At 50.7% G+C, this 69701-nt stretch overlaps 2 protein-coding genes and 2 pseudogenes across 2 annotated transcripts; all 4 read left to right on the forward strand.

The window, feature by feature from the left end:
• The first annotated feature begins 8054 nt into the window (after positions 1-8054).
• Positions 8055-43333, forward strand: DLG5 (discs large MAGUK scaffold protein 5). Its single transcript, XM_049788096.1, has 28 exons — positions 8055-8138; positions 8314-8342; positions 10190-10284; positions 21814-21970; positions 22672-22815; positions 23371-23554; positions 24547-24806; positions 26684-26996; positions 28518-28702; positions 29195-29320; positions 30572-30704; positions 31262-31389; positions 31679-31854; positions 32158-32261; positions 33110-33202; positions 34993-36006; positions 36621-36729; positions 37124-37268; positions 37432-37544; positions 37837-37926; positions 38000-38141; positions 38471-38633; positions 38820-38953; positions 39374-39520; positions 39945-40128; positions 40565-40713; positions 41441-41611; positions 43120-43333. The coding sequence occupies exons 1-28, from the start codon at positions 8055-8057 to the stop codon at positions 43331-43333; spliced, it is 4986 nt and encodes a 1661-aa protein (XP_049644053.1).
• Positions 43334-44831: 1498 nt separating this feature from the next.
• On the forward strand, positions 44832-49116 carry LOC126029839 (disks large homolog 5-like). The gene is made up of 5 exons (XM_049788097.1): positions 44832-45066; positions 45188-45315; positions 45994-46103; positions 46433-46542; positions 48367-49116. The coding sequence occupies exons 1-5, from the start codon at positions 44832-44834 to the stop codon at positions 48468-48470; spliced, it is 687 nt and encodes a 228-aa protein (XP_049644054.1). The 3' UTR covers positions 48471-49116.
• A 2150-nt stretch (positions 49117-51266) lies between these two features.
• LOC126031994 (uncharacterized) lies at positions 51267-51390 on the forward strand (annotated as a pseudogene).
• Positions 51391-57156: 5766 nt separating this feature from the next.
• LOC126029840 (histone-lysine N-methyltransferase PRDM7-like) lies at positions 57157-63498 on the forward strand (annotated as a pseudogene).
• The last annotated feature ends 6203 nt before the right edge of the window (positions 63499-69701 follow it).

Raw genomic sequence — 69701 nt, forward strand, 5'->3', positions numbered from 1 at the left:
CCCTTGCTTAAGATTTTGTGCATTTTTCCCCCCATGGAGATCTTCTTTCTACATTTCTTGTAAAGCAGGTCTGGTGGTGGTAAACTATTAGCTTTTGTTTGTCTGGAAAAGCCTTTATTTCTCCATCTCTCCTTCCCTCGGTCTACACAAGACAAATGTTCTATCACTGGGCTGTGCCTCTTCTTTGAACGATCATTTTGCAATGTGATTTATTCTCATCTGGCAGTTTTGGTATTTCAGCCATGAGAAGTCTGTGGGTCTCCTAAATGCATCTTTTTATGCTGCCTAAAATATATATATATTGTTTGGGGTCAGAGAGATAGAACAGTGGGTAGGGCCTTTACCTTACATGTGTGCTGATCCTGAGTTTGATCCCAGACTCCCCATAGGGTTCCTCTGAGCACTGTTTGGTGTGGCCCCCCAAAGCAACATAAATTTATATAGAAAGAGAGCAGTCGGGGCCGGGAAGGTGGCGCTAGAGGTAAGGTGTCTGCCTTACAAGCGCCAGCGTAGGATGGACTGCGGTTCGATCCCCCGGCGTCCCATATGGTCTCCCCAAGCCAGGGGCGATTTCTGAGCTCATAGCCAGGAGTAACCCCTGAGCATCAAACAGGTGTGGCCCAAAAACCAAAAAAAAAAAAAAAAAAGAGAGCAGTATATATAAGTATATATAAAAGTAATATATATAGAGCAATATATAAAAATATAATTAAAGGGGGCTGGCGAGGTGGCGCTAGAGCTAAGGTGTCTGCCTTGCAAGCACTAGCCAAGGAAGGACCTCGGTTCGATCCCCCAGAGTCCCATATGGTCCCCCCCCTCAAGCCAGGGGCAATTTCTGAGTACTTAGCCAGGAGTAACCCCTGAGCATCAAACAAGTGTGGCCTGAAACCCCCCCCCCCCCAAATATAATTAAAGGCTATATATAAGATAATCTATATGAGGATTTTACATATATAAAAGCAATATATAGAGGCCGGAGAGATAGTACAGCAATAGGGCATTTACCTTGCATACGGCCAACATGGGACGAACCTAGGTTTGATTCTAGGCATCCTATATGATCCCCCAGCCTGCCAGGAGCGATTTCTGAGCGCAGAGCCAGGAGTAATCCTTGAGTGAAGCTTGGTGTGGCCCCAAAACCACAAACAAACAAACAAAATCACTATATAGAGAGTAAAATATATAGAGAATATATAAAGCAAAATGTATATAAATATATAGAGCGTGGGCCCGGAGAGATAGCACAGCGGCGTTTGCCTTGCAAGCAGCCGATCCAGGACCAAAGGTGGTTGGTTCGAATCCCGGTGTCCCATATGGTCCCCCGTGCCTGCCAGGAGCTATTTCTGAGCAGACAGCCAGGAGTCACCCCTGAGCAATGCCGGGTGTGACCCAAAAACAAAAAAAAAAAAAAAAATATATATATATATATATATATATATATATATATAGCGTAATATAGATACATTTAAATATATATACAAAAGCAATATACATATATAGAGAGAGAGAAGGGGGGAAGAAAAATGTGTGTTTTTTTATGTTATGGAACCCACACTGAGTAATACTTTTTTTTTTTGGTTTTTGGGCCACACCCGTTTGACGCTCAGGGGTTACTCCTGGCTATGTGCTCAGAAATCACCCCTGGCTTGGGGGGACCATATGGGATGCTGGGGGATCGAACCGCGGTCCGTTCCTTGGCTAGCGCTTGTAAGGCAGACACCTTACCTCTAGCGCCACCTTCCCGGCCCCCTGAGTAATACTTTTAGAGGTAGATCATGCAGTGCCAGGGGTCAAACCCAGGGCTTCACACATGCCAGGCTATGCCCTATCACTTGAGCCCCATCGCTTGCCCCATGGGAATTGTTTTCTTTTCCCAAACAATAATCAATGTTATTGTTGCCTTCTAAGTCAATCTTGCTGTGTTCTGGTGTAAAGCTTCTTGGGGTCAGAACTTGGGGTGTTCTCCATTCCCTGAATATATGTGGCTCTTTCCTTAGGTCCAGAAGTTTTTCAGTGCTTATCTCTTGGAATCTCTCTCTTTCTCTCTCTCCCTCTCCCTTCCTCCTTTTCTCTCTCCCTCTCCTTCTCCCTCTCTCCACCATTTGGCTCTCTCCCACACCTCTGGCATTTGCCTTGCTAACAGGATCTGATGTTTTCCCGTGCCTTTGTTTTTGTCCCTCTTCCATATGAGTCATGGCTGTGACTTTTTTTCTTTTCCCGCTGATGTTTTTCCCTCTGTGAGCTTCAGTCTACATGTGTTTTCCATAGAGATTGAGTTGCAGTCAATGTGCTTCTCATAGCTGCCATCTCTGGAACCTTCACCTGATGGTGCTTAGTGGCTACCTCTGACATTGTCTGGGGGGGGGGGTGTCACTTGTGACAGTGCTCAGGATACTATGCCCTGGTGGGGCTGGCATGTCTCCTGACCTGCTGCATTCTCTCAGACCCTAGTATGTTCCCCTCTGTATCAATGTTCACCCTGCAGTGGATCTATTTGGTACATGTGCATGGATTTCACGCTGACCTGATTCCAGAATTAAAAACAATACCTTAAATCCCAAAGTGAAGAAAATCCTATGTTCCTGGAGCTCTATGGTGTGAAGATGCCCTGAGGAGCCTTATCCTGGCTCCTTTCTATAATTCTATTATCTGCTCCACTTCAGTGCCTTAAATTCACCTACTGGAAACTTTTGATTATTTTGAGGAATCCATTTTTGTTTGCTTGGTTTTGGTTTTGGTTTTGGGGTCAGACCTGGTAGTGTGCAGGGCTTCTGGCTCTCAGGGATTACTCCTGGATGTGCTCAGCGGATCCTATGAGATGTCAGGGATAGAACCCAGGTTGTCTGTGTGGGAGGCAAGCCTTGTATGTCTCTGCTGTTCCAAAGCTCCAGCCTAAGGAGGAATATTTCATTTTTACTGCACAAAGGTTGTATTTTGGAAGTGTGTTTGGGCCACTCCTTGCAGTGGGAGTTTCCTTCCTTCCTTCCTTCCTTCCTTCCTTCCTTCCTTCCTTCCTTCCTTCCTTCCTTCCTTCCTTCCTTCCTTCCTTCCTTCTTTCTCTTCCTCTTTCATTCCTTCCTTCTTTGCTCAGGGGACTGGGGAAATCCAGCTGGAGTCACCCATGCCTGTGACATACTCCTTAGGCCTTGTCTTATCTCTCATCCTATCTGCAGACTGTTTCTGAGCCTGCATCTGGCTTAGCTTCTTTAGTCTTCCTGCAGGTGATGTGGATGTTTGTATTGGTATTTAGAAGGTCATAACAGGGAGCAGGAACAGGTGGAGAGAGATCCATGTCCAGGTGCCCCAGGCTTGTGGGGAGAACCATGCTTAGGGCTCATTCCTCTCCTTCCTTTCACAGTCCTGCCTCTGGACTGGGCCTGGCAGATGGGAAGAAGGGAAGTCCTGCATGGGAGGGAGTTCCAGCTTCAGTCCCAGAGCTCGGATTGCCAGCAGTGCAAGCCCTGAGGAAAGGGGGCGTGAACATTTTGACATTTTGGGTATGAGGGCCCAGTGGTGGACTGAATGGGGTGGCCCTTTCCTTCCCCAGGATTCATCTCTTAGTCTCAGGCTAACCAGGCTGCATGCCAGTAGGCCTGTTCCGGGAACCATCATTGATTCCAGGCTTTTCTGGGATCTGGAGTTGGTTCCAGGCCTTTTCTGGGATCCTGACTTTATTTCATTTGTACTATAATCAAGAGCTTTGCTCACCAGCAGCTCATTGGGCCTTTGATGGGGAGCTCCCCCTTTCCAACCCTTATTTCTGTTTTGGGACCACTGTTGGTGCTGCTTGGATGGCCGAGGTGCAGGATCAGACCTCTGGCTGGCAGAGTATATGCTTCAGCCCTTTGAGTTCTTTCCTTGGCCTAAAACACTGATCTAAAGGAGGTGAAAAGAAGGGCCTGCGAGATGGTTTAAAAGGTTAAGCCTTGAATATGGCTGCAGCTGTGAACCTGGCTCACATTTGGTTCCTCAGACATCTCTAAGTGTGGTTCCCAGATTGCAGCCAGGTGTGGTCACCAGGTGTGGTCCCTGAGAGCCACTAGGGAAGTGGGAAATGAAAATTTAGGTGGTCTGAGAGATCTTAAGGGAATTAAGGTGCTTGTCCAGTTTACAGTTGCCCCTGGTTGACCTGGCACCTCAAGGCCTGATATTGAACTGCCCCTTGGCCCAGCTGAAAATTATAGGTTGGGTCCCAGCCTCCTGGGCATTGCCTGGGGGAATCCCCCTGCCATAGAAGAACAAAAGTGATGGCGGAGCCTGGAGAGACAGCTGGGGGCCAGGCTGTTACCCCACCTCATCCAGTCCCTGAGCAATTCTGGGAGTAGTAACCTGGGAACTCCACAGTGTGGTCTCCAGAAAAGTGAAGACAGGGCCCGGAGAGATAGCACAGCGGTGTTTGCCTTGCAAGCAGCCGATCCAGGACCAAAGGTGATTGGTTCGAATCCCGGTGTCCCATATGGTCCCCCGTGCCTGCCAGGAGCTATTTCGGAGCAGACATCCAGGAGTAACTCCTGAGCAACGCCGGGTGTGCCCCCCCCCCCCAAAAAAAAAAAGAAAAGTGAAGACAGTCCCAGAAGGGAGCTCAGAGGGCTGGAGCTCATGGTCTGCCGGAGGAGGCCTGGGCTGGATCCTCACCACCATCCAGTGCCCCAGGAGAGGCCCCCAAATCAGAAAGAGAGTGAGTGTGGAAACTGGGGAGTAGTGGGGCATTAGGGGCTTGCAGGGGCCTGAGTATGAATCCTGACAACCTGGGGGTGTCCCTATGGCCCCCAGAAACAGCAATACCTGCAGATCAGCTTTAGACAGTCTGCTGAGTACTGCCCCCGAGCTCTGCTCCTTAGACCCACTCAATGAAGAGAATAGCCAAGTGCCACGATGGGTCCAAGAGCCCCTGGTGGGCCAGCTCAGGCTTGACCTGGGCATGGCCTACTGACTTCTAGTCCCAGGCCACCTCCAGGTGTAGCCTGAGTCCCTGTTTTTTTTTTTTTTTTTTTTTGGGGGGGGGGTCACACCTGGCAGCACTCAGGGGTTACTCCTGGCTCTACACTCAGAAATTGCTCCTGGCAGGTTCGGGGGACCATATGGGACACCGGGATTCGAACCACTGACCTTCTGCATGTGAGGCAAATGCCTTACCTCCATGCTATCTCTCCGACCCCAGAGTCCCTGGAGCAACACCAGCCTGGCCCAGGCTCCTTCTAGTACCTGGTGTGATACCTCTGGAATGATAGAAGGTGAAGATAGGTGGAATGGTGCCTTTTCATGGGGTGCAGGGCTGTTCAATGCAGAGAGCAGGCTGGGACTCTCATTCTTGGGTATAAATCAGACACCAGTGAAGATCCCAGGGCCTGGGACCTCGGGACACATTTCCCCTTAGGACACATTCCTGCTGCTGTTGAGTCAAAGGGCGGAGGCTGCTGCTGCTGCTGCTGCAAATCACTAGGCAGCTGCTTTGGGTCCTGACTCATGCCAGGGACTCCAGGGCCAGTTTGGGTCTCACCTGGGAAGTTGCAGCTCCCCTCCCCTAGGTGGGCCAGCCAGGCCCTATGTCCTTGTTGCCCAGGACATAGTTGGAACATGTTCCAACATGAGTTGAAAGCATCTGAACACCTGAAAGGTTGTGCAGGACCTGAGAAGAACAGGAGATGGAACCAGGCCCTGTCACTTTCTGGGTATGGACAGGAACAGAACTAGCTCCTAGCCATGCTCAGAGTGAACCTGTGGGTATCATTTACCCCACAGGTGAAAGGAACCCCCTGGTTGCCCCTTGGGGCAGATCAGAACCAGGGCTCAGGGACCAGAGCAAGAGCACAGTGGGGAGGACATTTTCTTTGCAGACAGCCAAACTGGGTTCGATCCCTGGAATCTTTTAGGGTCCCCAAGCCTGCCAGGAGTGATTTTTGAGCCCAGGGCCAGAAGTAATCCCTGAGCACCACTAGGCATAGCCCAAAACAAACAAACCAAAAAAAAAAAAAAAATAGAACCAGGGCTAATCTTTCTGCCACTCCCTAGGGAAACCCAGTCCTGTTCAGCTGGAAGCAGTGTGCATTGGGCTGGGCCATCCAGCCCTGGGTTCCTTCTGTCCAGGCCAAGAGAGGGATGGCTTTTGCCCACCATCCCCTGATGCTTAGAGTGTGAGCAGATCATTCCTGGAGGGCTCAGGAGAACCTTATGAGGCACCAGGAATCAAGCCTGGGTCAGCTGTGTACACGGTAAGATCCCTGTTGGTGTGTTTCAAGTCAGCTTTGGTGGTTCTGGAAGATGTTTTCAGGGTAGAGGGTGAGGTGTCCAAGGAAGGAAAGTGAACATAGACCTCCAGAGGGTTTGGTTTTGTGCAGAGTGGCTGAAGTGAAAGCACAGCAGGAAGGGCATTTGCTTAACATGTAGCTGACCTAAGTTCAATCCCTGGCATCCTATATGATCCCCTGAGCAGTCAAGAGTGTTCTCTGAGCACAGAGCCAGGCTTCTGTTATCCTAGGGCACTTAGCAGGCACAGCCACCACCTCTACTTGCTCTGCTGCCAGCTTTGGCCTCCCAGCGAGTTCTGGCCTCTGGGGCCCTCTGTCCCCGAGGCACCAGGCAAGCCATGGCATGAAGGAACAGAGCCCTGGCTTAGCTTACTGGTGTGTGTGTGTGTGTGTGTGTGTGTGTGTGTGTGTGTGTGTGTGTAAGCCCTGGCTTAGCTTACTGGTGTGTGTGTGTGTGTGTGTGTGTGTGTAAGCCCTGGCTTAGCTTACTGGTGTGTGTGTGTGTGTGTGTGTGTGTGTGTAAGCCCTGGCTTAGCTTACTGGTGTGTGTGTGTGTGTGTGTGTGTGTGTGTGTGTGTGTGTGTGTGTGTGTGTGTGTGTGTGTGTGTGAGTGAGTGAGTGAGATAGGGCCTTCTCTTTCTCTTCCACCATTAGCTCCTTCCCTCCCTGCCTGTGTGTGAGATAGGGCCTTAACTTTCCCTTCCACCACTAGCCCCTTCCCTCCCTGCATAGCTAGTTTCTTTCCTTCCTCCCTCCCTCCCTTCCTCCCTCCCTCCCTCCCTTCCTTCCTCCCTCCCTCCCTCCCTCCCTCCCTCCCTCCCTCCCTTCCTCCCTCCCTTCCTTCCTTCCCTCCTTCCTTCTTTCCTTCCTTCCTTCCTTCCTTCCGTCCTTCCTTCCTTCCTTCCTTCCTTCCTTCCTTCCTTCCTTCCTTCCTTCCTTCCTTCCTCCCTTCCTTCCTTCCTTCCTTCCTTCCTTCCTTCTTCCCTTCCTCCCTCCCTTCCTCCCTCCCTCCCTCCCTCCCTTCCTTCCTTCCTTCCTTCCTTCCTTCCTTCCTTCCTTCCTTCCTTCCTTCCTTCCTTCCTTCCTTCCTTCCTTCCTTCCTTCCTTCCTTCCTTCTTCCCTTCCTCCCTCCCTTCCTCCCTCCCTCCCTCCCTCCCTCCCTCCCTCCCTCCCTCCCTCTCTCTTCTCTCTCTTCCCCCCTCCCTCCCTCAGTCATACCTAGCAGTGCTCAGGGATTGCTCCTGGCTTGCAAGGCAAGTGCCCTACCCACTGTACTATCTCTTTGGTTTGAGCTGCACAGTTTTCAGGTCCTCTGGAGCTCTGTGTTTACTGTTTACTTCTCTCTCCCTTTCTTAGAAAAGCTGAGATCAAGGGAGCAGATCAGAGTGGGGGAGGCAAGGCTGGAACCTGGAGTCCCCTAGTCATGGCCTGACCTTCATGGGTTCAGCTGGAGAGGGCTGCTCCATCACAGGTCGGAAAAGGGCTCATGTATGTGGCTAGTGCAGGTGGACTCTGGCCCTATCTGTGAGCCCTGGAAGTGGTGCTAGGACAGACTTTGGTTTCTTGGCCTCACCCAGCTTTCTCAATGCTGACTCCTTGCTCTGCACTTAGAGATCAATCTTGGCAATGCTCGGGGGCCCCTATGAGATAGGTGCTGGGGGTGCAACCTGGGTTAGATGGAACCAACCTGGGGATGGAACCTGGGTCATATGCAAGGCAAATGTCCTCTCCATAGTGCTGTCTCTCAGGCCCCTGTGTTTGGTGTATTTTCCCCTTAGGCTCATTGCCATGCTGTGACTCTTCACCATGACTGGTGCCACAGGGAATGAGGATACACAGTCAGGATTTGGCGATGCCACCACAGAGCTCCCACCCTCTTTACTGCCCTGTGTCAGACAAGTCTCCTGAGTCTTTGGGGCCCAGTAGCACTGACTGAGGGGGCTGCAGAGAAGAGTGTGTGTGTGTGCATATGAGTGTGTGTCCTCCTTTGTGTTTCCCTGTGTTTGTGTTTCTGTGTGTGTACATGTAAGCAGGCACACATCTCTTCACCCCTCTTCTTCTGCAGAGACTCTCAGTTAACCAGAGTTTCCCAAAGTAAAGCTTTGAGCCCCAAGAATAAAAACTTGAAAAATCTAGGACATTCAGGGGTTACTCTGCATTCAGGAATTTCTCTGGGTGGTGCTCAGGGAACCACATAGGATGTCAGGGATCAAACCCAGGTCTATTGTGAGCAAGTCAACCAACCCGACCTACCCGCTGAACTATCACTCCAGCATCCCCCTCTAAAAAAACCCCTACGAAACCATGTGAGAACTCAAGCACACAGAATGGAACTAAACATACCTGCTGTACTATTCCAGTCCCTTCCTTGGTTTACGATTTCTAAGATGTGTCTTATTCCAGCATATAAACCTGTATTTAAAGCAAAAAGAAAAGAAAAGAAAAATCCGGGACAGCAAGGCTTGAACTGTGGGGGCTGAGGGGATCCCACAGACAGGGTGCTAGGGGGCCAGGTAGAGACAAACTGGGTACATATGAGGTGAGGTGGGAATAGGAAGGGGCAAGATGGGCAGATCAGATGGTGGAACTGTCGACATCATGTCGGGGGCTTCTACCCAGCAGGCTGTGTTCTGACAGGGACTTGGGGTGCTGGGTCTGCTCCCTAGCTGTTGGAAGCTTGTCCCAGCTGTGGAGACACTTCACAGCCACTGTTCCCATTTTCCTGTGTGCCCATGTCCCTGAGTCTTATTTCCCCATGTCCCATGTCCCCACTGTCCCTTGTGTCCTTTGTTCCTATGTCTTTGTGTCCCTGTCATTTTCTGTGGCTGAGCTGGGCCTGTGGGACTGGGGTGGGAGCATGGTCGGTGATTAGTGGAGAAGCTGGGAGCTGGCAGGGACCCAGGAGGGGAGGTGACATGTGTGATAGGGGTGGGCGCAGGCAGCTGGGGAGTCCCAGAGCCAGTCCTGCCCACTCAGGACAAGTGCTCTTGGGTCCAAGCAGTAGCACAGCAGGGAGGGCATTTGCATTGCCCATTTTTGAGCCACCTGTCTATATGGTCCCTGAGTACTGCAAGCATGATTCCTGAGCACAGAGCCCTGAGCACTACTGGGTGTGGGTCAAACCCTCCCCCCCCATCAAAATAAAACCCAGCATGAGATGGTCCTGGCTGGGTCTTCATGGTGAACTTGATCTGCAATGGCTGCTGTGGCCACTTGCTTCTTGTTTTTTTTGGTTTGTTTTTGTTTTTCGACCATACCCTGTGACTCTTGGGTTATTCTTGGCTTTGTGCTCAGAAATTGCTCCTGACTTGGGGGACCATATGGGACACCGGGGAATCGAACCGCGGCCCATCCTAGGTTAGCATGTGCAAGGCAGATGCCCTATTGCTTGTGCCACCACTCCAGCCCCACGCCACTTGCTTTTTCCATGTCCTCTACCTGCTTCCTCACAGGTTTGGCCTCTTCTATCTCCTCTCTTCATCATCCTTTTTTACCATGTGAAGCCCTTTGACTCAGTGAGGAGATAATTCAGAGGGAGTTGCTCGCCCTACATGCTGGTCTGATCCCTCGTATCAAGTTGGGTCCCCGAGTGATACCGGGCACAGAGCCCTGAGTTCCATCAGGAGGACCTTGATACTAGACACCCAGCTTTGCCTACAGATCCTTTTCCCTTTTCCCTTTCTGCAATTCTTGGCCCCTCCCAGCTCTTACATTTGTTGTGATTGTATGCTGAGTGTTGGGGTTTGGAAGAGAGGGAAGGTTGGAACTCACCTGAGGCTCAGCAGAAGCAGGGGGTCAGAGGGGGAGAGACTGAATTGATTGACCTGTATGTCCCTCCCTGCGACCTTTGGGTCTCAGGGGCTATCACACACCTCTTTGCCTAGTTTTTCCTGCTGACCCTCCCTACCCTGTCCCCTCCTGCTCTCCTGTCCTGGGGACAGGACTTGGCACCGAGAATGGGGACAGCTGAAACAGGCCACAGCCGGCCCTGCCTGCTCACGCCTGGATCTGGATGCCCAGTCCTGCCGGCTCCTGGGTAACTGGACCCGGCCTGTCATTGTCTGCTGAGGTCAGAACGAGCCCTTGTCACCTCCCACCTACCAGGACCACAGTCCCCAACTGGGCCAACTGGTTGAGCCACTGTTGCGGGCACTCAAGGGAGACAAGTGGCCTTTGTGGGGAGCCAATGGGCCCAGTTACCGTGGGCTTGTCAGAGGTGGCCCTGTGCGTGGGTCCGGGGGTTCTATAGCACCAGCCACCTGGGCTCCGAGGCCCCAGTTTTCTTGGCAATGGGGGACACAGAGTTGGAGCAAAGGTCAATCTTCCCCTTTATTGTTCCTCTGAAGACTGTGTTTTGTAGGGACCCAGAGGGGTCAGCATCTCTGAAGATGGATTTGAACTGTGACACACGAACACGGGGTAACACAGTCCCGATGTTTTATGTTCCTTCTCTTCTTTTCAGTTATCTCAAGTGGAAAATGCATCCATCATTCTGTCCACTACTGGCCCCAGACACACCACACACGATACTATCGAGAAGCTGGCACAATAGTAGGTGACCTGGTTCCAATTTATGGCCAGGAGCTTGAGAAGAAGGAACATTTATTTAGTGGGGGTTCGGAATGGTTTTCTCAACTCAGACTAGCTGCACACAGTTCCATTCGCTTCAATTGGGCCTTGCCAAAAAGTGGGTTCAGAACGTTAGAGACAGTTTTAGAGACTTCAGGAAATGTTTTCACAATGGGGGGGGGGGGGGGGTGGGGATGGCAGCAGTCTCTTTAAAATAGAATCTTTTTTTTTTTGTTGTTTTATTTTGGGCCACACCCAATGAAGCTCAGTGGTTATTCCTGGCTCTAAGTTCAGAAATTAATTTCTCTTTCTGGGACTGATGCAGACGGAGGCACCCAAGAGAGAGACATGGTGAGGTGCTGTCTATTCCTGCAGTAAAGACTTACCCCAGTCTTGGTCTGTCACTGTAGCTGGTCGGGGGCACTTTCTGCCCTTAACAATTCAGCTCTGCCTGTGCTTGGAACTGGCTAAGTTTTGTGGGGTTCTTACAGCCCCTTTCTTCCACCCACTCTGGCACCTTTGATGTTTTGGTTGCAATGGACAAAGCGCTGGGAGGACGGAAGGACAGATTATGGGTGCAGATTGTTAGCCCCTAGGGAACATGCATGTTTGCACAAAGTCCTGCCTGCCCATGTCTTACTACTCAGGGCTGGAGGCCCAGCAGAAAATTAGGAGCTAGAGCAATAGCACAGTGGGGGACGGCATTCCCTAAGCCTGCCAGGAGTGATTTCTGAGCACAGTGCCAAGAGTAACACCTGAGCAACACCGGGTGTGGCCCCCAAGCAAAAACAATAAAAGAAAATTGGTGCTTTGCTGGGCTGTGTATATGCCAAAGGGTGTATTTAGGCCTCCAAGCCTGCTTCTTAAGGGAGAGCTGAGTTTTTCAGATAATGCTGCTGGCGGTCCTGGTAGCTCTTCCTTGCTTCGAGCTTGTGGCCTTATCTGAGCCCTTCAAGGTCTCTCTTTGGGTTCTGAAACCAAAACGAGCATGTGCTCACAAAGAGTCTTTTCTGGAGATACCGGCTGGGGCGGGGCCTGAGAGTCCCTAATCTCAGTGATGAGACTAGTGTCTTTTTTTTTTTTTATTCCTTAGCCTCTTTCCACATATATTCTCTCCGAGCCTTTATTCATCTGTACATAGGCTGGGAAATCTATAGAATTCACTTTTGTTGGGGCCAGAGAGATAGCATAGCAGTAGGGCATTTGCCTTGCAAGCAGCCCGTCCAGGATGGACGGTGGTTCAAATTCTGGCATCCCATATGTTCCCTGAGCCTGCTGGGAGTGATTTCTTAGTGCAAAGCCAGGACTAACTCCTGAGTGCTGTTGGGTGTGACCCAACAAACAAACAAACAAAAGCACTTTTGTTTATTCTGGGTTCATGATTGGTGGTGCTCAGGGATCAATCCTAGCAGGACTCACTTTTGTAGAGAGGATCAAACCTGGGTCAGCCATGTGCAAGGCAAGTGCCCTCCTCATTATGCTATCTCTGGTCCAAGATAGTTGAATCTAACAGTAGAAGGTGTTTGTTTGTTGTTTGTTTGTTTTGGATGACATCGTGCAAAGCTCAGGACTTACTCCTGCCTCTGTGCTCAGGAGTCATTTCTACTGGTTCTAGAAATTGGATCTGGGTTGGCTGCATGCAAGGCAAGTGCCCTATGTACTATGCTATCTTTCCTGCCAATTGAGGATTTTAAGCCAGGATAGAACATGGGTTTTATTTCATTTTTGTTTTGTTTTGTTTTTGGAGACCACACTTGGAGGTACTCAGTGCTTTTCTCCTGGCGCTGCATGCAGGGATCACTCCTGGTGGGTAGGGGCTTTGGCGACCCTATGGAGTGCTGGGGATTCAACCAGGGCATCAGCTGCATTTATCTCAGGTGTCTTCACCCCTTTGCACTCTTTGTCTCTCTCTGTCTCTCTCTCTGTCTCTCTGTTTCTGTCTGTCTGTCTGTCTGTCTGTCTCTCTCCTTTCTCACTACTCCTAACTCTGTCATTTCCTCCTTTCCTCTTTCCCCACAAGGCCCCTCTCTCTACTAGGAGTGACTGAGACACTCCTAACTGTGGCGGTCACACTGCCAGAGTCACATTACTGGCTGAGGTGCTCACACATAGCAGGTTGGCACCTTCAGTACTCCCATTCCACCATTGTCCCCTCTTTAAGTGCTGGCCAATGCTTGCATCTCCTGTCAGGGTGCCCCCTACCTTACTCTAGGTACTCCAGCCTCTTTGTTTTGAGGTTCTGGGAGGTGAGGACTTTAACTCAGTCTTCCAGGGTCATGCTCTGAGGTGGGTGCAGCTGGGCAGTGCCCCCTGGGCCTCAGGTCAGCCTTGACTTGTCTCCAGCTTTTGGCTAAGCTCTCACCTCATGTCACCATGCCAGCAAACTTCCTGTCCCCAGCAGGGACAGGTGTGTGACCCTCCCCCCCCCAAGGCTACCCACAGTGGCTGCCCAGTGGAGGCAGGGATGGGGAACAGCTGAGTAGGGATGTGGGGGCAGTGCACTTGTCTTCATTCTGTGGTTCATGAATAAAGATTATTTATTTTTTTCCTCCTTGTGCAAACTGGCCAACTATCTTGCTATTTAGATTCTCTTTCTCCCATGTGGGAAAGTCAGCCCACTTGCCTTTGGCAATGGAAATGCCTCTCTGATCCCTTCTCATTTCCTTGAGGGGGTCAGCTACAAGACACGTATGACCAGACATACCTGGGGTATGTGGGTGGGAGGCATCTTTTCTGCCTTTATGGGGGGTTTGGACTATACCCAGTGGTGACCAAGGGGTTTACTCCTGGCTCTGCACAAGAATCACTCTGGGCGGCTAGGGAACCCTATGGGATGCCCGGGATCGAACCTGGGTCGACTGTGTACAAGGCAAATGCCCTTTTCACTGTATGATCACTCTGACCCTCTCATCTGCTGTTGAGGAAAGGGACCATGGGTACTTACATGCTCAAATATGCATGTGCATGTACAAACACATAAGCACATGTGTGTATAGTCATGGACATGTATGTACTTGCATGAACCCAGGCCCATGTACATGCATGGCGTGAGCTTTCTCTCAGAGCCGTCTCCCAGTTCTGCGTATACAGCAGTGTGTGTCCTGCAATGTGAGTCTGCTTGAGGTGCTGGATCGCTGCAGTTAGGGCCAGAAGTGGAGCTGGGTGGTGTGTCATGAGGTCCAGGATCTCCTGGACTCTGGGGCCTGTGGAAGGGGAACAGCAGGTCTGGGGCCTCTTGAGCATTGCTGCACCGTCTCCAGAGCCCCCTCCTGGGCCACACTCCTCCTTTCTTTTGCTGTTCCTTAGGGCCTCAGAAGGTCTAGGAGGGAAAGGGGTGTGTTTTAGTCATTTTTTGTCCTCACTGAAGCTTTTTCTGTCAATTCGTCTTGACAATGTTGGGGACTCAGTGGTTTTTTGAGTACACTGTATGGAATCCTGGGCTCCTCATTGCATTGGTGCAGGTGGACAGTCCTTAGAGACTGGCATGCAGGCTGCTTTCCTGTCTCTCAGGCCACCTGGCCCTGTTTGGAGGACACTGTGGGGAACAGGTTCACGTTCCTAAAGGCTGAACCATCCACCAGGGTGAGACCTGGGCCTTCTTCGCACATCTAGTTGGGCTGCAGCCCTGAATGAGGACCAGGAATCAGCCTTGGGTCAGGCCATTGGGAGCACCCAAGGTGCTCAGAGGCTACCCCCGTCAGTGTTTGGGGCCCCTGTGTGACCCTGGGTTCAGTCCATTCTTACGTCTGAGGCCAGCACCTTCCACTTTGCTCTGTCCCTCCACCTGTTCCTTTGTGGCTTTGCCAGGACTTGGCCAGCTCTGAGTTCTGACCCTTGGTCCTCGTCCCCATCAGTGGGCTTGGGATGAGCTCAGGGCCTTTGTGGGGGAAGCTGAGATGGGGTCTCCTGAGCACCTGCCAGGCTGCTGCAGTGACATCATTGTACCTGCTCCCCTTGATCCTTCTAAGCATTGCCTTTTCTGGTGTGGGGGATGCAGATGACACCCTCCAATAAGAGCCACGAGGTGGGCGAATAGGGCCAGGGGATCAGCTGAGGGCCCCCAGGAGTCTGGGGGGATGAACTTGTGCTTCCCTGGACAGAGAAGCTGCCTCACTATGGGTCAGGGGCTTACTTTCTGGAGCTGCGGGGCCAGTGATTGGGAAGCTCCTGGGAATATAGTCAATGCTAGGCTTGTCTGGGTGTTGGGGAGACAGCCAGCCAGACACAGTTGCCAGAACTCCTTCCTGTTGGACTCAGGTTCTATTGGGAATCTGGGGGTGGGGTGGTGCCCGGCGCAGACCCTCATGAGCCAGTGGCCTTGGCTGGATCTTATGAGGATTGAGGGAACCCTCCTGATCCCCCTCCCCACTGTTCCCTATATCCCCCAGACTTTATTGAGGATGGCTGGACAAAGGACAAAACAGGCCCCAGAAGATGTTTCTCGCTGTGATTTGCAAGGACCTGGAAAAATTCTAGAAATGGGCCCTATCCCAGCCAGTAGTATTCCTCTCCCCTTGCTTCCCCCATCTCAGCCCCCAGGAGTCCCACCAGGCCCCACTGGGGCCCTCTGAGCCTCTGAGGAGGTGATGCAGTTGCCACTCAGGCACACTCCCCCACCCCACAGGTGCAGTGTGGTGTTTTGTTTGGCCTCTGGGCTCCCCAGTCTGGGAGGGAACCGGGCAGACCTAGAACGAGGTTTTGTGCCAAGTGTGTGGAGACAGAAACTGGCTGTGGGTTGTGTGTGTGACTGTGCGGGTGTTTTCTGGGTGCCCTGGGTGAGTGGCAGGGCCGGGACACAGATGAGGACTGAGACAGGAGCTGCGGGGGTGGAGGGGAGAGTCTAGCTGCTCCTCATCTTCAGGAGGAAGTTGTCTTTTGCAAACAGACTGCCAGGCTACAGCTAGGCTCCGTCTGTCTCTTCCTTGCGCCCCATAGAGGAAAAAAAAGTTAACTGAGAAAATGGCTGTGGTTCATAAAATAGGCGTTTTGTGGTGTTTTCTCCCACTCAGGGGGATGCCTCTGCCTCTCGTCTGGCGAGTGTGGTGCTAGGCCTCTGGGGGGTGACACTGTCTGTTTTGAGGTGTCTGGTGCTGGGATTGAACTTGGGCCCTTGTGTGTGCAGCTTCATTCTAACCCTCTGTTTCCTTGTCCAGCCCTGCTTGTTGTCATCTTTTGGTTTGTTTTTGGGTCACACCCGGTGGTACTCAGGAGTGCTGGGGGCCTCTATGCTCAGAAATCACTCTGGCAGACTTGGGGGACCATATGGGATGCCATATGGGATTTGAACCAATGGTCTTCTGCATGCAAGGCAAACTCCCTACCTCCATGCTACCTCTCTGGCCCCAGGGTTGTCATCTTTTTTTTTTTTCCATTGGGTGTTTGGGTTTTGGGTCATACCCAGCAGCGCTCATGGGTTCCTCCTGGCTCTACGCTCAGAAATTGCTCCTGGCAGGCTAGGGGGACCATATGGGATGCCAGGATTCGAACCACCATCCTTCTGCATGCAAGGCAAATGCCCTACCTCCACGTTATCTTTCCGGCCCCATGGTTGTCAATTTTTTCCCTTGAGTGTTTGGGTTTTGGGTTTTGTCTACCCTCCATACTATCTCTCTGCCCCGTTGTTATCTTTTTGTTTTTATTTTTGGGTTATACTAGGCAGTGCTCAGGGGTTACTCCTGGCTCTGTGTTCAGGGTCCTGCTGGTTTCTATCGCTTTAGTTGCCGTTTGTTTGTTTGTTCATTTGTTTGTTTGTTTTGGCCACATTCAGAAGTGCTCTTGGATCTGCACTCAGAAATTGCTCCTGGCAGGCTTGGGGGATCATATTGATATGCTGGGGATCCAACCCGGTCAGTCCCCGTAGTCAGGCCATATGCAAGGCAAATGCCCTATTGCTGTTCAATATCACTCCAGTCCCTGTTTGCTATCTTTCAAGTACTCAGCAGTTAACCTGAGCTACTCCTGACTTTGTTTCATACCTTCTTCTTTTTTGTTTAACCCTGTTTTGGGGCCCCACCCAGAGGTGCTCTAGGGTTACTCCTGGCTCTGCACTCAGGGATCACTCCTGGTGGGGCTTTAGGGACCCTGTGTGATGCCAGGGATCAAATTCAGTTCAGTTGCAAGGAAAGTGCCTTTCCCACTGTATCATCTGGCCCCATTTCACAGATGTTTTAGCTGCCTTTTTTTTTTTTGTTTGTTTGTTTCGTTTTGTTTTTTGGGTCACACCCGGCAATGCTCAGGGGTCACTCCTGGCTCTTACGCTCAGAAATCACTCCCCGGCAGGCTCGGGGGACCATATGGGGATGCTGGGATTCTGAACCACCGTCCTTCTGCATGTAAGGCAAACGCCTTACCTCCATGCTATCTCTCCAGCCCCTGTTTAAGCTGCTCTTAAGGCTTTTGATCTGGGAGAAGGAACTTGTGATGCATCAGGAATTCTGAGATGAGGGGCTGAAGTGACAGCACAGCAGGAAGGGCTCTGGCCTTGCACGTGGATGATCCAGGTTCAATCCCTGGCACCCGGTATGATCTCCCCGCATACTGCCAGGAGCCGATTCCTGTGTGCAGAGCCAGGGAATACACACCCTGATCATCACAGAGTGTGACTCCCAAAACTAGAAAAGAAAAGGGATCCAGAGATGCTGAATGGCTGTGAAATCAATAGGGAAAGTCATGTGGAGGAGCTGAGTGGACTGGCTGTTTCTGCCAGGATCAAGGGCTCCCAGGCTATGAGGGTTTTGGGATTTTGTGTCTCATCACAAGATGTGAAAACCTTTCTCATCTCTACCACAGGGGCCCTTTAGGTGACGGGCTTGTTTTTTTCCTTTTCTTTTTCTTTTTGTTTTGTTCTTTTGTTTTTGGGTCACACCCGGCATACCTCAGGGGTTACTCCTGGCTCTATGCTCAGGAATCGCTCCTGGCAGGCTCAGGGGACCATATGGGATGCCAGGACTCGAACCACCGTCCTTCTGCATGCAAGGCAAACACATTACCTCCATGTTATCTCTCCAGCCCTGGGCTTTTTTTTTTCTTGCAGCCCTGTTGGGAGGCAGAGACACCCCACCTTGTGTCACATATGCCCTCTTCAAGCTCAGCAGACACCCTGACTCTACAGAGACCTCAGAAAGGGTTGTAGAGCGGCCAGTACCTTCTGCTGCCAGGTCCTGGCTCATTCCCCACTACAGGTCCCTCCCATCTGCTGTCTTCATGCTTGACGCCTCCATTCCCAAGACTTCTCCCACTTCTGGGATTTCCTGGTGGTTTCCCCTCTTCTCCCAGCTCCTGTCCTTCCCCCCCCCCCCCTCGGGCCATTTCCTCTCTTTTCTACACCTCTCTCCTTCCTGTCTGGGTATGCAGGCATTGATTGAGATGGCAGAGAATGAACCCCTTAAAGGCGACCCTTCTCTCTGCTCCTGGAGCTCTTGATCTTCCTAGTTGTTGGCCTCTTTCAGACCCCTGAGTTGTCAGACATGGTGAGGGGCATAGGTGACCCCAGCCCCCAGTTCCTCCCTCTTCTCTGGACAATGCTTGGGTGTCAGGAACAGAGCTTTGTCTTGTCCTCTTCTCTCTTCTTGTTACCATGTCTTATCCCACCCACAGGCCTGTATCCGACATTGTCCTGTCTCCCAAACTTGTGTCACAGCTGGCTTGCCTTTCTCATAAGTTTGGTGTTTCTTTGGGGTGGGGGGCCAGAGGGCATATTCGGTGGTGCTCAGGTGTTACACTAGGCTCTGAGCTACAGAATCACTCCTGGTGGTGCTTGGGGTCCCAAAGATGGTGCTGAGGATTCAACTCAGTAGGCCAAGTGCAAGTGCAAAGAAAGTACCTGTATATTTATGCTATCTGCTCTCCAGATAGGATTGTCTGGTTAAGCCCAGCACTGGCTAGAGCTGGAGTAGGCCAGGAAAGGGCCTTAAGGAGCCATCGGGTGCTTCTTTCATGGGCTCAGAGAACTATCACTTAGAAAGCTGCTAATAATACAGTTGTTTATGACCTTCTGCAATCCCACCACCTGTGTGATGATCCTTTCACCTTTGTCCCCAGTTTCCCATGCCCCCCCCCCCAAGTGTGCCTCTTGGTAGGTATGACTAGTTTACTCAATACTACTTATGACAAATAGTAAGGAAATTATTATTTTAAAAAAACTTCACTGTAAGAAAATTTGTGAAAATTATATCTCACCATGGGACTTCTCGTGAAGTCATTGAGGGTTTACTGAGCTGTTTGTCACTGGGTGAACCTTCTGCATTATGGGTTTTGTTGATCAAACTGGGTGGCTTCTATGATCGTTTCACGTTGAATTTGCTACCTTCCTACTGGGGTGTTGGGATAGAAAGAGGTATTGCAAAGCCATGTATGTGACAGCATGCTCCAAACTAAAGTGGCTCTTTTTTTTGGGGGGGGGCACACATCTAGAGGCTTTCAGGGGTTTCTCCTGGCTCTCCGCTCAGAAATCACTCTTGGCAGGCTCGAGGGACCATAATGGGGGTGACCGGGAATCAAACCCAGGTCCGTTCACAGGTCGGTCACCTGTAAGACAAACACCCTACTGTGCTATTGCTCCAGCCCCTTAAAGTAGCTTTTTTTCTCAGAGACTGGGTCTCCCAGTGCAGCCTTTCTGGGCTAACTCAGATCATTTGCTGCTGGGTCTACAGCTGGAGTTAACCAAGGTGAGGGAACTCGCGTGTTTCTCCTGGGCCTGGGTGATGCAATGACTTATTTATCATTTTATGATGATGTTTAATAAGGCACTAAAGGGCTCTGGGGAGCCCAGTGATTAATTATTAAGGACTGAGCTCAAACCCTCTGGGCACAGGCTGGTTAGAGGAAAAAGGCCAGCTCTCTGCATGTCTGATGGTACTGTTCCCTCTGCAGAGGAAACCCTTGGCCCACATTAACCAAAGGTCATGATGCTCCCTAGTCGTGCTTCTCATCAGATGTTGTCAATGCAGCTTCTGTCGCTCCAGCAGGAGATGGTGGCTGGGCAGGGGTTCCCCCAAAAGAGCCTAACCTTCTGGCCCTTACTCCAGATTTTCAGCCCCTGGGGCTGTGCAACCCTCTGCTTCTGCTGATGGCAAGTCAAGTGCCATGTGAACTGAGGTTCTAACATGCACTCTTTCCTCTTCCCAGGTTCCACATTACAGTGTCCTGTCCATCATGCCCTTCGGACTCAGAAAAGCAGCAGCTCCCTCAGCAGGTGTGTGGTGAGTACCCCTGTCTCCCTGGTACCCTTCCTGTAAACAGGTGCTGGGCTCTGGGCATGAGTAGGCAGTCCTGGTCCCCGGCAGCCATTGCTGCTCCCACTCATGTACCTTTCCTCCAACCAGCATTGTGAGGGGATGGAAGGGACACCTTTTGCTTGCTACAAGTGCATAACTGATGGCCGATTGCTTGCTCTTACCTCTGGCCTGTTCATGCTTCCTGAAGTGACTTGTGAGATGGTGGTCAGGCCAGCAGCCCTGCCGCAGGCATTCTGTGGTCTCAGGACCTCATTGGGATCAGCATCCCAATGGCTAGGTCCTACATCGTAGTTTAAGTTTTTCTCTGGAGCGTGCTGTTGTCATTACCTCAGGACACTGTCACCCTTTACTGTCATATTGAGTGCAAATATTTTTTCCCACTCAATTTACTGTCTTTTCATTTAGCACATGTTTCTTTTGCCATATGGAAACTGTTTTTTTTTTTTGGGTCATACCTGGATGTGCACAGGGTTATGCCTGGCTCTGATGCTCAGAAATCGCTACTTGGCAGGCTCTGGGGGACCATATGGGATGCCGGGGATTCGAACCACTGTCCTTCTGCATGCAAGGCAAACACACTACCTCCATGCTATCTCTCCGGCCCCATATGGAAACTTTTTTAGTTTGTTGTAGCATGCCCACTTATTTAGTTTTGATTCTATGCCTTTGCCATTAGCATCATATCATTGAAGACTCCCTTTGAGGTCTAGGTCGTAGGATCATTCTGCCTATGTTTTTCCTTCATGTACTTTATGGATTCAAGGTTTTTTTTTTTTTTTTTTGTGGTTTTTGGGTCACACCCGGCAGTGCTCAGGGGTTATTCCTGGCTCCATGCTCAGAAATTGCTCCTGGCAGGCACGGGGGACCATATGGGACGCCGGGATTTGAACCGATGACCTTCTGCATGAAAGGCAAACGCCTTACCTCCATGCTATCTCTCCGGCCCCCTTTTTTTTTTTTTGGTTTTTGGGCCACACCCTGTGACGCTCAGGGGTTACTCCTGGCTATGTGCTCAGAAGTTGCTCCTGGCTTCTTGGGGGACCATATGGGACGCTGGGGGATCGAACCGAGGTCCGTCCTAGGCTGGCGCAGGCAAGGCAGGCACCTTACCTCCAGCGCCACCACCCGGCCCGGATTCAAGGTCTTTGATCCACTGTGATCAAAGGTCCACTGTGAGTTGACTTGTGTGTAAGGTGTGAAGTATGGATCCAGCTCTAATTTTTTTTTTTTTTTTTTTTTGGTTTTTGGGCCACACCCTGTGACGCTCAGGGGTTACTCCTGGCTATGCGCTCAGAAGTTGCTCCTGGCTTCTTGGGGGACCATATGGGACGCCGGGGGATCGAACCGAGGTCCGTTCTAGGCTAGCGCAGGCAAGGCAGGCACCTTACCTCCAGCGCCACCGCCCGGCCCCCAGCTCTAATTTTTTACACATGTGTCTTCAAATCTTCCAACACCATTTGGTGAATGTCTTTATTCCATTTCATGCTCTCAGTGCCTTTGTCAAAAATTAGCTGCCTATATATAGAGGTTTTTTGTTTTTTGTTTTTGGGTCACACCAGGCTGCGCTCAGAGGTTATGGTTCCTCCTGGCTCTACACTCAGAAATCGCTCCTGCCAGGCTCGGGGGACCATATGGGATGCCGGGATTCGAACCACCGACCTTCTGCATGCAAGGCAAAACGCCCTACCTCCATGATATCTCTCCGGCCCCTGGACACACTATTCTGACAGTCCATTCGTCTGTCTATCTATCTGTTACAGGCACTGCAGGCAAGGCACCATCACCACCCCTGCTGCCCGAACGTGCAGGGGAGAAGGTGGAGGCTCTGTCCGCACAGCTGCGCCTGGTTACCCGTGAGAGGAATGAGCTACGCAAGCGCCTGGCCTTGGCTGCCCAAGGGGCCACCTTGGACAAGAGGTGGGGTGTGTGTGTGTGAGGTTGTGCCAGGATTAGGGGACAGGGGGAGGGATACAGAGTGGGAGTGGGTTGCGCAGGGGATACCGGCCCCTCAACCCGTCAGGTTCATTCTTTCAGGGTCTGTTATGGCTGGTGGCCTTGGGAGTTATAAGATGCCTTCCGCGTATGTGTGCATGTGTATGTATTTGTCGTTTGTATGACATGCTTATTTTGTGTATTTGTGCATGTTTGGGTGTGCATATGTATTTGTATACGTGTGTGTGCATGTTATGGTCAAGATGTAGCCCCGCATCTCACCCTCTGGTGTATTGCTCAGCAGCTCCAGGCTCCTTTTCTATATCTTACCTGGTTGTGTGGCCCCCTCTGGCCTCTGGCTTCCAGTCCCCCAGAAAGCTGTCACCTCATTGTTTGAGCCCTTGATGCCCTATGTGGGCAGGCCTCACCCCCCTGCAGCTGGCCTGTCTCTCACGTGTACATGCTGTCTGCTCTGCAGCACAGAGAGCGGCCTAGCTGGCCCAGTGCTCTGGCATCCTGGCCATGGGTCCTGGTGGACCGTGGGTGGCTGGGCACCAGTTCCATGATGCATAGTCCAGAGCTGCTGAGTGGAAATGGCCCAGACGTGGCTTGCTGGCGGGGCAGACATTCCTCACCAATAAAACCCCAGGGCCTTTGTTCATGGGATCTTTTCTTGGCTGGACCAGGCCCTACCACCGGCTGAATCCCGACTATGAGCGGCTGAAGATACAGTGTGTGCGGGCCATGTCGGACCTGCAGAGCCTCCAGAACCAGCACACTAGCGCCTTAAAGAGGTGTGAGGAGGTGGCCAAGGAGACCGACTTCTACCAGTGAGTGGGGCTGCAAAGTGGTGCTATTTGCCCTCCTTTCCATGCCCCTAGGGCCAGGGCTGCTGGTTTAGGGACTGCCTTGGCCACATAGCATGTGGCAATAACCAGCAGATGACCTTGTGTCCTGGGTCTGAGCGTGTCTGCTGGCCTGTTGTACTTTCATTGCCCACGTACCAGGCACAGTTGGTAGGAAAGTGATTAAACCAGGCGCCAGCAGGCCAGACTGGTCACTGGGCTTCTGGGCCAACTGCTCTGGGCTCTGCCAGGAGAGCCACAGATGGGGTTCTCTTTCCTGTCTGGTACCCCTCTTGAGCATTGGTCTGCTCGCTTGCTGCTGTTGGCCCAGACCTCAGTGCTCAGAGGTGCCAGGTCTGTCCAGGCAGGGGCTTGTCTCCTCTCCTGGGCCTTCCAGGGTCAGGGCTGGAATGTCGTCTGGCATCTGGCTGACCCCAGTTTTGGGTGTCTCTGAGTGCTGCTGAGCTGCTGGCGTTCTCTGGTGAGTGGGCCCTGGACTGGGTGGAAGGGCCATGACTCACTGTGTGTTGGTCCTCTCAGCACCTTGCACAGCCACCTCCTGAGTGAGCAGATGCAGCTGAAAGATGATGTGGCCATGCTGCGACAGGAGAATGGGCAGCTACGGCGGGAACGGAACCTGCTCCAGCAGTCCTGGGAGGACATGAAGCGGCTGCACGAAGAGGATCAGAAGGAGATTGGGGACCTCCGGGCCCAACAGCAGCAGGTAGAGCTGGGCTGGTGGCAGGGGCGGGGGAGGGGGGGAGAGGGCTGGTTCCTTCACATCTGTGCAGTACTTCCATCTGTCTGTTAATCTCTCCATTCATCCATCTATTCATCCAACTATCCATCCATCTATTCATATATTCATTTGTTACCTATTTATGTTCATTTATCCATCCTTCCATCCATTGATTCATCCATCTGTCTATTCATCCATCTATCTTCCATTTGCTCATCCATTCATCCATTTGTCCTTTTGTCCATCTATCTGCCCTCCATCAACCCATTTATATCTGTATCTATTGGTTAGTCCATGCATCCATTCATGTATCCGTCTGTCCATCCATTCATCCATTCATCCATCTGTCCAGGAAGCCAGGGCCCAGGACTATCACAGGTTCATCCTCACTGGCTGTGGCAAGGTTGGCAGCACTGGACAAGGTCCTTATTTTTTATTTTTTATTTATTTTTGCCACACCTGATGGTGCGCAGGGCTTATTCCTGGCTTTGTGCTCAGAAATTATTCCTGGCAAGCTCGGAGGATCCTATGGGATACCTGTGGCCATGAAGAAGCTCTTGAGGGGTAAATGGGCCTTTTTGCACAAAGGGTTTGTGGGACCCTTTGTCTGGCCCACTGCGGAACTCACCTCCCAGAAAGCAAGCAGCAGCCTGAGGGAGTGACCAGTGTGTGTTTCCACCTCTTCCCAATGTTTTTCCACCTCTTCCCAGTATGCCTGTGCACAGAGCCTGGAGCTCTGGTCAGTAATTCTGAGCACAGCCAGCTGTGAACAGAACACTGGAAAAACCAACCAACCAACGAGCACTGACTGGAATCTGGCTGGCCACTGTATCCTGCACACTGTTGACCCCTGAGGTGGTAGATGGGTGGCCTTTATGCAGAGTAGACCCACCCTCCTTGCCTCCATTCTGGCCTGTCCTGCCAGCTCAGTGTAAGTGTCCTGCCTGCCGCCCTAGCTGAACATGACTTCCCTGCAGGTGCTAAAGCAGAATGGCTCCTCGGAGATTCTCAACAAGCTCTATGACACAGCCATGGACAAGCTGGAAGTAGTGAAGAAGGATTATGAGGCACTGCGGAAGCGCTACAGCGAGAAGGTAGCCATGCACAACTCGGATCTCAGCCGCCTAGAGCAGTTGGATGAGGAAAACCAGCGGCTGCTGAAACAGACAGAGATGCTGGCGCAGCAGCGCAACACTGCCATCCAGCTGCAGCACCAGTGTGCCCTCTCTCTGCGCAGGTGAGTAGGGTAGGGTGCTGGCTCTGATTGTGAGGTCCCCATCATTGCTGTCCCCCCCCAGACTTGCTTCTCTTCCCACCACTTCCTGGAGTGAAAGCAAAACCCACAAGAGTTTATTCATTTAATTCTCTTGCTTTATTTCCCTTGCCTATGCCCTTTGTTGCTGATGCAGTTATGATGTCGGGTTGCACACACATCTGGCCTGGCTGCACACACATCTGGCCTGGCTGTAGTGTTCATTGGGGGTTCATAAAGTTGGCCCTGATGCTATCCAGGATCTAGGCTTTAGTTATGGGGCTTGCACACATGTCTTTTTATTCCAGTCCTGCCTTCTGGAGGGTGTTGATGCAAGTCTGCTCTTTGGGGGAACAGGTGCACATCCTGGTTGTGCCCACTTGAGGCTATTGTGGTGCTGACACATCCTTTTTGTGGTCACTAGAGGTAGCTGTGGTACCAACAAGTCAAGTTTGTGGCTACTAGAGGAAGCTGTGGTATTCTGAGGCAAATTCTTTTTTTTTTTTTTTTTTTTTTTGGTTTTTGGGCCACACCCAGCGGTGCTCAGGGATTACTCCTGGCTGTCTGCTCAGAAATAGCTCCTGGCAGGCACGGGGGACCATATGGGACACCGGGATTCGAACCAACCACCTTAGGTTCTGGATCGGCTGCTTGCCGCTGTGCTATTTCTCCGGGCCCCAATTCTTTTCTTTTTTAATTTTTTTTTTTTTTTTTTTTTTTGGCCATACCTGGTGACACCCAGGGGCTACTCCTGGCTTTGTGCTCAGAAATCACTCCTGCTGGGGGGACCATATGGGACACTGGGGGATCGAACTGCGGTTTGTCCTAGGCTAGCCTTGGCCCCACTGCTCCTGCCCCATGAGGCATATTCTATTGTGGCCACCAGAGGGTCCTGAGGCACATCTTAGTTTAAGGAGCTGTGGTGCTTACATTCTGTTTGTGCCACTAGAGGGTGCTGGGGAGCTAGCTCTGAGGCACATTCTGGTTGTGAAACTAGAGGGCTCGGTAGTGCTGGCACATCCTATTTATGGCCACTAGAGGGTACTGTGGCGCTTTGAGTCGCAGGCTCTGATTTTGCTAACTAGAGGGTGCAGTTCCACTGATACACTTTCTGGTTTTGCCCACTGGAAGGCACTGTGGAGAAGAGGCATATTCTTGTGGTGCTCACTGTGGGCACTGTTGCGTTCTCACACTTCTGGCTTTGCTGACTGTGGGCACTGTGGTGCTCTGGTGCACATCCTCGTTATATTCACTGCAAAGCTCTGTGGTGTTGACACATCCTGCCTGTGGTCAGGGGAAGGTGCTGTGGTGCTGACACATCCTGTTTGTGGCCACTAGAGGGCTCTGTGATGTACTTCCTGGTGTGCCCATTGGTGGGCTGTGGTGCACATCCTGGTTTTGCCCACTAGAGGGCGCTGTGGTGTGGACACATCCTGAGGGTGCCTTCTGGACTGCCTGACTGGGGCATTTGGGCTAGAGGAACTGAGCTAAATCCCCCACTGGCCTTCTAGCCGTGGTGATTGCATTTCTGAAAATGAGATGGTTTGATTGAAGCATCCTTGGAGCCCCCTTTTAACTCTCATGCTGTGGTTCTTGGATCTTTTTTTATTGTATTATTATTATTATTATTTCTCACAGTGTAGCCTGGCTGTGGCATACACCTGCATTATTTCTAGCATAGCACAGGGCACAGTATTCTTATGCTAACTGTTGGCAGTTGTAGGAGGTGGAGAAACATTCCTGGTTCTGGGGTTCTAGAGCTCCAGGATACTTCTCTCTCTGGGACAGTGCAAGCCCAGTATGAACTGCTGAGTGGGCCAGGCCGATCTCCACCCTGCCACGTCCCTGCTGTCCTTCCCCAGGTTCGAGGCTGTGCACCACGAGCTCAGCAAAGCCACGGCTCAGAACAAGGACCTGCAGTGGGAGATGGACCTGTTGCAGTCGGAGCTCACGGAGCTCAGGAGCACGCAGGTAAAGACGGCCAAGGAGTCGGAGAAATACAAGGAGGAGCGGGATGCGGTGTACAGCGAGTACAAGCTCATCATGAGTGAGCGGGACCAGGTCATCTCGGAGCTGGACAAGCTGCAGACCGAGGTGGAGCTGGCCGAGTCCAAACTCAAGAGCAGCACGTCAGAGAAGAAGGCGGCCAGTGAAGAGATGGAAGTGCTGCGGCAGGTGCGTTCCCTGCTGACCAGGCTCACTGTGCAGTGCTGCCACACGGTTCCTGTAGGGTGTGGAGACCCTGCTGGTGGCCTGGATGGGCCCAGAGTTGGCAGTACTGGAAGCCCCTGGCTATGCGAGTTTCTCTCAGACTTATGTGAGGAACCCTCTGGTCTGTGAGCTCACAAATGAACCTGCAAGGGCTGTCCCTGTGCTACTCCCATCCTTGGGGTCTGCCTGAAAGCTCAGGGTCCCCACCTGGACAGTGGATTTCTTCGATTGATCCTGATCAGGGGTCTGGGGTCTGGACTTGGGTGTGAGACAGTACTAAGTCTTCTCTGGCACAGTGGGGAGTGCTCCAGGAGCAGTGGGGGACAGAATGCTCTGGATGCCCTCGGAGGACCAGTGAGTGCCTAGGACCCCGGGATCTATCTGAGCTGAGGTGGAGACAACACTGGCTGGTACTTTCCAATGATCATAGTCACAGAGACCCCACCCCATCTCTCCCTATTTTTCTCTCAGGCTCTCTCTCAGTCTCTCCCCCTCCCACTCTGTTTTCGGACTAGACCCAGTGTTAACTCAGCTCTACACATTCAGGGGTTCCTCCTGGCAGGGCTCAGGTGCTGGGGATTGAACCTAGGTCAGCTGTGTGGGGCACTTGTGGGGCAAGTGCCTTAACCTGGCTATCTGCCGGTGGAAGTTTCTGCCCTTTGCTATCAGAGCTCAGGAGACCTGGTGGCACCTTTGGGCAGGGTTAGAATGAAGATATTTTAGGCCCGGAGAGATAGTACAGCGGCGTTTGCTTTGCAAGCAGCCGATCCAGGACCAAAGGTGGTTGGTTCGAATCCCTGGTGTCCCATATGGTTCCCCGTGCCTGCCAGGACCTATTTCTGAGCAGACAGCCAGGAGTAACCCCTGAGCACCGCCGGGTGTGGCCCAAAAACCAAAAAAATAAAAAAATAAGAATGCAGATATTTTATGTTCCTGCTTTTTAAAATTTTAATTTTGGGCCACACCTGGCAATGCACAGGGGTTACTCCTGGGTTTGTGCTCTGGCGGGGTTCAGGGCACTCTGAGATAGAACCCAGGCTAGCCATGTGCAAGAGAAATGCCCTCCCCACTAGCCTCTCGCTCCCTACCCAGGGTTCCCACTTTTCAAGCAGACACACAGGGTGTCACCAGCCAAAACACGCCCATGTGATAGACAGGACATATGGGGATGCCTACACACTCATCCTATTAGCTGCTGTCAGGCCTCAGCACCAAGTTCTATGGCCTGAGCTCACTGGCTCCCTCCAGACATAGAGAATGGGGGTGGGGGCAGGCCCAGATGCAGTGGGGCACTTATCTCCTGGGCACACAGATTTGTGAGGTGCAGGGATTTGGGGTCACCTTGACTCAATTGCACTGGGGGCTGACATGACTGGATGGTGGGGGCACCTATAGGCTCAGTGGGGGGGTAGGTAGGGGTAGCTTCTGGGTCCCCTACCTGTCCTGTTCAGAGGCCCAATGACCTTCTGCCTACCCCATCTGCAGCTCAAGGACTCAGGGCCACCAGACGCTGGGAGGGCCATCCAGGAGGCTGAGGCCCTGCGGAAGCAGTGCAAGGCACTGTGCCAGGAGCTCAAGGAAGCGCTGCAGGAGGCCGACGTGGCCAAGTGCCGGCGAGACTGGGCCTTCCAGGAGCGTGACAAGATTGTGGCTGAGCGGGACAGCATTCGGTACAGTACACATGCCTCGCACAGGGGTTGGGGGGCAGCTTTGTCTATATTAAAGGGTAGCGGGTTGATTCCTCTTCTAGTTCCACCCTGCCCCACCTTAGGCCCCTCCCTAAGAGTCCCCTCTGAGGGGCCAAGATGACACTGGGAGACCCAGAGGGTGGGGGAGCCTATGAGAGGCAGACATTTTTTTTTTTTTGGTTTTTTCGGCCACACCCGTTTGACCGCTCAGTGGTTACTCCTGGCTATACATTCAGAAATCGCTCCTGGCTTGGGGGGACCATATGGGACGCCGGGGGGTGGGGGGGGATCGAACTTCGGTCCATCCTATGTTAGCACTTGCAAGGCAAACACCTTACCTTTAGCGCCACCTTCCCGGCCCCGAGAGGCAGAATCTTGGGTAGGGCTCTGACACCTTATGGATGGGGCATGGGAAGCCACTCATGAAAATCTCTCAGGGTGCATGTCTGACCACCCCCCATTGGACACCCCCAGGACCCTGTGTGACAACTTGCGGAGGGAGCGAGACCGGGCAGTGAGTGAGCTGGCAGAGGCGCTCCGGGGCCTGGATGACACGCGCAAGCAGAAGAATGACATCAGCCGCGAGCTCAAGGAGCTCAAGTATGTGGGGCCTGGAGTCAGTGGGTGGGTGGGTGGGTGGGAAACCTCACGGGGCCCTTCATGGCCACTTGGTCTCAGTGGCACTTCCAGGTGCCCCATCTATTCGAATTTGTGAGAAGATCCCTGTGGGCTCTGTACACAGCAGGTCCTGTGCAGGCAGCATGCAGAAGTATAGTTGCCTTCAAGCTTCTCTCCCTCCACGCACCCTCTACGCACCCACAGCAGCCACAGACCCTTCTGTGCATGGGCCAGACCCTGACGGGGGTGCCCCGAGGCCAGGACCTGTGAGGCATGCTGAGCTGGGTTTAGGGACTCAGTGAGGGGAGAAGAAACAGCTCAACTGGAAACTGGCAGCAGTGACAGAATGCGACTGAGTGAGTGTGAGAGAGTGTGATCGTGAGACCAAGCGTGTGAGGAGGAGTCTGAGAATGCAGCTAAGTGTGAATGATTGAGTGTGCGTGTGAGTGACTGGATGTGGCTGTGACTTAAGTGAATATGACTGAATGTGTGAACGTGAGCATGGAAGTGACTGAGTGTGACTGCCAGTGTGTGTGTATGTGTGTGTGACTGTAAATGTACAGGTAAGAGTGACGATATATGGCTGTGAGTGTGACAGAGTTTGATTGTGAGTAAATGTGACTGCAAGCGTGAGTGACTTGAGTGTGACTAAGTGCGAGTTTTGAATGACTCTGAATCTGTGACTGAGTGTAATAACGGAGTCAGTGGGTGCACATGTCTGAGAGTGAATGAATAAGTCATAGTGTGAGTATGTGGGAGTGACTGAGTGTGTGAGAGTGAGTAGGACTGAATGTTGCTTATGTGACTGTGAGTGTATGAATGTGAATGTGAGTGAGTGTGCAAGCAGGGAGAACCACTTCCCTCCTTCCTCTGACCCCCTCGCTGGAGCATCTTCAAGCTATTTAGTGAGATCCCAGGCCACTGGGGCCCTAAGAGTTCATACACAGCCCCAGGAGACTCCCTTGGTGAGTGACCTAAGGATAGAGCTGAGTGAAGAGGCCACTGGACCCCAGGGTTCATGCCTGGGAGGTTTCTCCAAGGGCATCTAGTTCTGCCCGCAGGTTCAGGGCTCCCACCCTGTCCTCAGATAGGCCGGTGAGGCTCTGAGAGTAGCTGGTAAGGATGGATGTGGGGGCTACAGGGGAGGCCCAGAGGCAGGAACCTGGGAGACCCACTGGGTAGGCCTGTAGGGAGGAAGGCAACACCCAAGCACTCGTGTCCTGGCTGTCCCAGGGAGCACGTAGAGTCGCAGCTGGAGAAGGAGTCACGTTTCCGACAGCTGCTGGCCCACAGCTCACATGACTCAGCCATCGACACTGACTCCATGGAGTGGGAGACGGAGGTGGTGGAGTTCGAGCGAGAGTCGGTGAGTATGGGGCTTGCCTGGATCTCTTTTTTTTTTTTTTTGGTTTTTGGGTCACATCCGGCAGTGCTCAGGGGTTATTCCTGGCTGTCTGCTCAGAAATAGCTCCTGGCAGGCTCGGGGGACCATATGGGACACCGGGATTCGAACCAACCACTTTTGGTCCTGGATCAGCTGCTTGCAAGGCAAACGCCGCTGTGCTATCTCTCCGGGCCCCTGGATCTCTTTTAATTTTTATTTATTTATTTTTGGTTTTTGGGTCACACCTGGCAGCGCTCAGGAGTTAGTCCTGGCTCTATGCTCAGAAATTGCTCCTGGCAGGCTCGGGGGACCATATGGGATGCCAGGATTTGAACCACCATCCTTCTGCATGCAAGGCAAATGCCCTGCCTCCATGCTTTCTCTCCAGCCCCTTGCCTGGATCTCTTACTGCGGTGTCTCCAGCGGCATTGATTGGCGGGGAAGGTGGAATGGGTGCCCAGAAAGACATTCTATACTGGGGCAACTGGCTCGGGCTCACCTCTGGTGACATGTTTGTGTCCTCTCCCTCTCCCTTCTAGGATGACGTGGACCCCAAGACTCTTGGCTTTGACATGGCTGAAGGGGTGAATGAGCCGTGCTTGCCTGGGGACTGTGGTATATTCGTCACCAAGGTTGACAAAGGCAGCATTGCTGATGGCCGCTTACGGTGAGCCTGAGAGCTGCCCAGTGCCAGTGTCCTGGGCTACAGACAGGGTCCCTCTCTACAGGTCCTCAAGCCTGGGACCAGCTCATCCCTGGGTGCTGCCTTGGCTTCTTGGGTACAGACTCGTAGAGTATCTATGCCCAGGATATGTGGCTGAGCCAAATGTGGGCCCCATCCCTGGCACAGCAGGGCTGGAACCAGGCAGAGTGATCTCCTGGCTTGTGTGTGTGTTTGGGGAGTCCTGCCCTGCCCAGGGCCATTGTGGACAGCTCCCTGATGCCTCATCCCACAGGGTGAATGACTGGTTGCTGCGGATCAATGATGTGGACCTAGTCAACAAGGACAGGAAGCAGGCACTGAAGGCCTTGCTGCTTGGAGATGGGGCCATTAACATGGTGGTGCGGAGACGCAAGTCGCTGGGCGGGAAGGTGGTCACGCCGTTGCATATCAGCCTGGGGGGCCAGAAAGGTGGGCAAACCCAGGGCCCCCTCTCTGGGCTGGGTGGGCATGGAGGGTTTGAGGGTGGACCTGCAGGAACTCTAAATTTCTGGGAGTTGTTTGGGAACCTTGAGTGCAGCCCAGTGCATTCCCCAGCCAGCTGGGCCATGCACAGAGTTGGATGGACACATGGGGCACACACCCAGCTGGGGTGGCCCAGGTAAGTTGGTGCCATGTGCCAGTTCGCTGAGTCCAGGCAGGACCCCAGGGTGTAGGGTATGGGATTTGTGGCTTGGGCACAGACACTCCGATGTGCTTGCTGTTTGCCCACAGACAGCGGCATCAGCCTGGAGAATGGGGTTTATGCAGCTGCTGTGGTGCCTGGAAGCCCAGCTGCCAAGGAAGGCTCTCTGGTCGTGGGGGACAGGATTGTGGCGGTGAGTGTCCCCACTGGTCTGGCCAGGTGCTGCCTCTTGTGGGTGTGAGGGGAGGGTGCTACAAGTGGACTGTAGGTCACTACTTTCATGGTGGCTGCAGGTCACCTTTCATGCAAGTGTCAGGCCATTCTGTCCCTCCCTCTGGTATTTCTTTTTTCTTTTTTTTGGCCACATCCAGTGGCGCTCAGGGGTTACTCTGACTCTGTGCTCAGAAATTGCTCCTGACAGGCTCAGGGGACCATATGGGGATCGAACCCTGGTCAGTCCCGGGTTGGCCACATGCAAAGTAAATGCCCTACTCGCTGTGCTATCATTCTGGCCCCTCTAGTGCTTCTGTTGAAAATTAATAAGAAATTGGTTGAGGGCTGGAGAGATAGTACAGCGGTAGGGCATTTGCCTTGCATGTAGCTGACTCGGGTTTGATTCCTGGCCTCCATAGTGTCCCCAACCCTGCCAGGAGTGATTTCTGAGCACAGAACTAAGAGTAACTCCTAAGAACCACCAGGTATGGCCCCAAAACAAAAACAAACAAGGAAATGAATAGGGAAGAAACACCCCAGCCCTCATCTATGCAAACCCTTCATTTTATATAGTTTTGGTGTGGGAATCACTCCTGGCGAAGATCATGGCACCCTGTGGAATGTTGGGAATGGAATCTGGGTCAGCCACATGCAAAGCAAACACTCTCCCTGCTGTGCTTTGGCTCCGGCCTGGGTCTAAGATTCTATGTCATTGCCTTGTGGTGGCTTTGCACCTCTCTGGGGAGGGACTTACTTATGTTTGCCTGCTCAGACATTGGTGCCTCAGAGAACCAGGCCCAGTGTCTGACTGTTTGTCTTTGACCCCAGATAAATGGCATTGCGCTAGACAACAAGTCTCTGAACGAGTGTGAGTCGCTTCTCCGCAGCTGCCAAGAGTCTCTGACTCTCTCACTCCTGAAGGTGTGTCTCTCTGGGCGGCTGCTTCCCATGGGGGCCTGGTATCAGCTGAGTGTACCCAAATTTCCAGCACCTTTGGGGAAAGGACATTGATGACCGTGGACCTGGCAGATGTGGGCCAGACCTCCCTGTTTTCAAGTAGAAAAGCATCAGTTGAGGGCCTTTGTGGAGACAGTGGGCCACCCAAATTTATTTATTTATTTATTTATTTATTTATTTATTTATTTATTCATCCATTTATTTATTTATTTATTTATTTATTTATTTATTTATTTATTTATTTATTGGTTTTTCGGACCACCCGTTTGATGCTCAGGGGTTACTCCTGGCTAAGCGCTCAGAAATTGCCCCTGGTTTGGGGGGACCATATGGGATGCAGGGGGATCGAACCATTGTTCTTCCTTGGCTAGTACTTGCAAGGCAGACACCTTACCTCTAGCGCCACCTCGCTGGCCCCTATTTATTTATTATTTATGTATTTATTTATGTATTTGGGTATTCATTATTTTGGCCACACCCATTGACACTCAGGGGTTACTCTTGGCTATGTGTTCAGAAATCGCTCCTCGGGCCCGGAGATATAGCACAGCGGCATTTGCCTTGCAAGCAGCCGATCCAGGACCAAAGGTGGTTGGTTCGAATCCCGGTGTCCCATATGGTCCCCCGTTCCTGCCAGGAGCTATTTCTGAGCAGACAGCCAGGAGTAACCCCTGAGCACTGCTGGGTGTGGCCCAAAAACCAAAAAAAAAAAAAAAAAAAAAGAAATCGCTTCTCTCCTCACTTGGGGACCATATGGGAATCTGGGGGATTGAACCGTGGTCCGTCCTAGGCTACCGCGGGTGAGGCAGACACCTTACCGCTTGTGCCACCACTCCAGCCCCACAAATTTATTTATTTATATTTAGTTTTGTTTTTTGGGCCACACCCGACAGCACTCGGGGGTTTCTCCTGGCAGTGTTTGTGGGGGACCCTGACGCTGAGGATCAATCCTGGTTGGCTGGGTACAAAGGCAAATGTCCTTCCTGCTGTGCTATTGCTCTAGCTCTCAAGGCTCACCTGAATTTGGACAAGATGATCTTGGAGAATGACCCGATTTTGCAGGTGTGATTCTGGTTTGGCCTCAGTCAAGAGATGGGCCTGTTTGGGGCAGTCAAGTGCTTTAGTTGAAATTAGTGACATGAACTGCTTGATTTTTGTTTGTTTTATTTTGAGGGCCATACCAGCAATGGTCAGGAATTACTCCTGGCTCTGGGCTTAGGAATTACTCCTGGCAGCATTCTGGGAAGCCTATGGAATGCTGGGGATAAATCCAGATTGGCCATGTACAAGGCAAATTTCCTCCTTGCTGTGTGTGCTCTCTCCACTCTTCTGAAAATCGTATATTATGAAAACCACATTGGGGGTTGAAGTGGTAGCACAGCCTTGCATGCAGCTGACCCCAGGACAAACATGGGTTCGATCCCCAGCATCCCATATGGTCCCCCGAGCCAGGAGTGATTTCTGAGTTCAGAGGCAGGAGTAACCCCTGAGTGTGGCCCAAAAAAACCTAAAGAAAACAAAATTAGGTTTAAGTGAACAGTTGATTCACTGCCAGAGCACAGTGAATTTTCATACCAGCCTAGCATAGCATCATAGCATTCATAACATCCTGGGCCTCAGGGAATCTATGTGTGTTTACCTTCGTGCGTCTGTTCTCAGGGGTCCCAGGACACCCCTGACCGCAGGGTACCTGCCAGGGCACTGTGGTGTGGTGGCCTCAGGGCCCGTCTCACCTCTATGCCCTCCTGACTCAGGTCTTCCCTCAGAGCACCTCGTGGAGCGGCCAGAACATCCTGGACAGCATCAGGGACTCGGAGAAGACGCTGAGCTTCCGAGCGGCTGGGCCGGATGTGCAGAGCCAGCCGAGGCGCAACGGGGCACCGCCCAGCAGCCCAGCGCAGACTGAGCTCTTCCCAGCCGACAGGTTGGAGGAGAGGAAGGACCTGGGGCCTCCAGGGGACAGCAGCTCATTCCTGCACAGGCCGTTCCCAGGGGGAACTTTCCAGGCCTCCCCCCAGGCCTGCCCCAGCGTCTCAGAAAGGAGCCTTGTCTCCCTGCGTTCTGACACCTCGGGGGACCGCAGCTATGGGCTGGTGGATTCCCGGGGCCACGGACCACTGTTGCCCTTCGAGGCAGAGCCAGAGCCCTGCGGGGCAACTGAGGCACCCCTGGACCAGGCAGAGCCCGAGAGCACCAGTCCTGGGGGCACCTGGCCCAAGGCCGCACTCGGCTCTGTGGGTCGACCCGAGAAACTGTCTGTGTACAAGAAGCCGAAGCAGAGGAAGTCGATCTTCGACCCCCACACTTTCCAGCGCCCCCCGACCCCACCGCGCCTCGAATTCCTGCTCCCTGGGCCCTCCTGCTCCCCGCAGCCCTCCAGAAGGTCGGGGCCCTTGACCCCGCCCAAGCCGCCCCGTAGGACCGACTCTATCAAGTTCCAGCAGCGGCTGGAAACCAGCTCCGAATCAGAGGCCACTCTGGTGGGCAGCTCCCCATCCACCAGCCCCCCCGGACCGCTGCCCCCTGACGCCAAGCCTGGTGCGCCCCTGCACGCCTCCCCGCCACGCAAGACCCGGGTCCGCATCGCCTCCAGCTACTACCCTGAGGGCGAGGCTGATGCCACCTACTTGCCTGCCAAGAAGTCCTGCGATGAGGACCTGACGGCCCAGAAGGGGGATGAGCTGGGGCCCAAGCGCCCCCGCCCCAAGTCTGCGCCCAGCTTCAGGCCCAAGCTGGCTCCTGTGGTGATCAGCTCCCAGTTCCTGGAGGTAGTAGGGGGCAAGAGTTGTCAGAGCCTGGGTGGCCACTTGCCCCTCACTATACCTCTTGGACTGTTTCTTCGGGAACGGTGGGCAGGGGGTGGGGGGTGAGGTGGAGCAGCCACCTGGAGCACTGTGGGGTTTGTGGGTGGGGAGCAGCAACAGAGGAGCTTGACCATCTGCTTGACCTTCCTTCCCTCCCTCCCCTCCCTCCTTCCCTCCCTCCCTCCCTCCCTCCCTCCCTCCCTTCCCTCCTTCCCTCCCTCCCTCCCTCCCTTCCCCTTCCTCCCTTCCCCTTCCTCCCTCCCTTCCCCTTCTTCCCTCCCTTCCCCTCCCTCCCTCCCTCCCTCCCTCCCTCCCTCCCTCCCTCCCTCCCTCCCTCCCTCCCTCCCTCCCTCCCTCCCTTCCTTCCTTCCTTCCTTCCTTCCTTCCTTCCTTCCTTCCTTCCTTCCTTCCTTCCTTCCTTCCTTCCGCTGCCCTTTGAGGCCCCGGCCAATGGGACAGTCTTGGCCACAGGGACAGTTGGGCTGGTGGGGGGACAGACCTGGTCGTGGGGACAGAGCTGTCCAGAAATCCAGCCGGTTGGTCACTCTTCATCCTCTGCCTCTCGCTCTGTGGTGCAGGAGCAGAAGCGTGGACCCTCCCTTGGTGAGCGCTCCCTGGAGTCCCAGGACTGGCCATCCTCAGGCCGCCCCACCAATGCACCCCTCTACCCACACCGGCCATGCGTGGGTGAGTCAGGGGCTCTGTAAGGATGGTGCAGCAGGCTTCTGGGGTAGGCAGGGGACAGTTGCTGGACCTTAGTCAAGGGCCCCATGAACGAATTGCATTTGTCCTGCTAGAGATGCCTGGACTCTTCAGAAACTCCAGAAACTTTCCAGAAACTTCTAGAGCTTTTTCTCTGAGAGACTGCCCAGAAAATCAGAGTCTGGGAAGGGGCTGTCTAGCTTCACAGATGGGGCCAGGCCAGTAGCTTTATAGACTCAAACTCAGGCCATGGCATCATTGCAACATACAGACTTTAGACAGACAGACCGATGATTTGAACTCCTATCACAGGAGCCTTGGTGGCGTCTTACCAGGGGTTCAGGTGTTTTTGGGGTCACCAACTTCCACCTGTCTGCAGGAACCGTCCCCCGGAGTATGACCCCCAGCTCCACTCTGAGCTCCACCCTGAGGAACCCTGTCTACACTGTGCGCGGCCACAGGCTGGGCCCCTGTGGGTCTCCACCAGTGCCCAGAGAGCTCAGCGTCCCAGGCCTGCAGCCCAGGTATGTACAGGGCAATGAGGAACCTGTGGGAATCTGTGAGTGTTGAGATGGGCCATGCTGAGAGCAGAGTACCTCGAGTCTCTACACACCCCCGCCCCATGGATGTACTTCAGGCGCCTTCCTCCTGGGCGCCCCTGAGCCTATCCCCATCTGGTCCATGCAGTGCCCAGCACCAAGGCCGTTTGAGCCTGGACTTGAGCCACCGGGTTGGAGGTGACTACTCAGAGATGAGAAGCTCCCACGGGTCCAACTCACTGCCCTCCAGCGCACGTCTGGGTAAGTGGACCTGCCCCGGGCTCTCCTTTCTTCCCTCCCAGTGCCTGATTCCTGTTTGGGTCCTGCCTCTGGCTTTCAGGTCCACCCAGGAACTTTCCTGTCTCTGAGCTGGTATCTCTTGGGGGTGCGTGTGACTCTACCAGGATCGAGGACTGGGTCTCGCTGGTCCCTCATTCAGGGATTCTGGGACTGGGGAGGCCCTGTCATCCCTTCCTAGAGAAGGGTGTCCCAAGGTGTCCCAAGCAGCTTGGAGGCTGTTTCTCTTGCTGATCTTGTCCTTTGGGGAAACCAGGGTCTTCCTGCCATCTGCAGTTCAAGACGGAGAGAATCAAGATCCCGTCCACGCCCCGTTATCCTCGGTCCGTCGTGAGCTCTGACAGAGGTAAGGGGCATCACCGATGGGGCTGCCTGGTCCTGAGGGCGAATAAGGCACCATGTCACCTGCCTCTCTGCAGGCTCCCTGTCACACTCCGAGTGCAGCACCCCGCCACAATCCCCGCTGAGCATGGACGCTGTGTCCTCCTGTGCCCTGAACCCACCGTCAGCTGCCACCCTACCCCGGGTTGCTGTCAGCCATGGGGACCAGAGGAAAGACAGGTGAGCATGGCTGGGCGCCCAGGGTCTGCATAGCCTAGAGATGTCTGAGGCTGGTCTAAAAAGACGAATGACAAGGGTGAGAGGAGTAGTGAGGACAGGGCTGAGGTGAGGAGGACAAGGTGAGGTAAGGAATGAGCAGCCGTCTGTCCTGCTGTGTTGTACCCATGTCCTGCTCAGCTGCTCCATATGTGTCTCCATATGACTATGTGTCTCCCTAGTCACATCATACTCTTGTCCTGCACCCTGACTTGGCTCTAGCAGTTGCCTTTCCAGTGGCACTGTGTGTCCCAGACCTTCCTAGGCACCTCACCCCTGGCTCTCTTTCTCAGGCCCTACATGGAAGAGCCACGGCTTGTGAGGTTGCAGAAGGGTGCCGAGCCGCTGGGCATCTCCATCGTGAGTGGTGAGAAAGGTGGTGTCTACGTGTCCAAGGTCACGGGAGGCAGTATTGCACACCAGGCTGGCCTGGAGTATGGGGACCAGCTGCTAGAGGTAAGGGAACCCCTCTGCCTATCTTCTGTCATATCTCCTGCACCACCCACTTATCTTCCTGTGTGCAGAACCATGGCAACCCCGTGGCCTGGAGTCCTCCATGATCCTGGCACTCCCTCCTGTACCCATGCCCCACTATGGCCCAGCACCTGCAGAACCTCTGAGCCTGGGCATGTCTCCCTCCAGTTCAACGGCATCAACCTACGCAGTGCAACGGAGCAGCAGGCGCGGCTGATCATTGGGCAGCAGTGTGACACCGTCACCATCCTGGCCCAGTACAACCCGCACATGCGCCAGCTGGGTGGCCATTCCCGCTCCAGGTGTGCATGGACAGACACACACACACACAGATAAATAGGCGGGTCACCCTGTTGTGCAGATAGGTGGTCCCCTGGATTTGGGGGGGGGGTGCGGGGTGTGAGGGCAGCATCTCCTCCTGAGCAGAGGTGGCCTGGGGGGCTCCAAGCACATTTTCCTCTTGCCTGGGCACTATGCTCAAGGGAAGGTATGTCTGGAGTCTGCAGTGGGGCTGGGAGAAGTGCTCAGACATGGGGAGGGGAGTGACATGGACAGGGGAATGACATGAAATGGTGGGAGGGACATGGAGTTTATGTTGTGTGACCTCCACCTTCTGGGGAATGCCTCTGAGGATGAGAATGAACTCCGCTGGTACAATGTGGGCATCCCCAGGTATGGCCCAGGTCTGGTCACTGCTAGAAGCTGGGCTTGTCTGTCCCCAGCTCCCACCTGGACCCCACAGGCACCCACTCCAGTCTCCAGGGCAGTGGCACCACCACCCCAGACCATCCTTCTGTCATTGATCCCCTGATGGAACAAGATGAGGGCCCAGGCATGGCCCCCACCAAGCAGAGCGTGCCCAGCACCAGGTGAGCGTGTCTGGCCCGACTGGGTGCATGGCTGCCCACAGAACAGGAGGGTGCCCTGACTGAATCCACATCCTGTCTTGGAGGATCTCCTCTTGTGACCCCCTACAACATTATTAAGGGGATGGAGTGATAGCACATCAGGGAGGGCATTTGCCTTGCTTGTGGCCAACCCAGATTTGATCCATGGCATCCCATATGGTCCCGAGTCTAGTAGGAATGATTCTGAGTACAGAGCCAGGTGTAATCCCTAAGCACCACCAGATATGGCCCCCAAATGAAAGCAAAATAAACCACAACAGGGCCACTGGCAGTCCTGTCTCTTGGCCTGGCCTGCTTTTTCCCTGCTGAAACTCTTTGCTGAGCAGCCTGCCAGTATCGTCATCTTCTTCACGGTGTTTACCGAGGGTCTTTTTCTCCCTAACAGGCCACTGGCAGACGCCTCCAGGAAGCCCCCTGAGCCACGGGTAGTCTTTGTCAAGAAGCCGCAGCAGGAGCTCGGGGTGCACTTGTGTGGGGGGAACCTACACGGGGTGTTCGTGGCCGAGGTGGACGAGGACAGCCCTGCCAAGGGCCCTGATGGCCTGGTGCCAGGGGATCTCATTCTGGAGGTGAGCTCCGGTGCCTGGGAACATGGCTGCTTTGGTGGTTCCTGAGCACACCCCCCCTCCCCCATCCCGCATGCTGCTCTGCTCTGAACATCTGGGCTGGATGCTGCCCCCTGGGGCCTGATCTAGAAAGTGTACTCTCTTGGCTAGTCATAGGGCAGTTGAATTGCCAGTTCCCTCCACTGAGTCCCCAAGAAGGAGAGGGAGAGAGGAGAGAGAGAAAGGGAGAGAGTAGAGAAAGAAAAGGAAAGGGAGAGAAGGGAATTAGAGAGGGAGATAGAGGGAGAGATGGAGAGAGGATAACAAGGAAGGAAGAGAAGAGGAAGAGATAGGAGAGAAGGGGAAGGAGGAGAGCTGTAGGGCCTTTCTTTAGGGGCGGATCACCCCCCCACCCACATCCTTGTGCCCCACTACTGTCCTCTGACCTGGTCTCTGGCAGCTGGGCAGCCTGGACATGCGGAACAAGACTGTGGAGGAAGTGTACCTGGAGACGCTCAAGCCCAGGGATGGGCTCCGCCTCAGGGTGCAGCATCGGCCCGATGACTTCGCCAAGGTCAAGGGGCTGCCTGGAGACGGTTTCTATGTCAGGTATCAGTCAGGGTACTGGGACCTTACATCAAGGATCAGAGTCAGACAATGGTTCCAGGGATCCTACATCAGTGATTAGTTGGGGAGACAGTCCCTGGGGCCCTACATTAGGGATTAGTCAAGGGATGGTTTCTGGGACCCTAAATTAGGATCAGAGTTGGGGGACAGTTTCTGGAACACTATATCAGGGATTAGTTGGGAGGGGTCCCAGGGACCCTAGATCAGGGATTAGAGTCGGGAGGATGCTCTCTGAGACCCTAAGTCAGGATCAGAGTAAGGGGATAGTCTGTGGGATACTACATCAGGGACCAGAGTGAGGTTTTTTTTCTAGAATCCTATATCAGGGACCAGAGTGTCAGGGGATAATCCCTGGAACCCTCCATCAGGGGGATGGTCCTTGAGGCCTTACATCAGGAGTCAAAATTGGGGAATGATCCCTGGAACCCTACATCAGGGATCAGAATGGCGGGGGAGGGGGTTGGTCCTTGGAAGCACACACATTAGGAATCAGAGTTGGGGGGGTGGCATTTCCAAGATGAGCCCCATGAAGGAATCAAGGGCTCCTATTTCCTGTAACCAGTGAGGCCTCCCTATAAGGGGGCTCCCATTTTCATACCCCAGAGGCCTTCTGCTCCCATGAGAGGTGAGGCCACTTGCCTAGCTACGTGCCAGAGACCCCATGGGGAAGCAGGCTCCGCAGCCTTTGACCACTGTCCTGCTGGCACAGGGCTCTGTTCGAGCGGCTGGCGGAGGCGGAGGCAGAGCTAAGCTTCCGAAAGGATGACATCCTGTTTGTGGAAGACACCCTGCCTCAGGGCACCTTCGGCTCCTGGATGGCCTGGCAGCTGGACGAGAGTGCCCAACGGCTGCAGCGTGGCCAAATTCCCAGCAGATACGTGTATGTGGGCCTTCTGGGGTATGTGTGTATCTCTGTGTATGTGTGTATATGCAACTCTGTGCACACGTGTACATGTCTGGATGTATATGTGCATATCTGCTGCATACATCTCAGTGTGTGGTGTGTATGTCTGTGTGCATATATCCTTGTTTGCATGCATCTGGGCTAGTGCCTGTGTTTGCATAGATCTCGGCGTGCACATTTGTGCATTCATGTGTCTGTGTAGTGTGTTGCATGCATCTGTTTGCACATGCATGTGTGGCATGCATCTGCGCATGTCTGTCTATAGAAGTGTATAAGATGATGCATGCACCTCTGCATGTGCATGCTTGTATGCACCTGTGTGTATATATCTGTGTATATTTGAGTGTCTACATATCTGAGTGTTCAGATGCGTATGCTTGTGTATGAATCTGTGTCTCTGTGTTCATGTATCTGTACATGTGTGCTGTGTGTGCTTATGTGTGCATGTATGCATTTGTGTGTGTGTTGAGGACAGAGCAGCCGCTTCAGTGGCCCTTTGCTCCGTGTCTGCCCCTGTGGCTTGTCGAGGGTGCTGTGCGTCAGTCAGGGCTTGTGCTGAGCCCCATCTTGACAGCTTGTGCCCTCTACCCCTCTCTGTTTCTTGCACCACCTACCCCTCCCTCTTTAGGCAACCAGAGTTCCTACATGCTCTGTCTTCAAATTCCCCCCTTTGGACTTATTTGAAATTGTGCAGGATAAAGCCTTTTTTCATAGCTCTTTCACATACTGGGTTGATCTCTGGACCCCTCGGGGTGTGTGACCCCACCCAACCGCCTCTTGTGTGTGTGTGTGTGTGTGTGTATGTGTGTGTGTGTGAGTGAGTGTATTGGGATCTCCCCACCCAACTGCCTCATGTGTGTGTGTGTGTGTGTGTGAGTGTATTGGGGTCTCCCCACCCAACCGCCTCGTGTGTGTGTGTGTGTGTGTGTGTGTGTGTGTGTGTGTGTGTATTGGGGTCTCCCCGCCCAACCGCCTCGTGTGTGTGTGTGTGTGTGTGTGTGTGTGTGTGTGTGTGTGTGTGTGTGTGTGTGTGTGTGTATTGGGGTCTCCCCACCCAACCGCCTCTGTGTGTGTGTGTGTGTGTGTGTATTGGGGTCTCCCCACCCAACTGCCTTGTGTGTGTGTGTGTGTGTGTGTGTGTGTGTGTGTGTGTATGTATTGGGGTCTCCCCACCCAACCGCCTCGTGTGTGTGTGTGTGTGTGTGTGTGTGTGTGTGTGTGTGTGTGTGTGTGTGTGTGTGTGTGTGTATTGGGGTCTCCCCACTCAACCGCCTCATGTGTGTGTGTGTGTGTATTTGTTTGTATGTGTGTATGTATGAATTGGGGTCTCCCCACCCAACCACCTCACCATGTAGCTTTTTCTCCTTCATTCAGCATACTCTAAGCATTGGCTCTAGCCTCAGATGCTCACCCAGAGTGGGTTTGGGGAGTTCTCCGTGGGAGACAGCTCCCACAGCTCGGCCCTTCTCTGTTCCTCTACTCAGGATGGACCAAGAATTCTCCAGGAGGCTGAGCATGTCGGAAGTCAAAGACGACGGAGCCACCTCTAAGACGTTGTCTGCCGCAGCCCGCAGGTCTTTTTTCCGCCGGAAACACAAACACAAGCGCAGCAACTCCAAAGACGGGAAGGACCTCCTGGCCCTGGACACCTTCCCCGGTGACTCTGTCTCTCTCTTCGAAGGCAAGTGCCTCCCTTGACTCAGACCGCCTTGGGATCGCTCCACTCACACTGACACGTCCTCATGTCCAATTGGAGTTCTCTCCATCCCACTCACAGACTCTTGTTTCTCTCTCCAGAGTTTTATTTGCTTGTTTTTATTTTTTGGGGAGTACACATCCTTGATGCTTCGGGATTACTCCTGGCTCTGTGCTCAGGAATCACTCCTGGTGGTGCTCAGGAGGACCATATGGGATGATGCTGAGGATCGAACCTGGGTCGGCCTAGGCCAGCACCCTCCCTGCTGTGCTATGGCTCCAACCTGTCCCTTGGTTACACATCCTTGCCCCCCCCCTCCACCCCCCACCCCCGCCTCTCCACTGCTCTTTGAAGAGAGTAGAGAGCTGCTGGATACTGGCAAGTGTCCTCCTGGTCTCTGGGTGAGCTTCTGAGCTGCATTACCTTGGCCCAGGGAGGTGGTGCGGGGAGTGGGGTGTGGGAATGACAAATCTTTGTAGTCTGAGATTGAGGGTTTCCACTGTCATTTTTTGTTTTGTTATTTTTTGGATTATTCCCGGAAGTACTGCATCATTTCTGCGGTGCTTGAGGAGGACCAAATGGGATGCCAGGGACTGAGCCCAGGTTGGCCACGTTCAAGGCAAATGCCCTCCCTGCTGTGTTCTTGCTCCCATCTCCCAATTCCACTGTCTGTCTATCCTTCCCTCGGTTCCCATTCCAGACAACTTAAATGCTGTTTCTTCCATTCTTTATTTGCTTTTACTTTATGGGCCACACGTGCAATGCTCAGGGTCAATAAGTAGTGCACCCGATCAGTAATCAATAAGATACCACAAAGCTGAGAGGGACATCATTTCCATTATATATTTTTTTGCTTTGCCTTATTCATAGATACTCTAGGTTCTAGATTATGCACACGGACTTTTCATTCTCATGGTCAATATTTTGGCAGATAAGAATATATGAATCTTTAATGGTTTTAAAATAAAAAAACGTTAGGGGGAGCTGAAGCAACAGTACAGCGGGGCTTATTGTCTTGCACATGGTTGGCCTGGATTTATTTGATCCCCAGCACCTCATATGGTCCTGAGCCCTGCTATGGTATGGCTCAGGTATGGCTTAAACATCAAAATGAATGAATAAATACAGAGATGCTGAGGGCTCGAATGATAGCACGAGGGGTGGGGGAGAGTATTTGCCTTGCACACAGCTAGTTCAGGTTTGATCCCAATATCCCATTTAGTCCCATAGCCTGCTAGGAGTAATTCATGAGTGCAGAGCCAGGAGTAACCTTTGAGTGCTGCTGGGTGTGACCCCCCTCAAAAAAAAACAAAAGAGATGGGCTAGGCTGTGACTATCAAGATGACTGAGGAAGAAATGGGGGAGACCTGGGTACTCACATCAGGAGAGGCTAGGCTGGACTCCTGGCCCTGGGGTTTCTAGCAGTGGGGGCTCAGTGCTGAGACTAGGCAGGGCCCCCCATAAAGCAGGGTGAGCTGAACACCTGGCAGCTCTGACTCAATGTTGTGGGACCTGGTAGGAGAGGGCAGAAGAGTTAAGCTCCTGGGTCCCCCAACCCCCAGACTATACTGTGATCCCCTCCTGCCTGCAGATGCAGTGAGCCTGGCCTACCAGCGTGTCCAGAAGGTGGACTGCACCTCCCTGCGGCCTGTTCTTATCCTGGGCCCACTCCTGGATGTGGTGAAGGAGATGCTGGTGAACGAGGCTCCCGGCAAGTTCTGCAGATGCCCCTTGGGTAAGAGCCATACCCTCTGGTCCCCAGCCCACACCTCCTGGGCTTTCATGAGGCCCCAGGGACACCATGCAGGGCCCTTTGTGGTGGCCTCCCCACCGACTCCTGGCACCATGCTCCACAGAGGTGATGAAGGCCTCCCTGCAGGCCATCGAGCGAGGCGTCCGAGACTGCCTGTTTGTTGACTATAAGCGGCGGAGCGGCCACTTTGACGTGACCACGGTGACCTCCATCAAGGAGGTCACGGAGAAGGTAGGCAGGTGCCCACTCCTTCAGGCCTGCAGGTCTTGCTCCTGATGGCTGTCTGGGGCAGCGCCTGATGTCTGTAGCTCTGCTCCTGTGCTAGCCTACAGGAGCCTCATGTTCAAGGCCCTGTCTAACTCGGGAGGTGGTGGAAGTGTTAGAACGTGTACAGAAACAGCTGTGCCATGCTCAGGGTCTTCCACAAAGGGCCGGGAACTGTGATTGTGTCTGTCCATTTGGAACCTTAGAACAGGACCAGGAGAGGGAAAGATGGGGAATATTGGAGGGGCAGGAAGTCAGAGCTGGGGCTCTGCCCTTGAGCTGCCCATCAGGGGCCGGACAGGTGGGTATCAGGGGCCCTGGGAGGTTGGGAGCTTGGAGTGGCCTGTGCTTAGGACACACAATCAGCTGCAGACGGTGGCCCAGGGCTGCCCCTTGGCTGGCCTCAGCCCATCTATCACACTGTGAATTGGAGCTTGCATTTCCCACCCTGGCACAATGCAGAGCCTGAGTCAGGCAGGAGGGAAACTCTGTTCCCACATGGCACGGCCTCACTCGGCCATCGGTGCCCACAACTGGCGGGAACAGACTTCTAGGCCCAGGTGTGTGAGAGGGGTTAAGGAGGAGTGGGCGGGGTGGGCAGGGTGGGCCCTGTTGGCTGCACGGGCACTCACCTCCATCCCTCAGAACAGGCACTGTCTCCTGGACATCGCACCCCAGGCCATCGAGAGGCTGCACCACATGCACATCTATCCTATCGTCATCTTCCTCCACTATAAGAGCGCCAAGCATATCAAGTAGGTGGTGACATTTTGTGTGTGTGTGTGTGTGTGTGTGTGTGCGCACGCGCATTTGTGTGTACGTGTCCTGGGGTAAAGAAATTTGGGTCTGGACCTAGGCAGCAGGGCCAGGATTGGCCTCCCCTGGCCCAGCTCTACCTGCACTGTGCATCTCCTCTGATCTCCTGCCCCTTGTCCCCTGTGGTGGTCCTGGTGCCCACTGGCCCTCTGTTCTGTTCCACCTCTGAGCTACCAGCATGTGCCACCCCGCACACAAGCCCTGTGACCTGCAGGCTGTGGCCCTGCTCAGAGCAGTGGGAAGACTTGGGCACTGACTGTCTTCACAGGGAGCAGCGGGACCCCGTGTACCTCAAGGACAAGGTCACGCAGAGACATTCCAAGGAGCAGTTTGAGACAGCGCAGAAGATTGAACAGGAGTACAGCCGCTACTTCACAGGTGGGGGTGCCGGTATCCCAAGCCTGGGTGGTGGGATGGTGAGCCCCTTGGCTTGGCCTTGTCTGTGGCTCTCATGTGAGCATGAATGCCAGCCTAGCCTTCTCAACCTAGCTCACCTTTGTGGGCATCTTCTCTGAGGCCCCCACACCCTGCCAAGACCAGGCAGGCCTCACCATGAGGTCCAAGGTGGAAACTGGCCCCTCTCATTTTTGCTGCATGAATCAAAGTGCCCCACTTCTCATTTCCTGGGGCTATACCTTTTCTATGCAACCTGGTTATGCGGAGGAAGTTAGTAGCAAAGTGGTTGCCAAGAGTTGGGAATGGGTTTGAATGGGAATGTTTATAATCTACACAAGAATGTGTATGCATTGGTGTATGTGTGTATTCTGTGTTATGTGTGTAAATTAATTGTCACACACCGAGATTCTTTGTTTCGTTTTGTTTTTGGTGTTGATTTTTGGACCAACATCCAGCAGTGCTAGGGCTTACTTCTGGCTCTGTGCTTGGGGATCACTCCTGGGGACTGAACCCAGGTCAACTGCATGCAAAGCACATGCCTACCCCAATGTCCTATCTCTCCAGTCCCTCAGATACCCCGAGATTTTGTGATCAGCTAAAGCCTGAACCTGTCGTGGTCCTCTGTGCTTACTACCCATTTCTGTCCTTCTCTTTGGGTGGAGAGTGGTGTTTGGCTTATTTCCTAAGCAACTGCAGAGCTGAGCAGGACCATCAGGGACAGCCCAAATCAAGCCATTCATGGTGCTCGCTGGCTTAGTGCCTGGAGAATCCTGCAACCAAGGATACCATTACAACATTTCACATCCGAGCTATTTCGTGGTATCTCTGAGGCTCCCTATTACTCAGCCTTGAGGGACAGACACCTTGTTGGGGTGATCCCACTTAGTGTTGGAGGGTTGAGGTGGAAAGCCTGACAAATTTTAATGCTGACCTTCCTGGGAGCCCATTTGATCTTTTTAGCTTTTGCTGAACAGAGGGAGAGAGAAGTCATGAGGGATTTGTACTTAATGCTTTCATTTATTATTATTTATTTATTTATTTATTATTTTTTATTTATTTATTTATTTATTTATTTATTTATTTATTTTTTGGCCATACCCAGTGACGCTCAGGATCACTCCTGGCTATGTGCTCAGAAATTGCTCCTGGCTTGGGGGACCATATGGGATGCTGGGGGATCGAATCATCCTAAGTCCGTCCTAGGCTAGCGTGTGCAAGGCAGACGTCTTACAGCCTGCACCACCACTCAGGCCCCGCTTTCATTTATTTTTCCTTCCTTCAATTCCTGTGCATGAGAGTTGGGCAAGAATGTCAAGTCACATTTTTTAAAAAAGGGGTTTTGGGCCGGAGAGATAGCATGGAGGTAATGTGTTTGCCTTTCATGCAGAAGGACGATGGTTCAAATCCAGGCATCCCATATGGTCCTCTGAGCCTGCCAGGAGCGATTTCTGAGTGTGGAGCGAGGAGTAACCTCTGAGCGCTGCTGGGTGTGACCCCAAAACAAAAACAAGGGCCCAGAGAGATAGCACAGCGGTGTTTGCCTTGCAAGCAGCCGATCCAGGACCAAAGGTGGTTGGTTCGAATCCCGGTGTCCCATATGGTCCCCCATGCCTGCCAGGAGTAACCCCTGAGCACCACTGGGTGTGGCCCAAAAACAAAAACAAAACATAAATAAATAAATAAACAAACAAATAAAGGGGTGTTGTGTGTGAGGGGCACAGAGTAGAAAGAGCCACTGCTCTTTCATTAATCTGTGCCCTGCTCACCCTGAGCTCACTGGCTTGTTGGCATGTCTCTCTCTTGCAGGGATTGTCCAGGGTGGTGCCCTCTCAAGCATGTGTGCCCAGATCTTGGCCATGGTGACTCAAGAGCAAAGCAAAGTATTGTGGATTCCCTCCTGTCCGCTCTAGGGAGCCTGAGGAGCATCGCCAGCAGCTCTCGTCCAAGCTGGGTGTATGGATGTGCTGGGGAAGAGCCGTGGGCTCAACGGGGCCAGGCTGACAGACAGACAGATGGCTGTCTGAAGATGGGCCCCAGCTAACAACAGACACTTCCTCTCACACTTGTGCTTTAAGACCAAACCAAGCAAACAAAAAAACAAAAAACAAAAAAGCCACCACCAACAAAAACCAACAAGAGCTAAAAGACTTCCTGCCTGAGTGGCCCACACCAGCCTCCCTGCCTCCTGCTCACAAGTTTACAACCTTTTCTAAGTAACTGGTGGTCAATGTTTACTTGGATGGCCCCATGTTGTCCGCGCCTGGCCCCGCTTCTGCCAGCCACTCCCCGATGTCATTTGGATGTTGGTCTTGTCCTTGCCTTTTTCAGCTCAATGACTTTGGAACCTCTGTCATGGGAGAAGTCACCAGATTGGGGGAGGGGGACAGACCAGAGCTTCTGGATGGGCCCAGTTCTTCCATGGTTTCCACCTTCTGGAAGCTGGGCTGTTTGTGTGCCTGCAGGACAAAGCTGGGCTGCTTCTCTCTCCTGAACCTACCTGGGCAGGCAGCTTGGACCAGTTGGTCCAATGTGCCCATTCAACCTCTTCCTCTTCCTTTTTCTTCCTCTTCCTTATTCGCCTCTTCCTCTTCTTCTTTCCCCACCCCTCCCTTCTTTTTCCTTTCCTTTTTCTTTCCCTTCCCCTTTTTCTCCTCCTCTTCCTCCTTTCTCCCCCTCCTCCTCATGTTTACTCTTCATGTTTACTGTCAGCTCTGTTTCGTCATTCTGAGCTGAGGCTATGGCCCACACTGCTAGGCGTGGGCAGGACCTTGAGCTCGGGGGTGGGTCATGCATGCATCAGTTCCTCTGGAGGTGGCTGGGGCTATTTTTGCAGGGTAATTCATTCCATAGCGCCCTGAGGTGGGGCGAGTGTAGCAGCCTTTTGTGAAAGGCTTTCAGACTTGGGGGTGGGGGTGAGGGGCGTGCAAGGCTCAGTGCAGGTACCAGCAAAGAGAAAGAAAGAGAACCAGGCTCTGTGTTCCCAGAAATGGAGCTCTGTGGGGGTGCCAGAGTTTTGGGGTTTTTGTGTTTTTTTGTTTTGTTTTGATTTCTGCCAGCTCGCTGTGTCTCACTGAAAATTTGACGTGGTTCCCTAAAAACTGTGTGTCCTGTTAGTCTAAGGTACTGTATCAGCCCTCAGCAAAAATTCCCTGAGGGGAGAACCTTGATTTAATACTCTTCCTAACATTTCATCTTTCTAGCAAAAAATCTTTTGATTTCATTTTATTGTTTGTAAGTCTAGAAATTAGAGGAGTATTTTAGCCAGGCTGACTTTTTTTTTTTTAAAGGGATATATTTTCTTGCACAGTTGTTCAGAGAGAGAAGAGAGACAGAGACAGAGAGACAAAGAGGCAGAGAGTGAGAGAGAGAGAGAGAGAGTGAGTGAGTGAGTGAGTGAGTGAGTGAGTGAGTGAGTGAGTGGTGAGTGAGAATATATGTGCCAGTGCAAGGTCCAGCCTGGCCCCTTTGTTTTACAGGTACACAGTCCCCCAACTCAGACACTCCCCACAGGCGAGGGGAGACATGCAGCAGGGAGGGGTGGGACAGTGTGGGCAGGTACTGCTCCCACAGACTGTGGGGAGGGGTCTCTATGGAAAAAAGGCTTTGTATCCGATGTTAAACAGATTTTAGTACAATAAAGGTCAATTTCTATAGCCTGTGGTTGGGATGGTTTCTCTGGTTCCTGGCTTGCTCACTCCCTGATTCCTTTGATCCAAAATCTGAGGCCACCTCCCTTCTGAGGCATCTTTTTTTTCCAGCTCCTGAGGCTCTCAGGAGCCCACTTCTTCCTCTGACTCATGCCATCCATTCCAGGGCCAGGGCCGTGGGGCAGAGTTGGTCTGCTTAGACGACTCATTCCGGGCCATACCCTCAGCCTCAGCATCCAGGCCTGAAGATTCAGGTTGTGTGAAGAGCAAGTGGGGTGCACCTTCCCCTTGTCTCTCTACAAGGGGTGAACCCATAGTGATACCCATCCCACACGGATGGGAGACGGGAGGAGCACTGGCAAAGGGAGGGCTCAGCCTGTGTACAACCTCCTTGTCCTCTGTGCCCTGAGCAATAGAAGACCTGGTATGCATTGAGGACCAGCTTCTGGAAAAGTCACCTGCTGGCCCAGGAACCTGGCCATCCTAGGTAGGTGTTGGCATCTCTGGTCCTCTCTGCCTCACCTGTGGCCCAGGGTCACAGTTACATGAGCTGCCTGTGGAGCTGACTAGCATCATCCCTCACTTTCCCAAGGGACAGCCAGACCTCCTGGTAACACAGGTCCAGTACTGACCTCAGAGCTGGCTCTGACCCACACCTGATGAGGGAAATTGAAGCCGAAAATTCAACCAATAGCTTCTCTAGGGCAGTCATTAGCTGAGTGGCTTCAGATGTGCTTATCTTTCCTTTATGCTTTCTGGTTTTCTGTGTCTCCCCAAAATTTCTACAGGAAATTGAGTTCATGCTTTCTGTATCTCCCCAAATTTTCTACAGAAACACTGGGTTTATACATTTTTTCTTATTTGTATGATTTTTATTTTTAGTTTTTTGGGGGGTGGGGAGGAAGGACTCTTGGGATATTGGTCATGGGAATGTTGCACTGGTGAAGGATTTATATTGTGTGTGTGTGTGTGTGTGTGTGTGTGTGTGTGTGTGTGTGTGTGTGTGTGTGTATATATATATATATATCAAAAAAAAGAAAAGTAAGGCCTCCCAATTCTTACCTTCTTACCACAGGCTGTGTTCTTTACACTGACTATAGAAAGAGAAGATACAGTAAATACACCCCATATATACCTCAACCCAGGCCCTTTGACTGGTCTGTATGTGAATTGGAGGACAAAAAAAATTCATTGAAGCACCATGGTTACAGGAATGTTTGTAGAAACCCATTTCAGTCATGGAATGTACACCACTCTTTACCAGTGTAACCCAACTGTCTTTGGGACAGGCATTCTCTCTCTCTCTCTCTCTCTCTCTCTCTCTCTCTCTCTCTCTCTTTCTCTCTCTCTCTCTTCTCTTCTCTCTCTCTCTTCTCTTCTCTCTCTCCTCTCCTCTCCTCTCCTCTCCTCTCCTCTCCTCTCCTCTCCTCTCCTCTCCTCTCCTCTCCTCTCATTGTCATGGTAGCTGTCAGTGCAGTTAGTGTTCTAATTGCAGTCACCACCCTTTTGTGGCAAGCTTCATATCAGGAACTGGTCTGGCCCTCATCTTGTCTCTGAATATTTTATCATATTGTCTTTTATTTTTCTTAAATCCCACAGATGAGTAAGACTATTCTATGTCTATGCCTTCTTTTGCCTCTGACTCATTTCAGTCAGCATAATAGTCTCTGTCCATCCATTGGATTCATACTTCCATTTTTTTTTTGAGTCACACCCGGCAGTGCTCAGGGGTTACAGTGATCAATCTCTCTCTCCTCTCTCTGTCTCTCTTCTCTCTCTCCTCTCTCTCCTCTCTCTTCTCTCTCTATCTCTTTCTCTCTCTCTCTCTCTCTCTCTCTCTCTCTCTCTCTCTCTCACACACACACACACACACACACACACACACACACACACACACACAAAACCCCCCAAGCAGACTTTAGGTGATGCATAGCAATAAAAGGCAACATTTTTCTTTTTAATTTTCAATTTTTTATTATGAGAACAAAGATGCAAAAAAGGTCAAGGTAAAGTTAGTGGAAAGACAACCACCCATAAACAATTCTCAGAAGAAATCCCCTTGCTGATACCTTAATTTTGAACTTTCAGCCAAAGAACATTAAGAAAAATAAAACAGAACCCATGCACTGTTACTTTGTCCCTCAAGCCCCTAGATTGTAGTACATTATAACATTTCTTAGCAGTACACAAAGCAATCTAAAGCCATAAAATTTATGTAACTCCTTTAATATTGAAGGCAGAGTATATTTTTTTTACACATTCATGCACATGCATATTAGTTTAAGTTAACCTCAAAAGTTTAAGTGTTTTTTTTTTTGTTTGTTTTTTAAGGATTAGACTCACAGTGGTTCTCAAACTATGGCCCGCGGGCCACATATTGTATTTGTTATCTGTTTTGTTTCTTCATTGCAAAATAAGATCTATGCAGTGTGCATAAGAATTCGTTCATAAGTTTTGTCTTTACTATAGTCAGACCCTCCAATGGTCTGAGGGACAGTGAACTGGCCTCCTGTTTAAAAAGTTTGAGAACCCCTGGTTAGAGTCAAAAGAGCCCAGTAAAAACAGTGTTAGAGTGGCAATTGTTGTTTGCATAGGCCCAGCAAAATATGGGGACATGGAAAGGAAAAGTCTTGGCCTAAATACAAGGAGACCCTACCCCTGAAGTTTTCTGGTATAAGACTTACCTAGGCTCCAGGCATACTAGGTTGTCCAACCCAGCATTGTCTGTAGTGCCAATACACTTTTATTTTTCACGCAGTTGTTGGTGTCAGGTTTCTGTATTAAAGATCCTGGAGGGGCCGGGCGGTGGTGCTAGAGGTAAGGTGCCTGCCTTGCCTGCGCTAGCCTTGGATGGACTGCGGTTTGATCCCCCGGTGTCCCATATGGTCCCCCAAGCCAGGAGCGACTTCTGAGCACATAGCCAGGAGTAACCCCTGAGCATCACCGGGTGTGGCCCAAAAACCAAAAAAAAAAAAAAAATGGTCCTGGAATCTGCATATACACATCGAAGTCAGGATGATGTGGAGTGTCCTCTAGTTTCACCTCACAATCAGAGGGCAATGGAGTGGGGGGAGAAGAAGAGGGGAGGGGAGGGGAGAAGTAGGGAGGGGAGAGGAGAGAAGAGGGGAGGGGAAAATAGAGAAGAGATGAGAGACCATGCTTAGAAGGCATCATACCATCCTGAGGAGAGGAGAGGGGAGGGGTGGGGAGGGGAAAGGAGAGGGGAGAGGAGGAGAGAAGAGAAGAGAGGGGAAGGGATGGGAGAGGAGAGAGATCATGCCTAGAAGGCATCATGCCATACTGTGCAGCACCACAGACTGCTGCTTTGGTGACCTCTAAACACCTCGAGGAGCCCCCACCCCCCAACATACAAGCCCCAACCCAAACAAAAATCAAACTGCTTACTGTGAAACTGGTTTCTCATAGATTGTCACATGTCCTGGGAAAATAAACCAAGTCAATGACCCAGTGTTCTCTCAGTGTGTTAGAGACGAGCAAAGATGTTGAAAAATAAGTGGCTTTGACAAGGGAAGATGATGGGGGGGGGGGTTGGCAGTGCCCACAGGGAGCTCTCTGGACTTCTGAAAAACTCTCTGTGAATAAGATTGTTCCCCCAGCACTTTGTGGAAGTGAGAATCTCCTCTGACATGTGTTATCCACAATGCTAAAAGAGAACAAAATCAAAGTTGTTTCAAACTTGCAACAATGCGCACTAGTCTGAGGTGACAATGTAAGCCCAACCTAGTCAACCTTGCTGGTAATGGTCGACTCCCTTTTAGAATGAAGGTGTTTTTTCTTTGTGTGTGTGTGTGTGTGTGTGTGTGTGTGTGTGTGTGTGTGTGTGTGTATGTGTTTTGGGGGCCACACCCTGTGGTGCTCGGGTTACTTCTGGCTCTGTGCTCAGAAATCATTCCTGGCAGGATCAGGGGACCAAACCCAGATCATCCCAGGTTGGCATGGGCATAGGCAAATGCCCTAAAACTGTGCTATTGCTCAGGCCCATGTGTGTTTTTAAATTAGTTCTCAGGTGATAATGAAATTGGAGATAACTCTTGCCATCTTACAAGTTTATTTTGATTCACAGTGACTTGTTTGTACATTTTTTACTTAAAGTAGAGGAAATGCAGTTAACATTTGATTAATCTTGAATATGTTTTGCATTCTGGAAAATAATCATTTATTTTAAATGGCATCGGTCATAATAACCTTAAGACAACTTCTAATTTTTGAGTGCTTTAGGTCAGTCTATAGGGGGTGTCAGGCCCCGCGTGGTCCATGGTGAACCCTATTGTTTCCTTAAAACAACAAATCTCAGAGTTGGATCTGAGAGGTGAGTGACTTGGTGCATCTCTCTGAAGAGTAGAAAGCAGGCTTTTGAGCCAAAGTCTATATCAGTGATGCTCAAAGGTGGGGGGTATAAACAACCAACTTTTTTTCTATGTATGCCCAGCTAGAGAATGGAAGCCCCCTTAGCCAATACTGGAGACCCCCTATTCTCTCAACAGTTCAAGATGGATGGCAGCTGGGTGAATAGTGCTCTTGAGGCCAGAGCAGTGCTGGTTGACTGATATCCATATTTGACCCCGGCCCAGCAGAACTTCGTTCCTGTGTTGTCACCCCTGGGTCCCATGACCCACTGTCTCTCAGCTGTGGGAATTCTTATGAGGTCAGACTTCCTAACTGGATCCCCTCTACCCCCAGTAAGCCTATGCTATGTGCACCATGTGCAGGGAGACTAATGCCCTATGCAAGGAGTGATAGGCTGCCTCTGGGAAGAGAGTGAAAGTGTGCACTGGGTTGCACAGAGAAATCCTGCATGTTTTGTTCAAGACCATGTCAGCCTGCACTGAGCTGGGGTGTGAGCTCGGGATAACTGATAGTCCCTCACTGCCTGCAACAGTGTGTATGTGTTCTTTTTTTTTTTTTCTTCTTTTTTTTAAATTTATTTTTATTTTATTTTATTTTATTTATTTATTTTTTTTTTTGGTTTTTGGGCCACACCCTGTGACGCTCAGGGGTTACTCCTGGCTATGCGCTCAGAAGTTGCTCCTGGCTTCTTGGGGGGACCATATGGGATGCCGGGGGATCGAACCGCGGTCCGTCCTAGGCTAGCGCAGGCAGGCAGGCACCTTACCTCCAGCGCCACCGCCCGGCCCCTATTTTATTTTATTTAAACACCTTGATTACATACATGGTTGTGTTTGGGTTTCAGTCATGTAAAGAACACCACCCATCACCAGTGCAACATTCCCATCACCAATGTCCCAAGTCTCCCTCCTCCCCACCCGACCCCCACCTGTACTCTAGACAGGCTCTCCATTTCCCTCATACATTCTCATTATTAGGACAGTTCACAATGTAGTTATTTCTCTAACTAACTCATCACTCTTTGTGGTGAGCTTCCTGAGGTGAGCTGGAACTTCCAGCTCTTTTCTCTTTTGTGTCTGAAAATTATTATTGCAAGAATGTCTTTCATTTTTCTTAAAACCCATAGGTGAGTGAGACCATTCTGCGTTTTTCTCTCTCTCTCTCTGACTTATTTCACTCAGCATAATAGATTCCGTGTACATCCATGTATAGGAAAATTTCATGACTTCATCTCTCCTGACAGCTGCATAATATTCCATTGTGCATATGTACCACAGTTTCTTTAGCCATTCATCTGTTGAAGGGCATCTTGGTTGTTTCCAGAGTCTTGCTATGGTAAATAGTGCTGCAATGAATATAGGTGTAAGGAAGGGGTTTTTGTATTGTATTTTTGTGTTCCTAGGGTATATTCCTAAGAGTGGTATAGCTGGATCATATGGGAGCTCGATTTCCAGTTTTTGGAGGAATCTCCATATCGCTTTCCATAAAGGTTGAACTAGACGGCATTCCCACCAGCAGTGGATAAGAGTTCCTTTCTCTCTACATCCCCGCCAACACTGTTTATTCTCATTCTTTGTGATGTGTGCCATTCTCTGGGGTGTGAGGTGGTATCTCATCGTTGTTTTGATTTGCATCTCCCTGATGATTAGTGATGTGGAGCACTTTTTCATGTGTCTTTTGGCCATTTGTATTTCTTCTTTGTCAAAGTGTCTGTTCATTTCTTCTCCCCATTTTTTGATGGGATTAGATGTTTTTTTCTTTTTTTTTTTTTTTTTTTTTGTTTTTTTTGGGCCACACCCGTTTGATGCTCAGGGGTTACTCCTGGCTATGTGCTCAGAAATCGCCCCTGGCTTGGGGGGACCATATGGGACGCCGGGGGATTGAACCGCGGTCCTTCCTTGGCTAGCGCTTGCAAGGCAGACACCTTACCTCCAGCGCCACCTACCCGGCCCCAGATGTTTTTTTCTTGTAAAGTTCTGTCAGTGCCTTGTATATTTTGGAGATTAGCCCCTTATCTGATGGGTATTGGGTGAATAGTTTCTCCCACTCAGTGGGTGGCTCTTGTATCCTGGGCACTATTTCCTTTGAGGTGCAGAAGCTTCTCAGCTTAATATATTCCCATCTGTTAATCTCTGCTTTCACTTGCTTGGAGAGTGCAGTTTCCTCCTTGAAGATGCCTGTAATGTCCTGGAGTGTCTTGCCTATACAAGTGTATGTGTTCTTAATGCCTACTTGGGTATTTGGATTGGCTCCAAAGAGGAGATTGCCAGTGCGGAACAGCTTTGGGTCTAGGTACAGGCAGCAGCAGGCTTGGAGCCAGTTCCTTGGCCTGGCCTTGCTCCACAGTTGAATGGGTGCTTGTGTGGCCTGGATCGGTTCCGATAATGAGACACCATCTTACTGGCATTCCAGGGAAGGAATGCTGTCGGGTAGGGGCCCAGTGAGGCCTTAGAGACCCAAATAGCAGTGACTAGTCAGTCTAGTGAGGGCAACCCAGACTAGTCTTGAGGAGGGACAAACGCCAACTCATGGTAGCAGGGAACCATTCCTGGGCACAATCAAAGGCGGGAGGTCAGGAAGCATGTCTCAGAATCCAGAAAGGATGCAGGTAACAGTATAGACTGGAAGTCACCACGTGGCCACCAGACTGGGAAATTGGCTGGTACAATCCCAGAGATTCTTCAAGCTCTCATCATAAAAGGCTGACAACTCAACCTTGGCCAATGTTTACATGGGAAGTGACCAGAAGCCAGAAGGCCCCCCTCTGGGGGGGACATGTGGCTCTGATCCTAGCCTTTCACCCATTTGTGGGAGGCCTGAAACAGCAGTGGGCAGGTGAGTGGACACAGATGGGTCTCAGGACTTTAGTGGGTGACGCTAAGCCACCCATTGTCTTGGAACGTTTCTATCTGGAAGGTTTTGGTGAGCAGATCTTCCTGTTTGGTTTGGGGTTTGAGGGTGTGTGTTCCTTTCGGTACTTCAGGTGTAGAGAAGGATGGGTGTGCATGCACAGGGTTTTCTTCAGAGCCCTTCCAGCCTTAGGGCACCTCCTGAGCCACTTTTTCTCACGGGAACACCTGGCCCCAGATTTCCTGCCCCTTGGTGTGGGCCCAGTGCCCCATCTCTGTGTTCTCATGACTTTGGAGTTCTTTGCCCTCCCTTGTGGTTAGGAGCCACAGTAAACATGCAAAGAACAGCCAGATAGGTAGCCCAGAGGCAGGAAGGCCAGGCCTCAGCAAAGCACTGCCAAAGACCATCTGTTACCCTGACCCAAAGGAGGTGTTTCAACCCACCGCCTGCTCTCAGAGAAGGTCAGAGGTGGGATTCAGGTGGGGTTGAGAGATAAGAGTGTGTGTCTGCAGGAGGGGTACTTCTCAGATTGTGTGTGCCATCGGCATTTCCTGTCTCAGGTTTTTACATTTCTTGTCTCAGATACTGGCATTTCCTGTCTTACTCAGGTACTGGTATTTACTGTGCCAGGTACTATTATTTCCTGTCTTGGATACTGGCATTTTCTCTCTCATTCAGGTATTGTCATTTCCTGTCTTAGGTTCTGACATTTCCTGTCTCAGATTCTGGCATTTCCTGTCTCATGTACTAGTATTTTCTACCTCAGATACTTAGAACAGAAAATGAATGCATTTATGAACAAAAGTGCTGGTGTCCTTCCTTTTTTGCAGAAAAAAAATTGGGGGTGGAGTTGTCTGAAGTTGAGCCCAGCCAAAGCGTGACTGAAGTACCTGTGCTGTGGGGTAGCTTACAGAAGACACAGCCTGTCCTAGAATTTTGGGCAGGAATTCCTCAGCCTGGAATAACATGAAGTCCTCATATGGCAGTTCCAAAGCCACAGACCCCAGTCCCACTTGCATTATCAAAGATTTCCTTGAGAAGAGGAAACTTTTTTTTTTAATTATGAGAACAATGATGCAAAGAGGACAAGGTAAAGTTACAGTGAAAGAACAATTGCCCATAAACAGAGTTCTCAGAAGAAATCCCATTGCTGACGCCTAAATATTGAACTTACAGTCAAAAAATCATTAAGAAAAATAAGGCAGAACTCATGTACAATTACTTTGTCCACAAGTCCCCAGATTGTAGGACATTATAACATTTCTTAGCAGTACCCAAAGCATCCTAAAGCCATGAGATTTATGTGACTCCTTAACTTTGAAGGCATAGTATTTTTATATGTTCATGCACATACATAATTAGTTTAAGTTAACATCAAAAGTTTAAGAGGTTTTTTTTAAGGGTTAGTCAAAAGGACACAGTAAAAACGGTGTTAGAGTGGCAAATATTGTTTGCATAGGCCCACCAAAATATGGGGGTCATAGAAAGGAATAGCCTTGGTCTAAATACAAGGAGACCACTACCCCTGAAGTTTCCTGGCATAAGACCAACTCTAGGCTCCAGGCAAATTAGTTTATTCAATCCAAGTCATTGTCTGTAGTGCCAATACAGTTTTTTTTTTTCACGCAGTTCTATTGTTGGCATCAGGTTTCTGTAGTAAAGATCCTGGAATCTGCACATCCTACATCGAAGTCAGGCTGGTGTGGAGTATCCTCTAGTTTCACCTCACAATTAAGGGGCAATACAGCAAGCCCTGCCCAGTAAGCAGGTCATTGTTCTTGTTAAGTCTTCTCAGTGTTAAGGGAAGTCTCTTTTGAGTAGATCGATGTCAGAGCAGCTGTAGGGTCTTTCCTGGTAGAGGAATGCCGAGGAGAGGAAACTTTTATAAATTAAAAAAAAAAACAACAACCAAAAACAAACCCAGACTAGAGCCCCTGTGGGCCCTTTAGATATAAATGAAGTTTCTGTCAATGTGTCGAGTGTGTGTGTGTGGGGGGCATCAGGCCTGAAGACTTGGTGTGTCAGGATGTGTGTGTGTGTGCATGCGTGTAAAAGACCCTCTTTTACCTGCATGTGTGGATACCCCCCAGAATCCCACCCTCCATAACTTCCTGATCTAGGTTCTCACCCATATTTGACAGCTTCAATTTTTATTTTTATTTTTTTTGTTTTTATTTTTTTGGTCACTCCCAGCGACGCTCAGTTATTACTCCTGGCTCTGTGCTTAGAAATTGCTCCTGGCAGGTTCAGGGAACCATATGGGATGCCGCGATTCAAACCACCATCCATCCTGGGTCAGCTGCTTGCAAGGCAAATGCCCTACTGCTGTGCTAGCTCTCCGGCCGTGCAATTTCGATTTTCTTTTATTCCTCAGTGGTCCTCTAGGGGGATGCAGTTCTATTGCTAGGCTGACAGAGGCAAAATTGACCTGTGTCTCTGTGTCCCATCATGCGGGGCAAATGACCACAAAACATCAACCTGGCCAAACGGTTTGATAGTCAGACTTACTGGTGCTGGAGCCAGCAGGCCATACCATATTGGGATGGAACTAGACCCTGTGCACACATGACCTGTGTCCCCCACCACCATGGATTCCTCTGGTCCCAGCACCCAGTCACTTTCAAAACAACAAAACATTTTCATTAATGCCATCTGACCTGAAAAAAAAAAATACGTACTTGACAGCACTTAACTTGAGATGAAATAAATTCTAGAGAAGAAATGAGACCATTTTTTCTCTAGAGATACTGGGAAACATACAGGCATCATAGCAAGTTATGAAGGAAAGTGTTCAATTCCCAGAACTCTGCAAGTGGAGGCTAGGGAGCTCAGGGATTACTCAAGACTCTGGGCTCAGGGACCACACCTGGTGGTGTCCGGGGTGGGGGGTCACCAAACTCGGTGTTGGGGGACCAAGCCATTTATTACATACAGCACAAATGCCCTGCCTGTTCTCTTCTTCTTTCCCTTCATTTATTTTATTTTATTTTATTTTATTTTATTTTTTTGGTTTTTGGGCCACACCCAGCGGCGCTCAGGGGTTTCTCCTGGCTGTCTGCTCAGAAATAGCTCCTGGCAGGCACAGGGGACCCTATTGGACACTGGGATTTGAACCAACCACCTTTGGTCCTGGATCGGCTGCTTGCAAAGCAAACGCTGCTGTGCTAACTCTCCGGGCCCGTTATTATTTTTTAAATCATGTTAGGGGCCTTAATGGTAATCATGCTTAACATTAATAATAGTTGTGGAAATGAAAGATCACTTCCATAATCAGTTGTCATTACTAGCTGTTGGCAGAGACTAAACAAGGTGGGGACAGGTTAGCTCTGCAAAATAAAAAGACTAAGTGGAGGCTGCTGATGTGGGAGAACTGTAGGCAGCTTGGGAGTGGGGCTGCTTTCTTTCTCTGCCTGAACCTGCTAAGCTGGAACCCAGGACAAAAATTAGGGAAACTGGAGGTGTGAAGTTCTGGCGATTGCTGGTCTTCTGTTGAATTTCCTGGGTTGAGGGCCAGAGATTGGGGTGTCCAGGGACTCTCATTTATCAAATATGTTATATATCATATGACCTGGTTGTTGTCTCTGAGGCTCTAATGGGGGAAAATATGGACAATTATGTGGAGAGTCACTGTAAAGGCCAGACCCGTAACAAGTGTTCATATTTAAAAGGCTGTACCCTAGGCCTCATCATGCGGAACAACCCAGTAGCCAGTTGACAGGAAGCAGGACTAAGAGGCCATTGATTGATGGGTGCTGGTCTTTAAGGTGCTGTATAAAGGTACACTGTTGTTGTCTTAGCTAAAGCAAGTTTTAATTCAGGTGACTTTTAAGACATGTCTCCAGATACAACAAACACCAGGATACAACTGGAAAAGGAGATTTGGTCAGGAACTCAGGATGAAATGGGTCTTAGGAGATTTTTGGAGATGGGCTGGCATACTGGCTTTGTGCAGGGCCAGAAAGGTGCCCACATAGGTGCCACTATCAGAGGGATCATGTCTTGAAAGATTTCCTTTGTGTGGATCAGCATTAAACATTCTAGATAGTTCAAGATGACCAGTGTTTTAGCTCTAGATGGTGAGCAAATGGGTTTCCTCCATCACAAAAAAAGCTTGACTAGTCTGTTTGAACTTCTTATATGGCCTAGTAAAGAGCCTATTTTGAGTCTTTCTCCCTTCTACTAACTTCAAGACACCACCCCTAAAATGTTTGCCTATAAAAAAAAAAGACTAGGAATCTTTATATTTTTCACCTAACTAAAATTATATCCCATTGAACTTGACCTCTCTCCCTAATACCTGGGAGATGTTCTTCATCCATATATTAGAATATATGAATTGGGTTTGATTATTTTCATGTCTATGAATAATTATAGAGCAGCAATTTGGATGAATGTGCCACCCTTCATGCCTTTTTTAGAATTGCAAGGATTTTATTATAGGTGAGATGATGTAAATTGTACTTACCTAGCCATTCTGTTTCAGAGTAAGAAGGTAGTACTCAGTTTCACTTTATTTCCCCTTAGGGAAAGGAATTTATTTTTATTTTTTAACATTTTTTTATTTAAGTTTTTTGGCTACACCCAGCTGGCGCTCAGGGTTTACTCCTGTCTCTGTGCTCAGAAATTGCTCCTGGCAGGCTCGTGGGACCATGTGGGATGCTGAGAATTGAACCCGGGTCCATCCTGGGTTGGCCACATGCAAGGTAAGGTAAATGCCATATCATTGTGCTATCCTCTGGCCCCAGGAATTTAAAAATCTTTATTTTTCAATTAGGTTCATATGGTTACCAGGGGACAGAAATATAGATCCTAAAGATGCTTCAAGTCATGTTTTCTTCCCAGATTCCATTTCTAATGTGATAATGCTTTCTGGTTGCTTTATCTTACAGAGTCAGGACTTTTTAAAAAAATTTTTTTTCTCCCATTAAAAACTGCCTGGAGAGCTGAGGGACTGACTCAGGCTTGCCAGGCAACACGGGGTCATGCATTTTGATCTGGAAGCTGTGACCAGGTGGTCTGGCCAGCCTCACTGACATGGGTACAGGCACCATGAGTCAACTGGACCAGCCAAGGCCAACATCAAGAGAAAGACAGGAAAGCCAGTGTTGGTCAAAGATACTATCAAAAGCATTTCCATGTATTTCTCCAAGAAGAATGTGCAGAGATGGGAGACTGGGAGAAAATCCTACACAGGAATGTCAAGAGAAACTACGAGGAGCTGTTTGCTCTAGGTCTCAGAGCATGTTGACCAGCATTCATGAGGCATCGAAGGTAGTCCATCGAATCTCAGGCAGATGACACTGAGGAGTCTGATGAAGAATAGACACCAAAGCACCAAGTCAAATCTTCTTGTGTGGTCTTCAGAGTGGAGCAGAGCAAACACCAGAAGACAATGGGCAGGACACAAGTAATAATGAATCTAGCTCAAAGGAATGGTCAGGAACAGTTAATTTCTGAACATGAGTGGCTCGTAGCAAACTCAGAAATCACTGTTCCCTCCTGGAGAAGCAAATACTGCTGGACAGGTCTCTAAACCAAAACTGGAACTCAGGAGAAAGGAGCCAGAGATGAATATATATTATATATAGCTTAAGAGAAAGAAAAGGTTATGCATATCAGTAAACCCAAGGATGGTGATTGCCTATAACTGTCAGAACTTCATCAATAATTGCACTGCTCATGGATCTTCTATATTTGTGAAGGACAGACCCTTAGCAAAGGGGCATTCTAACTGTGAAGTCTTCACTTTGCCACATGGGTTGAGAATTGGACCATCAGGCATCCCTGAGGCTAGGCTTGGAGTATGAAATGAGGCATCATACTTGCCAGTGGGTCTACATTTTGGCCCATAGGAGGGCTAGATCACAGATAATGAAGAGGCAATCAATAGTGGATACTCCTGGCTGGTCACCAAAGGGAGAAGTTACTATGAGTATATGGAACAGATGAATATTTGGCAAATTGTGTATGTAAACTGGCCAGAGATAATAATGAGCAAAATCTCGTGGCCTTTCAGTATCACAGGCAGATCTTTGACCAAACCTGCCATATATTGGTCTGGTATGGAGATTAATATGCCCAGGAAGTGAGCACAAATCTAGAAATCCATCTATCCCTTTTGTTCTCTCACCTTCTCTATTCAGAACTTTCTCAGTCATCACATGAAATGTCGTCAGCCCTTTATGACCCTTCCAGGAACATCTGCAAGAAAGCACCCTCAATCAGAAAATTCCTGCTGGGCCGGATAGTACAGCAGTAGGGTATTTGGCTTGCATGCAGCTGAGTTCAAGTGGTTCTTTATGTCTTAAAGGTTGCAGACCCCTGGTAGAGGGTTTGGATCTTATAGGACAGGTTTGTTTTTTTTTTATTAGTAAGACACTTTCCTGAGAGCATCCACTTGTTTTGGCTGTTGGTTGCAAGCAGACCCAGGATGGCGGCTTTGATTTTATTGAATACGGAAAATGGAGAACAAGTTAGCAGACAGGCCAAGAACACAGTGACTCAGGAATTTGTACCTGGTACAAGAAAGGCCTTCAGGTCTGTTAACAGAGACACAGAAAATATCAACAAACTATTGAAATTCCAGCGAACACTTCCTCTCCTCCAAAGGTATCTGAGGAGACTGTTACTGCAAAAGTCTCTGTTCCTGTCTGTGATGATAACTATCCAGAAAGAGGTTCTTTTCCCATACAATCCTCTAGATTGTGAGTTGAGTGTTTTTTTAGTGTTGAGACTGGACTATCTAGTACGATATATGACATGATAGCGATGTGACAAGTAATAGTAGCTAATTATAATCCAATTATTAATCAAACGTACTCAAATGTAACTGATGTAACTTATGGAGAGATGCTTGGGATGCTCATGGTGCCTGTGGTTTTTGCCTTTGCCTCTACAGCCCCGGCTTGTCTCCTACCCCCATCCACCCTGGAATTCCCCCAAGCCTTGAGCAGGTCAACATGAACTTTAAGAGGATAAGCAGGATGTTCCCATCACAATCGACCGACGACAAACACCTGGCAGATGTGCAGCCGCCTCAGCATGTTTGCTCAAATGTAAAGAATGAAAATACCAGCCAGAGAACACATCCCCCTTTAGGGAGGAGCCGGGGGGGCCTGCCATAATTGGAGTGTGAGGGTCCAGGGTTCAAGTCTCTGTGCAGGCGCCAGATGTTGCATTTCGCCCTTAGGATGGGCTTGGATGGAGAAGGATGGAGGCCTTTATTCTTAGGCCATAGCCACGTTGCTTCATCCTCCATCAACTGGCGGGTCTGGGGTCCAGGAAAGCGACGGGTATTGAACTCACTCACAGGCAGGCTTCAGGAAGCATCAACTTTATTTATGCCCTATCCACCACATGTGTGGCCTATAGCATAACCTTTTAAGCATTCGGCCATTCTTAGCTAGCCCTGCATCTTAACTCCTTTCAGCCATCTTCCCTTTGACCTCCGTGCTGGCAAAAGACCAAAAGGCCCTAATCTCCTCTGGTCAAAGCCTTATCTACCTTTTCCAAGACCCCTCCCAGGAAACGGGTGGGGTCTTGCAGGTAAGGTCAAGTTACCTAGGAAGAATGGGTGGGATGAGGCTTCAGGAGTGGAAGATGAACTGTCAAATTGAACATTGGGTTTAAACCTGGACTAGGGATTGGGGCATTTTACAAACCCTGATTTCCATACCTAAAGATACCTTAGGCCTCTATGACTCCCCAAGTTGCTCGGGGCCTCTGGTTCTGAGTCTGTATGACATACCTGGTCACCCCAGCTAGCTGGAGTCAATAAACCTGCTTTGCTATTGCATTCTCTGAATATTCATGGTCTTTGAGGTGGTGGGCTTTCCCAAATCCTTGACATCAAGACCTCCCTAAAGAGCACCAGATTTCATACTTGCCCTTGAGTGGGATACCTCTCATGTTCTTTAAGGAGGAGGAGGATTTTGAAAAGCTATCTATGCCTCCCTTTATCTGTTCCCTTCGAGGAACAGAGGGATTTTGGAAAACTGCTGTATGAAGATTCCCCTACGCCTTCAAAGATGTTCCTTCCTCTGTGGTCTTCCAATGTGTTGGAGTCTCCAAGCCTGTTGTCGGACTTGGTTGTCGAATTACCATCAACTGTTTGCTATGATTCAGATACTTCAGTTTCTTAGTGTTTTACGCATAGTTGTGTTTTTGTGTAAATAAAGCTATTCATTTAACAGGCAAAAAAAAAAAAAAAAAGACACTTGGGCCCGGAGAGATAGCACAGCGGCGTTTGCCTTGCAAGCAGCCGATCCAGGACCAAAGGTGGTTGGTTCGAATCCCGGTGTCCCATATGGTCCCCCATGCCTGCCAGGAGCTATTTCTGAGCAGACAGCCAGGAGTACCCCTGAGCACCGCCGGGTGTGACCCCCCCCAAAAAAAAAGACACTCTTGGGCTATAGAGATAGCATGGAGTAGGGCATTTGCCTTGCATGCAGAAGAAAAGTGGTTCAAATTCCGGCATTCCATATGGTCCCCCGAGCCTGCCAGGAATGATTTCTGAGCGTAGAGCCAGGAGTAATCCCTGAGTGCCACCGGGTATGATCCAAAACCCCCCCAAAAAGGACACTTTCCCGAGGATCAGTGAGAGCCAAGGACAGTCCTGCTTCTGAAGGACTAGTGTTCCCTCCTCTCCCCCCTCGCCTACCTGTCTGGACCCATTGGGCAGATGGCATGTGCTGGCCTTACCCCCTTTCCCTAAGGAGGGGACCTGAGGGCAGGCTGGAGTGGGAAGGATATCCCATTTAGCTTTATTTATTGATTGACTGATTGGTTGGTTTTTGGTATTTAAGCTCCATTGGGGGCACTAGGTCTGGAGCCATCTTGCCCCAGGTGAATGAAGTTTCTGTACTGACCTGATGGCTTCTTTTAATTCATGTCTGGTGGCATGGAAAAGGCAATAATGTTTAAAATGAATTTTGGGCTGGAGAGATAGTACAGTGGTAGAGCATTTGCCTTGCATGCAGCTGACCCGGGAGGGACCCAGTTTGATTTCGGTATCCCATATGGTCCCCCCAACCCCAGCCTGCCAGGGGTGATTTCTGAATGCAGAAACCAGGAGTGACCCCAGAGCGCTGCTGAGTGTGGTCCCAAAACAAACCAATCAGTCAATCAATCAATCAATAAAGTTTTAAAAAATGAAATAAATGAATTTGATTGTCAGATTTTCATAGTAATCTGCAGGGTCACTCACTGTTTTAGAAGCTACCTCTAACATCACTTCTCACAGACAGGGCAGAAATGGTAAAGAAAAAGAATAATTTTTTTTTTCTATGTAGCTCTTATTAAAGTGTAAGATGGGGACCGGAGAGATAGCATGGAGGTAAGGCATTTGCCTTTCATGCAGAAGGTTGGTGGTTTGAATCTTGGCGTCCCATATGGTTCCCTATGCCTGCCAGGGGCGATTTCTGAGCATAGAGTCAGGAGTAACCCCTGAGCGCTGCTGGGTATGACCCAAAGAAACAAAAAAATAAAAGCAAAAACAAAACAAACCAAAAACAAAAATAAAGTATAAGATGATGTTAACATAATACAAATCTGCTTTGAAGTTATAATTCAGCAGCATTTAGTATCTTCGAAATGTGTACAACCACCACTTCTGTCTAGTTCCCAAATATTGTCATCCCCTACAGTCACACTTCAGTTTCTTTCCTGTCTTCTCATCTGTGGATTTAATGATTTTATTTAGTTATTTATTTTTTATTTTTTTGGTTTTTGGTCCACACCCGGTGATGCTCACGGGTTACTCCTGGCTATGCGCTCAGAAGTCGCTCCTGGCTTGGGGGACCATATGGGATGCCTGGGGATCGAACCGCGGTTTGTCCTAGGCTAGCGCAGGCAAGGCAGGCACCTCACCTCTAGCGCCACCGCCCGGCCCCGGATTTAATGATTTTAGACATTTCATATAAATGGAATCACACAAGGTAGGGAACTTTGGATCTGGTTATTTTGTTTTCAAGTTTTGTCCACGGTTAATCATAGTCATTTTAAGATATTCCAGATTATCTCTGAATTTTTTTTATTACTTTAACTTAAAAAGAACCAATAGTTTATTTATTTATTTATTTATTTATTTTTTTGGTTTTTGGGCCATACTTGGTGGTGCTCAGGGGTTACTCCTGGCTGTCTGCTCAGAAATAGCTCCTGGCAGGCACGGGGGACCATATGGGACACCGGGATTCGAACCAACCACCTTTGGTCCTGGATCGGCTGCTTGCAAGGCAAACGCCGCTGTGCTATTTCTCCAGGCCCCTATTTTTTTCAAAATAGTTTTACATTTAAACCAAATTTCAGACACCGTTTTATAAGAAGAGAGAAGGCTGCTTTTCTTTCTCTCCCTTCCTTCCCTCCTCTCCTCCCTTGCCCTTCCCCTTCTTTCCTCCCTCGCCCTTCCCTTCCCCTCCCTCCCTCCTGCCTGCCTCCCTGCCCACCCTAAAAATAAATAAAAAAAAAAGAGAAGGCACTAGCTGATGATGTGGCTTAGTGGTAGAGAGAGATAAAATTTATGACCAGAGGGGAGTCTTCCCCTTCCATCAGATTGTTTGATCTGAGGTTGGAATCAGTTTAGTCATAGAGAAGTTTAACTTCTATGTCAGGGTGATGGGCATCATGTGCATCACACACCTGGTATCCTGTTAGGTTGGGCTACTATGAGATTGGGCTATGACTTGAGTTTGGTTTTTGGGGTCACAGCTTGCTCATGATTCAGGGATTAGGAGTTCTGGTAGTGTTCTGGAGACTGAATATTGTAATGGGAATTGAACCTGGGTAGGCTGCTTGTAAGGCAAGTGCCCAACCCACTGGATTTGCTCTCCAACCCCTGTCATCAGCTATGAAAGTTTCTTAGCTATAGGCCCTAGTGTGCTTAGTACTTGGGAACAGGCTTGTTTTGGAAAATGAAGATATGCTTTTCCGGGGCCGGGCGGTGGCGCTGGAGGTAAGGTGCCTGCCTTACCTGCGCTAGCCTAGGAGACGGACCGCGGTTCGATCCCCCGGCGTCCCATATGGTCCCCCAAGCCAGGAGCGACTTCTGAGCGCATAGCCAGGAGTAACCCCTGAGCGTTACCGGGTGTGGCCCAAAAACCAAAAAAAAAAAAAAGATATGCTTTTCCTTAGTCTTAGGGTGTTAAGACGTTGGGGTGGGGAAACTTGGGGATGCTATTGAAACCATTTTTGTTCATTTTCCTGCTGGCCAATCTTGTGCTTTAAAGTGGTCCTGACAGTGCCCAATATGTCCTTGCTTTTTCACCAGTGCCAACAGTCCCATGCCTAGAACTTGGGGATTGTTCTCTATCTGCTCTGCAAAAGGCTTGAACATATCCAACCTGAATGATTGTTCCCCAACTAATGATGCATATATTTTGTATGTGTTTTGCTTTGTTTTTGTTTGGGGGGGCTCTAATATATTTGTATATTGGTGCAAAGCTCTTTTATGTCCATGGAAATGCTTCTTTTGTTTTTTTTGGTTTTTGGTTTTTGGGCCACACCCGGTAACGCTCAGGGGTTACTCCTGGCTATGTGCTCAGAAGTTGCTCCTGGCTTGGGGGACCATATGGGACACCGGGGGATCGAACCGCGGTCCGTCCAAGGCTAGCGCAGGCAAGGCAGGCACCTTACCTTTAGCGCCACTGCCCGGCCCCCATGGGAATGCTTCTTTAGAGAAAAGCCTAGAAGTGTGTTTAGGGTTGGAGGAATTGTGTGGTGTAGTGGCCGGTTTTAAGCGATAAAAGCTGAATCACTCTCTAGTTTTTTTCATTAAAATTTTTCTAACTCATTTTACATTGATCATCTCAGACATGTCAAAATGAAAGCAAATGTAAACAAATTAAAAAAGAGTTTGTGGGCCTGGAGAGATAGCACAGCGGCATTTGCCTTGCAAGCAGCCGATCCAGGACCAAAGGTGGTTGGTTCGAATCCCAGTGTCCCATATGGTTCCCAGTGCCTACCAGGAGCTATTTCTGAGCAGACAGCTAGGAGTAACCCCTGAGCAATGCTGGGTGTGGCCCAAAAACCAAAAAAAAAAAAAAAAGATTGTGTTGGGGCCGGAGAGATAGCATGAAGGTAAGGCGTTTGCCTTTCATGCAAAAGGTCATTGGTTTGAATCCTGGCATCCCATATCTTCCCCCGAGCCTGCCAGGAGCAATTTCTGAGCATGGAGCCAGGAGTAACCCCTAAGTGCTGCTGGGTGTGACACACACCCCCCAAAAAAAGAGTTTGTGTTACTTTTGGAGGTCTTGAACCATAGGAGTTTGGACTAAAAATTAC

The sequence above is a fragment of the Suncus etruscus genome, chromosome 15 (genome assembly GCF_024139225.1).
Source record: "Suncus etruscus isolate mSunEtr1 chromosome 15, mSunEtr1.pri.cur, whole genome shotgun sequence".
Taxonomy (NCBI): domain Eukaryota; kingdom Metazoa; phylum Chordata; class Mammalia; order Eulipotyphla; family Soricidae; genus Suncus; species Suncus etruscus.

What these genes read in the sequence shown, in the direction of transcription:
- DLG5 (XM_049788096.1), top strand. Translation starts at nt 8,055, where the DNA reads ATGACTGGTGCCACAGGGAATGAGGATACACAGTCAGGATTTGGCGAT. An exon ending in TGACTCTCTCACTCCTGAAG is followed by an intron (nt 33,203 to 34,992) that starts GTGTGTCTCTCT and finishes CTCCTGACTCAG; the next exon opens with GTCTTCCCTCAGAGCACCTC. An exon ending in TCAGCTCCCAGTTCCTGGAG is followed by an intron (nt 36,007 to 36,620) that starts GTAGTAGGGGGC and finishes TCTGTGGTGCAG; the next exon opens with GAGCAGAAGCGTGGACCCTC.
- LOC126029839 (XM_049788097.1), top strand. Translation starts at nt 44,832, where the DNA reads ATGTTGTGGGACCTGGTAGGAGAGGGCAGAAGAGTTAAGCTCCTGGGT. An exon ending in AAGAGCGCCAAGCATATCAA is followed by an intron (nt 46,104 to 46,432) that starts GTAGGTGGTGAC and finishes CTGTCTTCACAG; the next exon opens with GGAGCAGCGGGACCCCGTGT. An exon ending in GTACAGCCGCTACTTCACAG is followed by an intron (nt 46,543 to 48,366) that starts GTGGGGGTGCCG and finishes TCTCTCTTGCAG; the next exon opens with GGATTGTCCAGGGTGGTGCC.